At 44.8% G+C, this 70,753-nt stretch overlaps 5 protein-coding genes across 24 annotated transcripts in view; 3 read left to right on the top strand and 2 right to left on the bottom strand.

Moving 5' to 3' along the window:
- Nucleotides 1-1,454, top strand: part of atpv0e2 (ATPase H+ transporting V0 subunit e2) — a 6,978-nt gene extending 5,524 nt beyond the window's left edge. The window contains exon 4 of the mRNA XM_035144109.2: nt 1-1,454. This exon is cut by the window's left edge and continues 1,589 nt beyond it. The gene's annotated coding sequence lies outside the window, so the exon portion shown is untranslated.
- Nucleotides 1,455-6,575: 5,121 nt separating this feature from the next.
- LOC118098703 (CREB3 regulatory factor) lies at nt 6,576-34,735 on the top strand. Of its 19 annotated transcripts, none has more exons than XM_035142872.2 (10): nt 6,576-7,051; nt 13,473-13,550; nt 13,630-13,772; nt 13,876-13,992; nt 14,078-14,876; nt 19,495-19,668; nt 20,898-21,087; nt 23,535-23,608; nt 28,010-28,138; nt 28,287-34,735. In XM_035142872.2, the coding sequence occupies exons 3-10, from the start codon at nt 13,764-13,766 to the stop codon at nt 28,391-28,393; spliced, it is 1,599 nt and encodes a 532-aa protein (XP_034998763.1). In that variant the 5' UTR covers nt 6,576-7,051; nt 13,473-13,550; nt 13,630-13,763; the 3' UTR covers nt 28,394-34,735. The 19 variants fall into 19 exon arrangements, with proteins under 19 accessions (XP_034998763.1, XP_034998725.1, XP_034998687.1 ...); XM_035142834.2 differs by having other exon boundaries at nt 13,681-13,772; XM_035142796.2 differs by having other exon boundaries at nt 13,708-13,772.
- A 1,210-nt stretch (nt 34,736-35,945) lies between these two features.
- On the bottom strand, nt 35,946-46,560 carry LOC118098550 (ectonucleoside triphosphate diphosphohydrolase 7). Of its 2 annotated transcripts, XM_035142510.2 has the most exons (15): nt 46,339-46,560; nt 45,399-45,774; nt 45,210-45,310; nt 44,928-45,113; nt 44,556-44,761; nt 43,055-43,205; nt 42,821-42,924; nt 42,658-42,717; nt 42,055-42,203; nt 41,630-41,796; nt 41,061-41,262; nt 40,283-40,402; nt 40,112-40,197; nt 38,991-39,152; nt 35,946-38,293 (listed from the first exon to the last, which is right to left on the bottom strand). In XM_035142510.2, the coding sequence occupies exons 3-15, from the start codon at nt 45,215-45,217 to the stop codon at nt 38,077-38,079; spliced, it is 1,818 nt and encodes a 605-aa protein (XP_034998401.1). In that variant the 5' UTR covers nt 45,218-45,310; nt 45,399-45,774; nt 46,339-46,560; the 3' UTR covers nt 35,946-38,076. The 2 variants fall into 2 exon arrangements, with proteins under 2 accessions (XP_034998401.1, XP_034998390.1); XM_035142499.2 differs by lacking the exon at nt 45,399-45,774.
- A 1,003-nt stretch (nt 46,561-47,563) lies between these two features.
- LOC118098942 (mitoferrin-2) lies at nt 47,564-56,658 on the top strand. Its single transcript, XM_035143212.2, has 4 exons — nt 47,564-48,065; nt 53,209-53,437; nt 53,603-53,659; nt 54,250-56,658. Exons 1-4 carry the CDS (start codon nt 47,721-47,723, stop codon nt 54,840-54,842), a joined length of 1,224 nt encoding a protein of 407 aa, XP_034999103.2. The 5' UTR covers nt 47,564-47,720; the 3' UTR covers nt 54,843-56,658.
- Nucleotides 56,659-66,624: 9,966 nt separating this feature from the next.
- On the bottom strand, nt 66,625-69,612 carry LOC118099137 (homeobox protein Nkx-2.5). The gene is made up of 2 exons (XM_035143432.1): nt 68,960-69,612; nt 66,625-67,673 (listed from the first exon to the last, which is right to left on the bottom strand). The coding sequence occupies exons 1-2, from the start codon at nt 69,354-69,356 to the stop codon at nt 67,033-67,035; spliced, it is 1,038 nt and encodes a 345-aa protein (XP_034999323.1). The 5' UTR covers nt 69,357-69,612; the 3' UTR covers nt 66,625-67,032.
- Between the last annotated feature and the right edge of the window lie 1,141 nt (nt 69,613-70,753).

The raw sequence follows: 70,753 nt of genomic DNA on the forward strand, positions 1-70,753 counted from the left end.
TGTTCCCTCCTGATTTTCTGTATATTTTATTTAACGTTTGCCTTGAATAAGATGCTGGTGTGTGACACACCTGCCTCCTCAGCTGCCGCCATCACCACAACTGCACCTGCCTCCCTCCCTCGCCCCATCTCCAACCCTGAGAATCCCTTCCTCTCTCCTTCCTTCCTTCCTTCCTTCCTTCCTTCCTTCCTTCCTTCCTTCCTTGACACTGTCCCTCCCCTTCTTCCAAACCACTTTGCTTCAGCCAAAAAGAAAAAAGAATCAAAGCCAATATACAGCTACTTTTTAGAAAGACCAAATTGCGTTGTATCTTTTCCTCCAGCCCTCTTTGGTAGTTGTGGTGGTGGCGTGCATGTGGAAGTGAACACACAGGAGGGTTTACATCAGTGTGCTGTACAGTCCGTTACTAAGAGATGACCCGCATCAAATAGGGCGTGACCCCATCTGATCGTATCTGTAAATAAAGATGGACGACACCTTCCGTGGCTCCACTTTCTGATCACGACTGCGCAGAGTGAAAGATGGCAGTGCCCGAATTCTGATGGACTCCACTTCCTCCCACTGTTCAGAAATGAAGCCAAACTATCCCGGATGCGAGCGCCGCCATCTTACGCAACTGGAGTCTGCAGTACGGCATCGAACTCATCAGAAACATGAACATTTGAACAAACGTCTGTTTATTTTAGTTTTTTGGTTTGGTCCATGTCCTGTGGATGGGGGCGATTGAGACGCTTTCGATGGGCCGACATGTCGTCCATCTTTATTTACAGTCTAGGGAATGCTGACTTCGACGCGTGTAAACAAGAAGCTCAGTTACTGGACACGAGCGTTTTGGCGAGACGTTAACCTGCAGGGATAGAAATGACGGCGTTGGTGGAGAGTCAAAACGCGTCCGACCCCGGGTCCAGTGACCCACGGCTCACCCTGCGTGGTTCCTCCTGAGCATCAGGTCAGACGGCGGTTTGCTTTCACCTCGTTTCCTCCTGTCAGGCTTTCAAACCATCAACTGCCGGTGGTCACATGAACCCACAGAAACCCTTATGTGTTGAGGTTTGTCTCCTATTTGAATCACAAGCCGGGTCCAGAGGGACAGAGTCACACTGTCGGTGGAGCAGTGAAAACTCCCGACTGGACATGAACCCGTCCGAACACGTTGGGTGTGAACCCGCTGTGAAAATGTGATGATTTTCTTTACCGTTCCTGGTTCTTTTGGAAACCAGCTGCTGTTTTATTGGTTAAATTATTCCTGGCAACGTAGATGGAGAGAGATTTGTGTGTGTGTGTGTGTGTGTGTGTGTGTGTTCAGCGTCACCATGGTAACAAAAATCCACTAAATCACAGATCTAATTGTTGGTGCAGATGAGTTCCTACATGTGACCTTGTATTAGCGTGAAGTGCTTCTGTGTGAGTGGCATCGTATGTGAAACACCCAATAAAAGACACTATATGTCTCATGGAGTCTGATGATGTTGTTAATGTTCCTCCTGAGCGCACTGATAACACACACGTGCACACTAACGCACACAATCACACACATATACACACACACACCCGATTCAGTGGAAATCCTGGGAATGCAAAGACATTTGATTTGAGGATGATTCTGTGTGTAGCACAAATACCCACGGTGAGACCTTCACCCTTACACAAGTTTAATCTTATCTCACCGAGGACACATAACAAATACACACAACAAATACACACAACTGGTTATTTCTGTTTCTTGTTAATATCTGAGGGGTTCGGGGGGTTTGTTGGAGGTAAATTATATCGCTCCGAGTCCTGTGTGAGTTTGTGCAGAGGAGAAAATTAAAAATGATGAAGCACGAAGAGTCAACTCTTGTGTTGTCACTTCCCCTGCTGGTGTCGCCGGGGAAAGGGTTGAAGGACCGTGGCAGTTTGATGAAGTAACCTTGGCAATCAAGGACAAGGCTGACTCCCTCACACGTAACTCCCACAATGTGCACGGGGAGGCGCGCATGCATGATTCATACATTTAACTCACCTCATCTATCAGGTGCAGACATTTTGCCGGGAGAACATGCAACAGTTTGCAGCAGAGAGCTGAAAACCCGAAGCCTGCAGTGCCTGCTGAGGACGAGCTGCTCGTAATCGATTGATTATTTTATTGATCGGGAAAGAAAAGGCTGCAGGGAAAAGAAGTGAAAGACGTAAAGGTAAGATAACGTTTATCATGAGGCTGAAACCAATGATTCACATATAAATTCATACGTTTCATCCTCACAAACACATTTTACAGCACAACAGGACTCAAGCTCAAAAACCTGAAGTAAAGCCAGTTAAATTTGAAATAAAGGTGAGTAGCACCTACGCAGTTGTATGGAATATTTTATAGGGTTCCACAAAACACTGAAATGTTGTGTTCTTCTGATCACTGTGCAGGAGAGTGACTGAGAACATTGTCTGAGAATTCAAATTACTCAGTGCAGTAAAATGTTCTAATAAATTCTATTCATGTGAATGTTTTTCCTGCTGTGGATGTTTCTGTTCACTGGAAAAGATTCTCTGGTTCATTCAGGCTCATTTAAACTAAACCAACCTCCATAAATATACAATCAACAAAAAATATCTCCTCTAATACTTCATACCTTGATTTAGATAAATGTATTTTGTGCAACCACTTGACATGATAATCTTTTTCAGTGCATTTGGAACCAGAATACAAAACAGTTTTGTAGCTGCGATTTGATTTTGACAATCTATACTTCACACATTCCCACAGACCTGCAGAGTGTAAGCGTTGTGTAAACTGGACGATGTTATCTGCTGTAAACTGGACGATGTTATCTGCTGTAAACTGGAGGATGTTATCTGCAGAACAGTTTATATTTAATCACCTTATCACCTTTATCCATCAGATGTTTTTTGAGGACAAAGAAAACAGGTGTTGGTGCAGAGGCTAAAGAACAAATGAAATTCATACAGGTCGTGTACCTGGAAAAACATAAAGAGAATCGAGGCGGCACTTTTAATTGTTGTTTGTGTTTTTATTTTTTTGAAGCTGCCACATATTCAATGTTGTTGTAATACAGCTCCCAGCCGTTGGTGGCAGCACTGAGCTAACTGCTGCTGAGCAGAACTGACTGTGGTGAACAAAGAAGGAACACAGCATCTTGACCATCGACTGTAAATAAAGATGGACGTCGTGACAGCGCAAAGTGAAGCCAAAATATTGTTGATCACCCCCTGGTGGCCGGCTGCAGCACATTTCATAAACCCCGCCTCCTCGTTACTAGATGAGACATGGACCAAACTAAAAAGTCAAACTTTAAATATATTTATCTCAAAGATGGTTTCTGTGATTTCTGGTCTAGTTCTTACCGCCCTGATGTCTGTTCAAGTGTTCATGTAAGAACAGGGTGACTACGCCCTCATACTGCATCCTGCCACCAGGGGGCGATCAGGGTAATTTGGCTTCACTAATTGGAAGCAGTCATGTCATCCATCATTATTTACAGTCTATGGTCCCATCCACTAACATAGAGGAGGTGGTGTTAATGATCGATACTGCAGCCAGCCACCAGGGGGAGATCAGGAGGATTTGGCTTCACTTTCTAGGAGCTGTTACGTTTGATCAAGCGCAGAATGCGTTTTACAAAATAATGAAGCAACATGTCGCATGAACACTTATTGTTGGAGTTGATAAAGAAAATCTAGTCGCGTGATGTAGCAGTCAGCTCAGCACAGATTGTTCAGCCGGGTTATGATTACGTTTTCTATAATACGAGTGTTATTTGTCTGCTCCGCTGTCCTCTCACATTAACAGGACAAACATTCATCTATAATTCACAGCTGCAAACAGATGAGCGGCGCTGCAGCTCTGCCGTCTCCCTGTGGATGCAGATTAATGAGTAAACAGCCCATTAAGTCTGTGTGACATTTGGAAAAAGCCGCAGTGTTCTGGTGATTGATTGAACAACAGTGATTTATTCTGTCCTCTGGTCACAACGGAGAGAGGAAGACGAGGACGGATAACGCTGTTGTATTCACGCGCTGAGCACACGCCGCCAAAAACTCAGCCATTGTCCTGCAAGTGTGATACGTTCAAACCTCGGCCTACATTCCTGTTTATGCCAAATTAATACACATTATTTGGGGACACACACACACACACACACAGGCCTACACATATGGGCTGTAACTGACAGATACACACAAACGCCCCGCGGCTTATCCTCTGTAATATTCATAAAATGTGGCTTGATGTGCTCATGCGCCATGACAACCTACTTTCCTCTGAGAGTACATTAAGATTTAACCATCTTTATGCAAACGGTATATGAGCTGGCCTAAATAACACAGGCTGCGTCTTTTCATCACAAGGGAGCAGCTGCACGTCTGCTGATGCGTATAATCTCTCCTCATACCAACTATTTCAATATCTGCACAGAGGCTGTTTATTGTTCAACCAGGAGATTTCATAGCTAAGAATAGAATATATTAGCTCGTTCCTTAGATTTTGTTATTAGAGAAGTGGAGAAGCCTGCGTTGTAAATACACGCAAAATACTTGACAATAAGATATAGTATTTTAAATGACTAACTTGATTTATGTGTTTAGCACATTTAGGAAACTGTTTATGGATAATATAACAAGACAGGGAAGGTATTTTTGTTGATGCAGCAAATTATACATGAATATTTAAAAATACTTAATCACATTTAAATAAACGTTGTGCAAATATCACAATAAATTTCAAAGTGGTATCACATTCTCAGACTGATTTCTATAGTTTCATCGTCAAATCATTCAACACAAACAGCTACACACGATGTCGTCGTCACAGGGATTTAGATATTTTAGTATATTTGAGGAAATCGCAAGTCAAATATATAAAAATGTAACTTTGTAGCCGAGTAGTTAGTGTTTTCATAGATTTCATATATTTACGGTTTTACATACAACAGACTGTTTTTGCTGCAGCTGATTTATTTATTTATTGACTAAAATCAGCTGCTATTGGCTGCACACGATGCATTAGGTGTTTTCTAATATAAATAAATGTGTTATTATGATAAACATGTTTAAATCCTGCATTTCTCATTCTTATAAACACTCAGTTGTCAGTTTATTAGGTACACCTAACCACGCAGAAGTTATATATATATATATTCATGGTCTTTTCGCGGGTGATATTCAACAGAGACCGACCGATTTATCGATTGGCCGGTAAAAATGAACTGGTATTAGACTTTCACAGAAATGTTAATATTGATTGGAAAGTTTTATTTCATGGAATATAAATAACGATGCAGAGAAGCTGTGCACTGATGTTTACAGTTTATCCTATTTTATAATTTCAATTTCCATATATTTGGTTGTTTTTGTGTTTTCTTATCATTTCTAATTATTTATGATTCATTTTATTGCTTTTATTGTAAACAATGATCGATATATCCTCAATATCTGTAGATATACCTCATATTCAGAGGTGATTATAATATAATTGTTATTATTATTATTTATTTTCCCTCTAGTCCTCCTCACCAGGAGCTGCAGTGAGTTTATTGAGGAAGTTATAAGAACAGAATCATTTTTTATTTCTCTTACTTGTACCTAAAGCTTCCCGTGTCCGTGTGGCGGCTGTAGCGGAGAGCTGTCCCCGCTGCGGAGGCCTCCCGGCGGGGCTGCGCTCCTCGGGTGTGCGCGGAGCCTCCAGGGGTCACCGGGGTCACCGCTTCACTTCTCCCGGTGTCCTCAGACACGGGTCGTGTGACCCCGCCCCTCTGACGTCACCGTGTCGACACACACCATATCCGCTTCCGCCCTCAACGGTCAAGTTGCCCGTGGTGAAACGCCCCCGACCGGAAATACAGGCTGTGCTTTTCAAAATTAAAAGTAAACCGTCTCCAGCGGAGATATAAAAAATCCATATGTTGGAAACAGTCAACAAATGAAACACTAACATACTCATCATGTTCTAATATTTATACTTGTTCTTACACTGTATAGATTAGTTTTTATTACATCCATATTTTTCTTACACTGAAGTATTGCATGTTACTTATTATTACTCACTGAGGCCTATTTCTGACTCTTGCTGCTGTAATATTGCAAATGTCCTTGTCTTCTTGGTTCACAAACTTCACAACTACACGTTTGTTATGATATAATCGAAGCTTTTTAGGGTAATGTTAGTTTAACATAAAATAAAAATCCTTCCAGTTCAATCTTTACTCAGATCATTCATAAAACAAAGCACATACAGCACCTGGTAACAGACTACAGCACTCAGTATGAACACTAGTAATATATATATATTTAAATAATATTTAAAAAGTCTAATCTGCAGATATATTGTACAAATACACTTTTACATGCTCATGTGATTTCTATATTTCTATATAAACAATATTTCTGTAGTGAAAGGTGTGTATTAATATTCTGTAATATTCTTGTCTAAAAGTATTATCTTATCTAACAGAACAACCATGAGGACAACCTAACCTCAATGTGAACTTTTATTTTGAAGCCCCTTCAGCCGGAAACGTGACGCACTCATCTCTTATTTTGACAGCTGGTCTACAGGATTACTCTGAGCTCCACCCCCATCCCCCTACACACACGCGCACACACACACACACACGCACACCATCCTCATCACCCCCCCACAGGTCCACAGAAAGCTGACACACTTTGTTCAGGTCAGTCACTACTGCTTCATCCATCTTTAAACACGTAGCTACAGCCACTGACTGTGTAAACAACAACACAACAGACCAGAGCTAGGACTCCACATCAACACAACATCACCACAACTAGGCAGAGCTAGGCCTTCACAACAACACAACACAACTAAGCAGGGCTAGGCCTTCACAACAACACAACAACAACAAAGTGGAGCTAGGCCTCCACAACAACATAACAACACAGTAACAACACAACAACAACAAAGCTGAGCTAGGCCTCCCCTACAACAACAAAGCTGAGCTAGGCCTCCACAACAACACAACAACCCAACAACAACTAAGTGGAGGTAGGTCTCCACAACAACACAACAACACAACAACCCAGCAACAACTAAGTGGAGGTAGGTCTCCACGACACAATTACAACAACACAACAACACAATAACAACAACAAAGCGGAGCTAGGCCTCCACAACAACACAACAACACACCCTCCGTTTATTTCTACTTCTACGTTGACAACAAAGTGGTTTTAAAGTGTCTTGTTTTGAAAAACCCAGCGGACGACACCATGTCACACAGGGGGTGGGGGGGTGGGGGGATACAAACACGTTAAACTTTATTAATAAAGAAATGAGCTTCACAGGAGACACGGCCGCTTTTATTGTGGAGGAGAGTGGGAGGAGGTGGTGGTGGTGGGGGGTGGGGTGCTCCGCGGTCCCTACAACCGTCTTCTGTGTCCCGTGTGTCCGCCATACAGGCCCCGCCGCCCCGGTACCGACCCGCTCACCAACTTCCTGCATGTGGCCGCGCAGGGTTTAACCCGGGATTGACGCGCTGAGCCGCGGCCGTGTGTGTCCGTGCTGGTGCGGGGGCTCCTCTTCCTCCTCTTCCTCCCCTGCGCGATAAAGCAATAAAAAAAAAAATCACCCGGAGAGGCCGAGGCCGACATTTTACCCCGGTCCAGAGGAGCCTTAACTCCGAGGGGACATCCGAGGACACGCGATCAGGTAACAGCCGCTCCGCCGCCGCCTCTGCTGCTTCTTCTTCCGCCCGCGGGACGAATAAACACGCGTTTGCGTCAAGTTTCCCTCCGGAGTTATTCACAAAGATCTCTCAGCAGAACCAAATGTTGTCTTTTAACGGTCTTCTATGATTAAAATGGCTACTTTCACACGGATTTACCCGCAGCAGCGCGCACGGCTCGCGTTATCAAAGGCGTCGCATCCTATTATAAACACACGCTTTGGAAGAGGGAACAGTATTTATCACGTTTATGTATTTCTTGTTATTCCTACAACCCGACCTCAGACCACTTATATTCCATTTTTGCGCACGTGTGCCACATTTTTACGCATAATTACGCACGTTAAATCCCAGGGAAGAGGCGCGTTCCTCTCCTTTATATTTGGGAATGTGCCGTTTCGTGGTGGTTCCACTTTGACCTGGCGCTGGAGCACTACCGCCAGCAGCCGCCAGCAGCACCTGCAGGTGGACCAGCAGCGGCCAAACTTGTCCGCAGCTTCATGTCTTCGCCTCAACTTCTCCACTATTTGACAGAAGTCCTCGGAGGCGGCTGCGGAGACGCGGGACACACTTGGCACCTGCAGCGGTTTCACGCCGGAGCCCGATCCACATGCTCGCCAATCCGCGCTCACAATTAATATTGGACATCCGGTGGCAGTGCCAGCTGCGCCCCATTTTTTATTGTTGTCTGTGCGCTGGAAGGATCCCTGTTGTCTCGGATGCTCCCGCGACGCGTGGCCGCTGCGTTTGGGTAATGATGTCAGTTTTATTCTTATCGGGATGAGGTGAAAACGCACGAGGTGTGGATGTGTGTTCGAGGCTGTGGATGCTGGGAGTGCGGGCTCCTCTGCTCGCGGTGCCATGCGGGACACACACGCACACACACTGGCTGCCACCATGGCACCGTCTCCTCCCCGCTCCGGCTCTCGGTGCCGCTGCTGGGTCCAGCTGTGCGGACACACACCACCTCATGGTTGTGTTACACTCGCGGGTTGTGTTTTGTTGTTCCTTTACATTGTTGTGGGAGCGAGGGGAGCCGAGCCGAGCCGAGCCGAGGGGCGGCGGACACGGGGCCACTTTGGCTCTCTCCATCGCTCCGGAGCTCCAAGGACACGGGGAGGAGAGGGGCGGAGGGGGCGCATCCAGGTCGCTGAGGTCCGTTTTATCCTCCTCCTCCCCCGGATCCAACTTCTCTCTTTGCCCCAGAGGTGAACGGGAGATTTCCCAGGCGAGACGGAGCTTTGTCCGCCGCCTGGATCTTTCTGGAGGTTTAATTTGGTAAATTGGCTTCCCAGACAGACCGGCAGCCAGATCATCCCTCCCCACATGCTCCCCGTCTCCTCCTCGCATGCTCCCCGTCTCCTCCTCGCTGTCCTCGGCCACACGCTCGCCCATCGCAGCCTTTATTTTAAACTCCTGCTCGGTACTCCCCCTTCTGTCTCTCTGTCCGTGACCTGTCCCCACACCGAAAGGTTGTTAGTTTAGTTCTGTCCTTTCCGAAGAGGCCTCCAGCTGCTGGAGGTTCATTGTCTGGTCACCGGCCTCTGAATCTGACTCATGGTCAGGATGAATCTTTACAAGTCATACTATAATACTTTTGTTTTGAAAGTTACTATACAAACACTACAGTTCACTGGGAAAGTAGTGATGCTGCACACTACAATACTGGTGATAAAGTAAAGTTACTCACTTTTATTTACAGTTTTACGTTTTATAATGAGAAAGCGTAAATAGAAAACACCCCAGCTCAGTATTTTAATAAAATCTTAAACGTGTCAGACGTAAGAATGTTTGTGGATTTGCAGATTTTTATTTCTGAGAAAACAAATCTGCATCTCTTGTCCTTTTTTTTAAAGTAAAATTGAGGAAAATAACCAAATTCCAGCTGCATTTCTTTCCCTCGTGTGACAGTAAATTGAATAAATTAGGATTTGAGACTTTGAATCGGACAAAACAAGCTTTTTAAAGCTTTTATTTTATTTCATGGACCAAACAATGAACCGATCAATCGATCATTGGAGAAAGTAAACATCAGGTCTGTGGTAAAAGGATCTGTAGCCGTGGCTCTGGCACATAGCAGCTTTGGGAGGATATGTTGTGGCATGATTTGAATTTGTTTGAACAACCTGCCTTGTCTTACATAACCGGTTGTTGCAGGATTAAAGAGGTCGTTTCTTATTTCTTGCATTTTCTCTACACAGTCTTCAGGATCGTCTGTATCGTCTATTCACTAATATCAGGGTTTGTTTTAGTAAAAAACGCAGCCTGAAGACTTGAAGAGTGTTGTGTGTCCTGCACCAACTTCTCTCCACCACAACGTTGTGGCCGCAGCGTGCACGTTGGCATGCGCGTGTGCTTTGTCAGTAACGTTGCGTAAGCGGTTGTGTTGGCACTTTGCTTTGAAGAGACTTGTTTACAGAGGAGCGGACGAATCGCAGGCCGAACGTAAAGCCCATGGTTATTGGTGGTTATTGACCCACGGTGGTTTGAGATGAAGCAATTTCCTTTTTGCTTCCCTGTTGCCTCCGTGTGTGTGTGTGTGTGTGTGTGTGTGTGTGTGTGTGTGTGTGTGTGTGTGTGTGTGTGTGTGTGTGTGTGTGTGTGTGTGTGTGTGTGTGTGTGTGTGTGTGTGTGTGTGTGTGTGTGTGTGCGAGGCCAAGCCTTATGTTGAACCAACACAATAAACCAACACAAAGGTTGTTGTTCCACGAAGGCATGCCAGGCTCCTATATCAGCTGCAGTGGGAGCAAACAGACACAAGAATGTGTTTGCATCGGTTTCACTGCGTAAATTTCCCTCGTAAAAAAGACGAGAAGAGTCTCTGCGCTCGGGACAAAGTGTTTTAGAGGAAACTGTGACACGTAACTTTGTTGAGATGTTTGAACAACCCGACAGGACTAGAGGTGGATCAGAGTTTATCCTGCGTGTAAACATCAGAATTATTTGTGGAATAAGAGCAGGAACACCCTTAACTGGCACCACAGCAAGTTCGTACAAGCAAACCACCGACATAAAATGTACCCAGGCTCATCCTCTGTGTAAACTCCCAGCACTGCGGCTGTAGCTTCGTGATAAAGAGCGGAAACCTTTGTACGTTTGTTCAGCTCGCCGGCGTCTCTACTCTGGTTCCAGCAGTTTATCGAGTTGAAAACGCTGTACGTGTCAGATCAGTGTTTGTATACACAGAATGTTGGAAGCTGGCTGTCACTCTCCCTGTGCCAAATACCAGTTTTCCATGTGGCACGCCAAGGCAGTGTCAGATCTGCTCTGCGAGTCCTCATTTCCTCATTCTTGTGTTCCTGAGGTCAGTCCACAGAGAACGCATTATGACATTGTTCTCCAATCACTAAACCCGGGCCAGCGTGAACTGGATTCCCCTGGTTTTTCTTTCCACAGGTACTGAACAGCAAGTCTGCATTGTTTCTGCTGTGTGTGTGTGTGTGTGTGTGTGTGTGTGTGTGTGTGTGTGTGTGTGTGTGTGTGTGTGTGTGTGTGTGTGTGTGTGTGTGTGTGTGTGTGTGTGTGTGTGTGTGTGTTGCTCTGTGTTTCATCATGTCCCCGTCTGAAAGGAGCCTGGTCTGATCAGCAGTTTGCTCTGTGGCCTCCTCCTCCTCCTCCTCCTCCTCTTCTCCTCCTCACTGAGGCAGAATTAGATTTTTTTTTTTTTTCGGCGGGGGGGTTTCACAAACGTTAACCGATGCAGAGCTCCGCCGTGAGCAGGAGTTACCTCATTGGTTGAGTTTAACCGTATTGGGCGGAGTGGAAGAAGCGGTTCTTCAGAGGACATGTTGGCGAGGTTAAAGGATGAAGCTGCGTTTTGTTCTTTCCTCATTGTCAACAGATCAAAACTACATTGAACTGATTCCCTCTAACTAGTTCATCCAAAACCTGATACAGCTCATTGTTCTGCCAAAGAGCTGCACTGTTCAGAAACCATTAGAAACCAGTCAGTGAGTCAGTGAGTCACTGTGTGTTATGCTCCTTCATTACCATGAACACACACACTCGTGGTTTATTATTGCTGCTTTCAGACATTCACCTTACTCCGGACGTTCTCCTGAAATCATCCAGAGGGGCTGCATGCGACGACGCAAATGTTCCTCATTGTTTGGAATGAGAATGAAACAGGAAAATGTCTGGAAGAACACAAATATCTCAGGATGAAGAAGAGGAGTCAAACACGTTGAAGAAGAAGACGTCAACTTGGAAAGACGAGGAGGTTCCAGAGCTTTTGGTGATGAGGGCTGACGCCGGTGTGGATGAGCTGTAAACAACAACACTCACGTCCGGCCTCCTGCTGCTCTACAGGCTCCGCCCCTCGCCTGGATGTTCCCCACATGTTCCAGCTGCTTCTTCAGATGTCGAAGACTCCGGAGAATATCCGGTCCGGACGTTTTCCAGAGTTAATGTCTGAACACTGCTCTGGACTCGTACACTTTTCCTGCTGCTCGAAATACTCGCTGCAATCTCCAAAATCAGATATCATTTTTAAAAATGGCATAATTTAGTTACAAACGTTAAATTGAATATAAAACCATGCAAATGAAAACTGAGTCTTCAGCCTTTGTCCTCACGTGACCTCTGACCTGACATGATGACGACACGTTAGCAGCAGCATCAGTTGCAGCAGGTCAATCAACAGCGACTCAGGAAGCAACGTGACATGTGCACGTGGGGGATTTTTATTTGGGAACTAAGTGAAATCAGCATTCTTTGGGTCCCAAGTCTCTGACGCTGTCTGATTTGGAGTCAGGGGCTCAAGAGGATTGTAAATCATGCACTAGAACATCAAATGTGTATCAACGTGTCTGTTTTTAAACACAAACGTATTCTGTAATTTTCTGTCAAGTACTGAGAGATGTTGGGTTTCTTTTCCTGGGATTTTATTGAGAATCTGTCTGCTTGTGTCTCTCTTATCTCGGGGACCGTCATATTTTTCGGCTTTAAATACATTTCTACTGAGAGACGTTATAGTTTAAATCTGCGCAGCTCATTTAGCCTTTAGCACATTTACTCTGTGCTTCGCTCTCAGAATATCAGCTTCCTCCTCTCTTGCCCTTTCACCTCTTTTCTCAGGACTCTGCAATACATGAGAAAAACGTCCTTTTCTTCTCCTCTGAGTTTTAACTTAGAGGATTCTCTAGTGCTGAGAATCTTTAACCTAAGCTCTAATCCGTTTTCAACTTCGTGCTCATCTTTCCCTACTCGATCGTTGTGTCTTCGCTTCCTCCTGCGCTTCTCGAGCAGTTTCCAACTAATTAAACACCAGAGTTGTCTTCTGATGAAGCCTGTGATCGTGACAACACGTAGACACAAGCGCGAGACGGCAATTAACCACGTTTTGAACATACAAAAGCCTCATGAACGCGGCTCCGCACAGCGAAATGGTTGTTGGCAGGTTTTTCTCAGGAAGAGATATGTCCTACATTTTTGGCAGCAGCAGCCTCTGCATGTTGTTTCATGTTAGATAAATGGATGTATTAATAGAAACGCTGGCCAGCTAATGTAATCAACAATAAGCTGAACAAACAAAAAAGAGCTGCAGCCTTCTTAATGTTTCACTTCACTAGCACGACATGTAAGAACAAGTCAACGGAACAGAATTTTCTTTAATTACTCCTGTGAAATGTTTTCTATTAATAACTCGCGGGTTTGTTGTTAAAATGACGTTTAAAACCTGGTGTCATCTCTTCCTCGGACGATGTGTTCACTGTCACTGTTTAATTGCTGTATGATTTAGTTTGTGGCCTCTGTTGAACCTGTGTCTGACTTCCTCCTGTGCTGCCCCTCCTCCAGGCTGGGAGGCCGAGAGCTGCCGGGCTGCGACATGTGAGAAGAGCTCGACCCCTTGACCCTCACAGCTCTCTACCATCGGTAAGTAGCCTCCTCGCCGCCTCCTCCTCCTCCTCCTCCTCCTCCTGTCGACTTTCTATTTTCTGCTGTCTTTCTGTAGCGAACCCTCTGTTCCTCTCCCGTCTCCTCCTCGTTTCGTCTCCATGTTCAGATCTGAGCTTGATTGTGGTCTTTGCAGCAGAACCCACTTGAAGTGACGTTGTGACCGCGACCTGACACCCTCCTGCCTCGGGCATGCCTCAGGTAAAGTAGGAGTGACGCTGAAACTGCAGCTGTCGCCTCTGATTCGTTGTTCTCACCGTCTGTGTGTGTGTGTGTGTTTGTGTGTGTGTTTCCTCCCTCTCAGCCGGGTATGAATGGGATGGAGCCTGTGTTTGGCGAGGCCTACGGGGGACACAGGGGCCTGCTGAGCCCTTACCCCCTGGCCATGTCGCCACAAGGGGGCAGGACCGAGTACGACCAGGTGAGACGACACAAGTTGGAGACGCAATTTCCTTGAAATGTATTTTTATTTTATATTTAATACACGGTACCTCTGTCCTCTTCAGAGCGTGCTCCTCATGCTAGGCTCCCCGGCATCGCCACGGAAACGGCCCTTTGAGTTGCTAAGCGACCTGGTGGACGACGGTGGCTTCGGCGAGGACCTGCACCCGGAGCGCTGGGACGTGTCGTCGCTGGACGAGATGGCTCGCTACACCAAGCTGGGCCTCGGCGTGGGAGGGGAGCTGCTAGCCTGCTCCGAGGAGGCCGTCCTGATGGGCCGCTGGGGGAGGAGCCGGGAGGAGGAAGAGGAGGAAGAGGAGCGCAGGAGGAGGAGCAGCAGACACACGGCGCCTCCCGTCACCCAGGAAGTCCAGGCCACCGCTGCGGGGAGGGAGGAGGGGCGCCTATCTGTTGCCTCGGCAACAGGGAGGGAGTTATGTGTCACAGGAAGAGCATCCGGAGGAGGTCAGGATGGGGGGATGTCGAGGGAGCGTACGGTGGAGGTGTATCAGGTGGCACAGGAGGAAGAGGAGGCGGTTGCTGTGGCAGCGGCAGGTTTGGCTCTGGAGCACTGCAGCGAGGAGCACAACTACTCCCTCAGCAAGGGCGGGGAGCCGGCAACAGGACCCAGTCACAAGTGTCAAACAGAGGAGGTACAAGCAGGGGAGACGCAGCAGGAGGTGCGGGGCATGGAGGAGAGCCAGGCTAAGACTGAGGACGAGGAGCAGGAGGAAGAGGAGGGGGATGAGGAAGAGGATGAGGAGGAGGATGACGACGAAGAGGAGGAGGAGGAGGAAGAGGAGGAAGGAACGGAGGAGACGGCAGTGGAAGCTGAACTCTCCAGCTCCTCAGAAACTGAATGTGGTGAGTTGTGCTTCCAGTTTGTCTGTGTGTGAGCGGCGAGGACATCTCTGCTCGTGGCAGCGCTGCCAGTAGCTCGTCTGCCCACACGGAAACCATCTGAATCTGTCCCGGGTCCAGGCGAGACCTCAGACCGCCTCCTCTGACGGGGTTGGCTGGGCGCAGGCACATTAAATAGCAAAGTTGCGGGTGTAATTCCCGGACAGCATACCGCCTTGGTGGCTAGTTTTACAGTTATGAAACGGCTTTGAGGGTTGGAGCCTCTTCATGTATTTGAAAACCATCTGTAGCTGCAGCGCTGCTCCTCTCTTTGTTGGGGGGGGGTTGTATCTTTAACAGGGTGTGAAAGTTGCTGCAGATTGTTAAACAGCCGTTACTGTCGAACTGGGTTTTTACACATTCAGCTTCTTCATGCCTCAGTAATTCTTTGTATTTAAAACACGTGCCGCAAACCTCAAAACAACAAATCAGTCGGTTAAATCTGCAACGATTTAGATTATTGATGAACCATCTTGAGTTTATTTTTCAAAGCGAAACATTTGCTTGTTCCAGCTTCGTAGATGTTTGACGTGATATTGATCGGATGGTTGTTTGGTTTTGGAGAAAATAGGATGATTGAAGTCGTCGCTGCAAACTTTAATAGACAATTGATTAATCAATGAGGATGATTGACGGATGAATCAAAGAAACATTGTTCGTTGCATAGAAACAATTGTCCTGGTGCGGAAGCTTTGACCTTTGACCTCCCTTCTTACTTTGCATTCACACGCTGCTAATAATCAAAAGCATGTCACTCACATATTTACATGTGTAATCTTGAAGATGCAATCTGACTCACTGAGGGATTTAGTGACTCACGTACTTTCCAGCAGCGGCGTTTGTGTTCACACAAAAACACGACCGGTCAGCAAATTGAATCTCAACTTTAACCCGATTTGTTCGTTTTGAATAATTTGATAAAGTGATTTGAGCAAAGTTGACTAATCAGCTCTTCCACATTGAGAAAGATAAAAGCTTTTGGCTGTAAAGATGGATGACGGGTCTTTTATGGAAGAATATGGAGAAGGAATTGGCAAAATCGTGATCTGATGATTTATAAAACCGAAGCTACAGCCTTGGAATAAGTATCGTCCTCGAGGAATCTGCCGTAGGAAAGCAGATCTGTGCAAAAATAAATATGTGATATAAATTCATGAAAATTATGGGATGGATACCTGATATTTTTACGTGATTAATTTAGTCAGAAGCAGAAACTGCATCAACAGCCTGTAGACGAAAAGACAACATTTGTATAATGTCTTCGGAAAAACTGCTTTGAAAACAGCAAAGTTAAAAATACAAAGTTGTGGAAATTTACCAGACAAGGCGGCTCTAATGGAAGACGCGTATCAAGTTGCATTGTGGGAAGTTTAGGCTGCAGTGTTTGTGGAGCTTGACCAAACCTAGAGACTCAAAGTCGAGAGATCTCAGCCTCCACAGCTTTAATTTAACTTCATGGAAGTATAATAGTAAATCACTAAAGTACACATTTCTTTAAATAACCTGCTCATTGATAAACAGGAACAAACTCTGAATGTTAGGCTTCGAGGCCAAAGTTTATTAAAGCGAGGAAACTACCTGAATGAACACGTGATGACGAGCTTAGAGAAACAGATAAACGCTTTGGATGTCGGAGGGGAATTCACGTCCAGACGACAGGACATGAACTGTAAACATGCACATTGGATACACACACACACACACACACACACACACACACACACACACACACACACACACACACACACACACACACACACACACACACAAATATATATACACACGTGATTTAGGATTAGCATCTTTTTCCCCAGGCTCATTCTGGGTCTGATCTGGGTCAAACACCCGTCGGGGTCAGATTTCCACTGTCGCTCTCCGGTGTTGTTGTGGTGTGTTTTTGTGTGCACGGTCAAGTTGTACTTGTGTCATGGATGCTTGTGTGTGTGTGTGTGTGTGGAGAGGTTGAGACAAGATTGAAAAAACATTGTGTGCAAAATGTGTATGTGTGTGTGTATACTGTGTATATATATATATGTATATACACACAACTCACTTGCATGATGTCTTTGTATGTATATACATCTCACTGTTTTATAAACATTGTATGTGTATAACATATATCTCTCCATATATTTAATGTGAATGTATGTATATACTGTATGTATGTATGTATGTATGTATGTGTGTATATATATGTATATAATGTGTGTGTATATATATATATCAATAGATTGAGTTGAGGGGAGTACAGACAATGACGCTCTCTGCAAACTGGACCAGATGACATGATGTTACATAAACGTGTGTGTGTGTGTGTGTGTGTGTGTGTGTGTGTGTGTGTGTGTGCGTGTGTGTGTGTGTGTGTGCGTGTGTGTGTGTGTCTAATGGCGAGGATCGGCCTCCATGGTTATGAACTGTCGTTGTGGTTTTACTTTTGTAATTTCTCTCTTGTTTAAACTTCTCTGGATGTGGAGAGTCGACCTCTTCCCTCCTCCTGCTGCTGGAGCTTTGCATGTTGTGTTATTTATGATGACATTATTGGTGGCTGTGTGCGGCTGAGGCTAATCCTGTGTGACGTGTGTGCGGTTGTGTAGGTGTGTGTCTCTGGAGCTGGTGGTGGCTTTGTCATCGGGACATGCAGTGTGTGTTTGTGGATTAGGGTTCACGGCGTGATTTCATACCAGGCAAACGCCAACATTAATACCTGTCACTCATGATTACGCTTCATCTGTCACATTAAGTTGCCGAATATTTCCCAATTAAATGTCTTATCCACGGCTGTCAATGTTGTCCTCCTCCGTACTGATGGATAACGCTCTGTTTTCTTCACGATACAATGGTGAATTGGAGGGAGAGCGTTGATTCTGTATTTGGATCATTGCATCATCTGCAGTTTATGGTTGGAACCGAATCGCAAGTGATTTTGAACCAGGAGACGTTGAATATTTGTCTGGATCGTGATTAAATATTTGAAAACAATTTGTCCATCGAGAGACAAAACAAATGCAGCCGATGTTTAAAACCTGTTTTTTCTGCTGTGATGAGTTTAGCGATAGATACGGCCGCCTTACCCACAATGCATTCACCTCTGGAAAGCGTTAAAAAAAAAGAAGTATAATCACAAACCTTTTAGACGGGTCAGCAGTTCACGCAGTGTACAGTGTTTCTACAGTATGTGTATTTCAGCAGCGTGGCTCTCTGCTGAAATACAAACACAAGATAAGATCAGACGAGATCAGAGAGACGGAGCCGGAGAGAAAACATCGTTTCTAAGCTGCTGACATTAAAGTCTCCTCACGACGGCGAAGTCCCAGAGTCGAGCTGCAGACGTGGAGGTTTTGTTTTCCTTTCGGTGACATTAGCGGCGTGGTCGTCGGCCTTTTGGTTCAGAGTTGAATATTAATGGTTTTACTGGATGGTCGTTAACCGGGGTTCAGGGATCCAGGTCAGAGGATTGTTTTTTATACTCTCAGGGTTTTTCCTTGTTTGAAAATCAGGCGGGGGTGGAACTGAGCCATCACACCAGGGGGTTTGACGAAATGACAAAAACAACAATTATCGCAATAATGTTTTTTTACTTAACAAACCAGTACAGTGACTTCACGGTGTATTCATTAAAACACAACAAACTAGATTATCTACATATCACAGTTTTTCTAATCCCAAAACCCTTGACTCCGACTCTGGTTGGTTGAAATTACTCTGGTTATAATAACAATAATGGTAATAACTTTTATTTATATAGATATTTTTAAAGGAGAGTTACAAAGCTCTGCACATGTATAAAACGAGACGTAATAGAAGGAGGAAAAGAGACAGAGTCAAGCATAACAGAAAAGTTTTTCAAATGATTTACTGAAAACAAGTTGCTTGATTTGCTTCCTATCACTTAGATAGAATGAGGTTACAGCTTTGATCCAGCAGCTGATGCACTGTTTGCTGTTTGGGTGGAATGTGACATTTTGTGTTATCAAGTTTCATGAGAAACGAAACCGAGGCAAGAATGCAGAAAGTGCTCCTTAACTTTTTAAATCAACACTTTGGGTTTCACAAGTCACCAGGAGATGGTAACTGGACAAGACTTCCTCTGTTTGTAAACTCTGTAATGGCTGGAATGGTTTTTGAGAATATAGCTATAAATGAAATGAGAAAAAACAAACAAAAATTGCAATAAACCAACCACAACATGAATAAAACCAACAAAAGAAAGTAGGTAAAAAACAATATTGAAAGAATCTGATTATCAGGAATTAAATCTAGCTTATAAATATATGATTTTAGCTGTTGATAAGATTTCTCACAGGATAAATCTCAATGATTTTATCTCAAATCAAACTTTTTTTTGTCCAACCAGAAAGGAGTAAAAAAAAAAAAGCAAAGTTATGCTTATATCGATTCTTCAAACAGTTCTGTTCTTTGTTTTTGTTTTATAAATCACTTTAAAAGTTTTTGATGCAGATTTCAGCTCTAAAAATCCACCGAAATTCCAGAACAAATTCCCAAGAGTTCTGTGCCCCAGTTAGAATTAGCTGCGTTTGCATTGGAGCACAAAACTTAAACCGGCGTGTGTTTGCACCTCTAGAGGCGGAGGCGGAGCCGGCCAGGCAGCCCGGCGAGCGGCCATCGAAGCGTCGCTGTTTCTGGGAGTACAGACGCGCACGAGACTCGGCCACGAAGAAGAAGCTGGGCGGGGACGTCCACTGGTCCCTGTCCTGGAGCTCCAGCACTTTACCCAGCACGCTGTACCGCAGAGAAGGTGAGAACACACACACACAGACATCAAGAAGTGACCAAGACAACCAAATCGTGGGAGTTTTGACTGTCGCATCAGACAAAAACCTTGAGAAAAATCACAGAAATCTTTGTATTTTCACATTTTGAGTGAAAGGAACTAAGCAGATTTACATTCTGATCATTCCTGAATCGGTGAATGCAGCTGCGAACACAGAGACGTGAAGTTAGAACTGATCCACGGACTCTTTGGCAGCAGAAGTCGTTTTCCACACTGCAGCTGCAAATCGTCCCATTTGTCTTCCCGTCTTGTGTGACACAAATCGGATCAGGACCCTCAGGCGCGTGGCCTACATACAACTTCTACGTCAAGTTTTCAGTGTCTCCCTGATAAGAACCTTACAACTGTGTCTGCAGCAGTTTGCCAGCACCAGTGTCCTGTTTGATTCAGTTCAGGAATGTGACTCAATGCAATAAAATCAAACTGCTGCACTTCAAAATGACCATTTAACATCAGCCAGCGCAGGTTTATCTCCTGTAGCCGCCTCTTCTGACGCTTCGCTGAGATTTTCAAGCCTCGAAGGTCTTTTTTTTTTTTGTAGCTGAGCGATTTAAATGAAAACAAATCGAGGCTTCGTTTCCATTTATACACATTTCTCTGTGACAGAGCAGCGAGAGTAACATTTGGAATCTGGACAACATCTTGAGATTATGTGAGTTTTAATACCAACGTTTGGTTGCACAGCATAAATTTGGACCTGGTGTTTATATGGTTAAACCAGGCCGATGTGGATGTTTGGTCATATTTATCCTTTTTAATTTCAAGTTTTTAATTTCAAGATTTTAATCTTATGTACTGTGTTTAGTCCCTTTCTTGCTTTTGTGTCTTGGAATCTTTATTTTCTCTACTCGGCTGCTTTGTAAATTAGGTCTTTACCTCAATTTATTTTAAAATAAAGGTTGAATTAATTAATTTTAAAATTACCAGTTATTCCTAAGCTCTTCTTAAACCTTTATAACAAAGAAATGTAATCGAGGTTTGATATTTTACATATAAACTTTATCATGAATAAAAAGAAAAACACAATTACAACCAAATATATAGAACTTGAATTTAGAAAACAAATAAAATGCACCTGTAATAACTATCTATCAACTAATTTGTTTATGGGTATTGGGGGGGGGAGAAAACAACCAAAATGGGTTGAAAGCGAGTTCAACATAGTGAGTTCCTTCTTGTGTCCCTGCGTCCAGGTAAAAAAGGGCGCCGCAAAGCTCGCAAGACGGACGCCAGCGACCTCACGCCAAACCCCCAGAAGCTCCACAACATCGGGGAGCAGCTGCAGAAGCTCAACGCTGCCATCGACGGCATGGGTCCAGTCAACGACCTCCCTGCCATGGCCCGGGCGAGGTCACGCAAGGAGAAGAACAAGCTGGCGTCCAGGTATCAGACTCCACTCGCTGCACCCCCGACAGAGTCAGAGCCCCGGAGACTCTCTGTTGATTTATCAGGCGTCAGTGGGCATTTTTTCAGTGTTTGAGAATGATTTGCAGCCCAGAGATGGAAGGAGGCTCTGTGGTTTGGTATCTGCCGTCTAGTCTTCAGCCTTGTCGAGCTTGGTTTTTCAAATATGTGGTGCTTATAAACGGTTGACCTTCTGATGCTGTTTCTGGAGGACGCACAGGGGGGAGAATATATTGAATCTGAAATCGAGGGAAATTGGTCTTATTCTCTGAGCCGTTCTTTGACGTGTCGGGAAGCATTTTGATTTCAACTCCGTCCGAGGGAGAAACACGCTGAACCTCACCGAACACGACCTCCGAGGACGCCATAACGAGCTTTCACACGTTGTCCATTTACACTTGAGGACATTTCAACGATTTTTACGCTGTTCACAATATGTATGATTTGAAAATTTGGATTGGACATTATCACGGTGGAATAAATGAAGGAAGGATGGAGGGAAGCGGAGGAGATGAGATGAGGAAGGCAGGATGAATAGAAGGAAATCAGGGCAGGTCTGAGGAGGTAGACAAGGAATTAGATGAGGAGGGAGAGAGGGGTTATATAAAGTTCATCTGTGGGGGGAGGTGGAGAACACAGAGGGAAGGAGGCAGTTTAAATAGGAGAGGGACTCTGGGAATATCCTATTATTCCAAACGTATATTAAACACGGCACAAACACACAATCGGATAAAAAGTTGGCGCGGAGATAAAGAAAATTCAGGATGAAAACTGAAAGAAAAAGACTGAAGCAGTGAAGAGAGGAGGAGGAGGATGTTTATCGTTGGTCACTGGGTCCTGAGTTCACGTTTCAATCTAATATGCAGGAATTTCTTTTGTGTGTATTCTTTTCTTTTCATACCGTCATACTTGTGGCTGACCGAGAGCAGGTCAGAGTTAGCGGTGGGATTGTCCTGACCGCCTCCGTACCTTCCTGTCAAAAACAACCAGGCCGCGGCCAGTTCCTAGCACTGGCTGGACGCTCCAGAAACCCACGGTGAAAAGATCACGTCCTGGTCACTGACGTTGGGATTTGTTGTTTTGGAAAATATCATTTTAGAATCGGTTTCGTCTCCGTGCCTGAAGGACGAAAACTGATTCAAGAAATGTTTATCGTAGTTGAGCGTGAAAGTGAACTCTTGACATTGGAAACCATAAAAAACTTTCAATGAAGTCTCTCATTTCATTTAACCTAGCTTGGCTAAAATAATGGGAGCAGAAGGAAACTGTTAGCCGAGCTCCATCGAAGTTAGCACCTTTGAAACAACCTTTAAGTTGTTTCTTAGTCCTCTCGTGTAGTTAATCATAATACAAATAAATACAAAACTATAAGCCAACTGAGCAGTTAGCTTGACCGCTACAGCTAGCCCCAGTGTACACCATTCGGCTATCTTCTTTGATAGCGCCCCCTACACATTTGCAACGAGTTGCGTTCTAAGCTAGGCTAACGCGTGCAGAACCAATGTCCGTTATTAGCCTGTTGTTATTCAACCTTTCTATGAATTCTCATAAATTGGATGCACCTCAAAGCATCTTGAAGAAAAACCACCATTTCCCGAGCTCATGCAAGTACCAGAGGATTCCAATTTGGCGAGTGTGTTTTCCTACCTTCAGGCAACCACTGGCTTCGTCTCATTCCGTGCGCCAATTAAATCAATTTGCAGATGTGGGCAATCCATCACTGCGAAAGTCTTCTTTAGGGGCTATTTTGGGTAAAACAGGAAGGGCTGTTGGATTCAGGGGCCAGTGGGTAGGTAGGGAAACGCTGTTACCAATTTAAAAAGCCGCTGGTTACATGTTGGAACATCCTTTGTGCTTTGTCAACGCCATCCCTACGGTGATTAGGAACAGCTACGTTGTTGAATGGTCGTCGGCGTCCTCCCCGAAGCAGCAGGCAGTGTGGTGCAAGTAGAAAAACCTGGCTGAGGCATAATTTAACATTTCAACAAGCAGAGAAACACAGAGGGGAGTATTCCGTCCAACATTACTGGCCTGCAAGTACTTTGCTTCCTTAAGTTTCATTTAGCTGACTCACAGCTGCAGGAAATGTGTGTGTAGAGAATAGTCCCCATGAGATGCATTAATATTTAACGTGCAATGATTGATTCATTCGCTGCTGCATTTTTTTTACTTAACCCCCAAATATTCTGAATCCGAACCAGCCGTATCCCTTCAGGGTCGCGGTGTTAAACGCTTCTCGGAGGAGCAGAAGGACACGGGAGGTTTTCAGTCAGTCGGCCTCACGGTTTGGAAATACATCCTCCTCTCAGCTGCTCGCAGTGTGAGCCAGCAGGCGCAGTAACGGGGTCATGTGGAGAAGGGGAATACTAGAGCAGAATTTCCTGTTCCAGAGAAATGACGGCGGTTTCTTTTCCTCCTGTTTCCAGGGCCTGCCGGCTCAAGAAGAAGGCCCAGCACGAAGCCAACAAGATCAAGCTGTGGGGGCTCAACCAGGAGTATGGTCAGTACCTCAGACGTGCACATGCCGACTTCTTATTTCGATGATTTACACGCTGAAGGATTGTGTTTATGGATTGAGGAAATCATAAAAAATCCTGTGGGGTTAACCAAGCTTCATTTAAATAACTCAGTAGTGTCAGGTTTTAGCCCGACAGCTTGTATTTATGAAATATGAAAATAAGATCTGCCATGAAGGAGCATGTTTGGCTATTTGCAACTCGCAGTTTATTAAACATTACCCTCAACGTGTTCAGTATGCTTCAGGTTTTCTTATCGATCGGCGTTCCTGCAGCTTCCTACATTAATCATCCTCCACCCCCCCCCCCGACATAAAGCCTCTGCTCACACATGAGTGGAGTATTATATAAACTGGTTTATTACACGGAGCTGTGGCGTCTGAAGATCTGTGTTTGATAACTGGGACACAATTCAGGTCATCCAGTCCTGCAGCGTTCTCCTGTTTACTGTGCATGGAAACTCCATGTCCTCCTCAGTCAGTAGAGATCTCTGAAGTGTTGTTTACGCACAGAAGGAAATCAGGCCGCATTTCAGGAGCAACCATCTCAAGAGCTTCTCCCCTCTGGTGACCCATTTCACAGGGAACCCTGAGTATCAGCAGAACAGCAGCTGTCCTCCATCTTAACAGGGACAGCACAGAGTGTAGGTCATCCACGTTTTATCAATCACTGTAGTTACACGTGTAAAACAGAAGAAAACCCAAATGTAGTAATGACGGTTTCAACTGCACACGTCTGTAATTCAGCAAAACGAACGTTCCCGACAACTTATAACACAAACTTATCGAGTAGCTGCAACATCCTCCCTCCGCTCGACTTCTGTAAACTGACCCAAACCTGGAAAACCAGCTGCGATTAGCATTTTCACCATCAATACCATCTGACATCAGACGCATCATATCGGTAATTTAATACTTCCCCTCTGAGGGAATCTGTATTAAATATGTGGCCTTTGCTGAATGATGCTACACTTTCACTCTCCTTCTCTGGAGGTTAACATATTTTGATAAAAGCATTTAAATTCCCTCTGACACGAGCAGAATCTCTTTATTTCACTCCGGGCTTGGCTCCAATTTAACAAACCGCTAGAATCGCTGACAGCGAGAGAGTGAGTGAGTGAACTGAGTTCATTTAGAGAAAAACTCTTCGGCTGTGGAAACTGACAGATTTTGACTTGTTCTGCTGAAACCTTGCCGTGTTAATGGCCGTGGAGCTTCCGGTGACGGACAGGACGTTTGATTGATCGACTGCAGCTACAGACCTGACGTCACACAGACCTCATTCCTCCACCGACAGCCCCACAGTTCTGGATCTGCACCGAATCCATCATGTTCATGTGGACCTGGTTGTACAACGATTGAAGATACATTATAAACTGTGGATTCTCTGCTACACGTCTGTGGTAGTTCCAGGTCTGCAGCTCTGTTAGTGACTGTGAGGGGAAGCTGATGCATGTTCCAGCCTCCATATGATTAACACAACGGAGAAACCCTCTTTTCACCTGTTCCAGTGAGAAGCAGCAGGATCCTGCAGGAAGCCGAGAGTCACCGGCTCCGTGCAGAACTATGTAAACACACTGACTGAGGCTAGAACCTGAGAAGGATGACTTCACCTTGTTTTCTGATAACCGACACGTCCTCTGTGCCAAATGTGTCAGACCGGTCCCCCCGCCTCCTCGTCCCCCGATTCAAACCTGACCAATCACCACCCGGCGTCCTTTTGTCCTCTTTTCCTTTCTTTTTTTTTAACATTCCAGTCATTCCTGATCCCGGCGTTTCATTTCATTACTTTACTTGTGGCTCCCGCGAAATTCTGGCAGGAATCCAACACACACACACACACACACACACACACACACACACACACACACACACACACACACACACACACACACACACACACACACACACACACACACACACACACACACACACACACACACACACACACGCGCAGCTTAACCTCACACATCCTTTCTCTTCCGTTTTCCCTCCTATGATCCTCTTTATTCTTCTTCTTCTCCTTTTTTAACTCTCTCTCTCTCTCCTCTCTCTCTCTCTCTCTCTCTCTCTCTGTCAGTGTAATTGGCTTCTATACAACACTTAGCGCCGTTCAACAAGTCAGTGCCAGTGCAGGGAAGCCTCCTGACTATCAAGAGTGTGTGTGTGTGTGTGTGTGTGTGTGTGTGTGTGTGTGTGTGTGTGTGTGTTGTGTGTGTGTGTGTGTGTGTGTGTGTGTGTGTGTGTGTGTGTGTGTGTGTGTGTGTGTGTGTGTTGAAGATAGCCCTTTGACCACCCACACACTCACTGCTGAGACGAGCGCTAAACGAGAAGAATAAAGCACGCTGACATCAGGGGTGTCATGGCGCCATCGGGTCACGTGGCCCCACAGGGGGAGGAGCCAATAGCACAGCCGGCGCTGATGATTCACACCATCAGCAGCAGAGTTGCAGCTCAAATGAATCCAGTTCTGTAGACAGACGGAAGGAGAGCGACTTTGTTAGAGAATAAAGATGTAAAAGCATTTATGCTAAATCTCAGATCATCATTTATAAAGATCAAATAATTTTTCCCTGGGAAATTGTTGTAAATGTCAAAAGAATCTCGTAATGTGAAAGTGAGTAAAGAATCTGCCTCTTTAGTTTGAATCCAACGCTTGAAGAGTTCTTCATTGGCTCCACAAGGATTCATGGAAATCCGTCCCGTAGTTTTCCTCTAAAACAAAACCTCTGATTCTTATCTTTTATTAATTTCCTTCAAACTCATTCGTCTACAGTTTATTAGATTTCTCTGCACTGGTCGGTGGAGCCGCCGCAGTGTGGTCATTCTAATTGAGCCTTTATTTCACCAGGAAACAGCCGCTCTCATCATGACACATTTACACCTGAAAGCTGCCAGTGCAGCCGCGGCCTGTTTCCACTGCAGCCGCTCAGAGTTAATGGTCTTTTTCAGGCAGTAATGAGGAGGAAGAGGAGGGTGGAGCTGCTTTCTCTTTCCTCACGACCTTCATCCAACCGTCTGGTCACTGCCCTTATTTCACGTTCACTAAGTTTCAACTTGACTCAAGTTTACTTTCATTAAAAATTACTTTCCCTCTCTTTTGGCTGCTTTTCAATGCTTTTGAGATCAACAATTTGGACCCAAAAATACACTAAAATACATCAAATCCGACATGGAAAATGTTAGTTTTTATTACTATAGAACCATAAACATCCCCAACGAAGTATTTTCATAGTTGAATATGTGAATATAGCTTGTAAGTGTGAAGACATAATTATATAATCATATAATATCAGGCACTAAACACCAATTTGAAATAAAAAAACAGCTGTAGTCACAGACATTTTTTTCTTTATAGTTGTGCAACTCTTAAAAACAGTTTATGTTCTCACTTGCAAATATATATGATATATTAATAAATAAAAATATATGGAAATATAAAGTTTAAAAGGTCAAACAAACTGTGTGGCTTTTTTTCGTCCACTTGTTGGAAACAAACTGTCTCTGTCTCTTCTCTCGACCGACTCTCTGCTCAGTTTCCCCTCGTTAGTATTTTCAGCTTGTTGGAGCAGAATCTGTTCCATCATCAGTTTTATCCCATTTTTCAATACGACAAACAAATTACGAAGATATTGATTTAAATTCAACTCCTCTGACGTCCTGTCTCTCAAACTTTTACTCGTGTGTAAAGAGCAATTTTTACTTTGGTTTTAAATGATAATTTCTCAGTTTTTCTCGGCCGATCTTTCGACTGAAGCTGAAACCGGCGCCGCACGGGTCTCTGTGTTTACTGTGTGACGTCTCGAACCCGCCACGTGATTTGCCGTAATGTGTGACTCCCGATGGTTAAAACAAACAACCCTCGTCCCATGAAGCATCGGGGGTTTTTGCGAAACGTGGTTTGAATTTTTGAGAAATGAAATGCGATGTGTCATTTGGCCCAGAATCTCACTTTTATCTATTTGTTTGAGTAACTAAACAAACTGTGTCCCTCGATGAAAGTAGTGAAAACTGTCAAATACCCAAAGTTGGCGCTGCGAGCTTTGTCAGACACCGTGTCTACACAGGCGGCGTAGCGCGAGCGGCACGTTAGCCGAGCTTAAGTGCTCCATCTGTGTCCACACAGAATGCGTTCAGGCTCAGAAGCGATTGTAGGCAACATGTTTTTTTGGCAGCGCTCAGAGCCAAACAACAAGGAGACGTGTAAAAGTAGAAACCTGAGCTGTTGGGCAGCTGGTGTTTACAGCTGGACTGATGAAAATATGAGCAAATATCTTAACCGTCAAACTTGTTTAAGTTATTCTGTGCCGTCCGTCTTCTCCCCTGTGGAATTCATTCACTGCTTTGAGACGAGAATAATCGTTTCCTATCTCGTTTTCCCCACAGAGAACCTGCTCGGCGCTTTGCTGCGGATCAAGGAGGTGATCAGGCGACGAGTGGAGAGCAGCGAGGAAGAGGACACGGACGAACGGGGGATGACGCAGCGCCTGGAAGACATCCTCCGAGAGTCCAGCGGTGAGATGGAACAAACAAAACCAACATTACAGTGATGAGAACAGTCTTTTTTATCATATCTATATCTGAATCTTTGCTTGTTGTCGTATGGTTTGTTTTCTCCCTCTCTCTCCCCATCACACTTCATTTATTTCCGTGACGACTGCAGGGCCTTTAGTCGCCGGGCGGACCAAAGACTTTGTGCAGAGGATTTTGGCAGCCAGTCAGAACCAGCGCAAGGAGCCCCTGCAGGGAGGAGACGAGACAGCGGGGTAAACCCACCCAGCGACCCCCTTTCCTCTCCCTCTCCTGATTCCACGCCCTCGCTCGGCCGCAGCACCGCCAACCAACCGGACCCGAGCGAGCTTCTCGTCACCACCTCCACTCTCTCACTGTGTAAAAAGGAAGGGGTGAAGCGGAGGTGGAGAGGCTTGGGGAGCACACGAAGAGGAAGGAGTAGCGTAAACAAAATGGGAGTAAATTGCCGCCCTGCTCTCAGTCCTGCCCTGTTGGCCCTCCAATCAGCAGCCGCCTTCACCGCTCTGTCTCTGCCGGCTGCACCACAACCACCACCAGACCAGAGCTGCTGCTGACGTCCCCGTATTCTGTGTTCTGTCTGTGAGTGTGTGTGTGTGTGTGAGTGAGTGTGTGTTGGACATGTAACATACTGTATGAGCGTGTACAGTGTTCCTCTCTCCCTCTGTGTGCTGTATTTGTACCCCATTGTGCCTATGAATAGACATTGCACTGTTTTGTAGATGGTTGTAGTCGTCGGCAGGGGACCGGTAGTGAGCCGAGGGCGAGGGGGCATCTGAGGATAGAGGAAGTGCTAAAATAAGGAAGTGGGAGGAGCCCAGGCCTGGAAAACAAAGAGGCGTGTGTGTGTGTGTCTGTGTGTGTGTCTGTGTGTGTGTGTGTGTCTGTGTGTGTCTGTGTGTGTATTTTCATTTGACTGGGCTCCCTATAGAAACACTGCATTCCATTCAGATTGCATCGGCATCTAAAATGTCAGCGAGCGTTGTGATATGCAACAAGCGCCGTGGTCCTGATGCCAGATCAGCTGTTAATGGAAACAACCGAGTGTTTGTTGTGGAAAAGTCCTCGGAGCTTTAATACCCCGCCCCCTCACTCTTTAACACCCCATCACTTTGTAAGCAGAGTTAAAAACGAAAGAGAAAACTGCACCTTAATTCAAACTGACCAAAGATAACTGAGACTGCTGAGCCACTCAGATGCTGCCAACCATTACCACGTCATTAAAAAGAGTGATGGATACGCTCACTGAAACATTTAGATTGCTGCCATGTTTACCTACGTGCGTCCTCAAAGGTTGACGTCACTGACCCCCCCGTTCACCTAAATGCACTACCACCACGAGTCGGAGAGGCCGTGGTGACAGATTGGAGCTGCAGCCTGGTGCTCCTCCATCTGCAGCCGCTTCGTTCACCCACAAAGGGAAGTGTCCTCAGTGCCTCCCGCGCCCTCTCCTCAACCCCTGACCTGAATATGTAGCGCACCTTCCTGAATTGCAATGACAAATAGAGGAAAAAAAGACACTTGTAGATCTAGAAAGCAAATAAGTTCAATTTGTTTGTTTTTTAATATTCTGACTATGATTTTGTTGTTATTTGGCAAAGCCACCGCCCACAAAGTGGGCGTCAGTCTTGAGATGAAATCTGCCTTTCTTCTGTGGTCTCTGCTGAAGCTGTAGACCGACATGTACAAGGTCTCTAAATGTTGTCGGACATAAAATGTCAAGGACCCTATGAATTGCACTGTGGTAAGAGCAACCAAGCACCTTTTGAAGAGGGCTTCAGATCCTCCAAAAGAGAAAGAAAAGACTCTTGGCACCTTTTTCTAAAGACAGATATTGATTGAGAACGTCGTGGGCGCCCGGCACTTCGTCTGGTGGTCTGGGTTTGTTTCAGTTTGGTGCTACTGTTTGACGAAAACATAAAAGCAATGCAAACCTGAGCGGAGGCATTAGGCAGTAACTGCTGACTGGGTCCTGACCTGTGGGCACATATTGTTGTAATAGGCAGTTTTGCATAATGACGCCTTTCTGAAGTGCCTGGAGCTTGAAGCCACAGGGACCTGTGTTATTATGCCTGATCTTATACCCTATTACGAACGTAACCCCTGACTACTGCTCCGAGCTCGGCCTCGCTTGACTTTACTTAGAAAAAACTAAACTACAGGCTTCTGTGAAATCGTTTCACATTCTCAGCCAAAAAAATTCAACCAAAATCTTCTCCTTTTCCCAGTAAACGTGGAAAACAGTAGCTGGAACCGGTTTCTGTGAACATCATCTCTGGGAAATATAAGTTTAGAAGCGGCTGTTAGCGAAGTGATCCTCTTTGTTTTTCAACCTTGACAAGCTCCCGACTTGGTTACGTTCCCAAGCTGCTGCTCTGCAACACTGTTCGCCTCCTATGGAAACTCCATTTCCTGGAGAGGAGCAGTTAAAACTCTTAAACTCTTCACCTCCCTGAGGTCTCGCTCACAGTCGGTTTGAAAGCTGCCGATACGAAGGTTCAGGGCAGTTCCTGTTTTAGTTTTTGTTTCCTTTTTCTACGCTCTGGGAAATGTCAACTCCAGCTCGTGTGAATGCAGAGCTGTTGTGTAAACGCAGGATTCCTGTTGTCGAGGCTGGAAAGCTTCTGCTGCTGGTGAACAGGGCTGAAGCAGCAGCAGGCTGCGATGTCACTGAGGCTCTGAACGCCACCGGAGAAACCTGCTTGGGTTTTATTTTACAAGATGTAGGACGAGTCCAACACTGAGGGCGGCAGAAGGAAAGTCTCTCCTGTTTGGATAAAGGTGCTCTCTGCTCTTCCCGCTGCTGAGACGTGCATTCCTCCCTCCCTCCTTCTTTTCTTTCAAGGCTTGGGAAGCTGGCGACGCTGCCAGCGGAGTCACAGGATCTCCTGCTGGCAGCTGCCTCCCTCACATGCGGCAAACGAGCAAAGACAATTGTACACATCGCTGGAGTTTAAAATGTTGTGCGACCCGTGTGTCAACGTCGTAGGAGGTGGAGGTCTCTGGGTTTAGGAGAGATTCCTCTTTGAATGCTTAAGTGTGTCCTGATGTTTCCCTTCCTCTGAAGTTACGTAACGCGAAGCACCATCTGCTGTGTACATTGATCTATATGCCAAAAACTGAACTGGAGAGCAAACTGTTGAAACACAGCGAAGTCCTCCCACAGATTCCAACAACAAGCACGACACGGCGCCGCAACCACCGAGATGGTCTCAAGGCTTTAAGTGATGCCGCAGCGCTTTCCCCTCTTTCCTCTTTGTATCGCGCTATGTCCCTTTAACTGTGAAGCTGTAACGGGGAGGGGCCAGTGTTTGGCGAGGCCACTTGTCTCTGCTCACATTCCTGACTCAGTTTCCCAGAAAGCTCATGTTTATGTATACCTGGAAGCAGGAGGCAGATATTCTGAGGGGAGGAAACCGAAGGGACCCAAAGATGGACGTCTGCGGCTCGGCCCGGTTTTCACGGCGGGCTGAGCTTCGGCCGCGTGGACCCAGGAACAGCTGAGAGGACACAGGAGTGATGCTCTCGGCTCACTCAGGCCAACGCTGACCTAATGTGGACAATGACTCTGCAAAAAAAAAACAAAGACGATCTTTGTCCGAGTTACTTCCTCGCTGGGTGTCACCGTCCGGCGGAGACGGGGAGAAGCAAACAGTCCCGAAACTCGCCTGATGCTTTTTACTGAGAGGGAGAAGGTTCGATCCCCCTCAGCTGCTGGAGGAGGATCCAGTGTTAAAGTGAAGCTGCAGATAAACATCTACTGCGATTGATGTGCAAATATCCTCTGGACGCACTCACGCCCTTTAACCATTAAGTTGTCCAGTATTTCAGGAGATTGTCACTCAGCCAAGGCCCAACAGCTCCTCAGATTAAATCCAGCTGCAACAATTTCACACACTCATAAATATTAGTCCCCTAAACGTGCATTTCATCAAGATCCACAAGTGATTCCCAGAGAAATCAATGAAAATGTCAAACAACTTCTCACAGTGTTAAAGAAATGAATTCCTGGATAAAAAGCTGTCCAGTAGGTGGCGCTGTGACTATGACTGAATATTGTCATGTAGATGTCTTCAACGTAAACTCTTCTAATAACTTTTAATCGCAGACGTCTTTTTGAAGGTGGAGTTTGTTTTTAAATCTCCAAAAATGACCTGTTGGGTTTTGACAATGACTCCAAGAGGCTTAATCGTACATTTGTGCGTGATGTTCCACAACATCTGACGCACTTTGCCAAGTATTGTGAGTTTACGAGCAAGTTTAGCTTCAAAATTGCGATTTGTTTGGAAGAAAAGGGAAAAAATACTTCTTTGGGTCATCGCAGCAGTCAGAGCGTGTGCGACCTTAAAAAGGAAAAGACGATGTTCTGCGTTAAGTTAGCTACAAACAAACGTAAAAACAGATTGAATTTATTGTAGAAATGTGACTCTAGTGCCTCCAGTGGATATTTGAACTACTACAAGTGATAAAACCTCCAACTTTTTATATTTTATACTAAACGATTACTTGATGAATACATTGTTAAAGTGGTAATTATTTGCAGTCCCCGACGAATTGTCTTCTTTCTGCGAACCAACTCGAAGCTAAGTGAGCGTAGACGCATGTGACGGACACTGTTTGCCTCCCCCCCCCGTCTCAGCCTCCGTGCGACCGCAGCAGGTTTTTGGACGCGGCGCTGAGGCTTTGTGGGACTTGGCGGGTTTGAATGGACCCATCAGTAAACCAACACTGGTGGGAGGCTGCTGACCTCCGGGTGCCCGTCCCCACTCTGCTCCAGCGCTCGCATTGTCGGAGACACTCAGGCTTCTCCGGTTTCAAAGGCGACGGGTCTCCGGGGCAGAGGAGGCCGGGGGACATGGCACTTAGCCGGGGGCCTCGCAGAAGTTTATCCGAAACCTTTTAATCCCTTCCAGCACCTCCGCCGCCGCCCGTCCAGCTCTTGACAGCTGCCGAGGACGACTTCAGCTGAACCCACCTGCGTCTTGAGGCCCGGCCTCCTGCTGGTGACCTGGAAACCCAGATGGGGGGGGGGAAGGGTTTGAACTCCACATTTCTTGTTGGTGAAGCCGAGGCTCCAGCTCCAGCTCCGGCCTCAGGTGTCTTATCATCGCGTTCGATTCCCTGAGCTCAGCGTCTGTTTTTCAGAAATCTCTGACGATCTTTCAAAACCCAGAAGTGACGAGAACACGTCCGAGTTCGACCTGGGTTTTCTCACTGGTTTAAAGTGGGCGGGGCTCCGGTGTAAATAGGATCAATGCAACAATCAGGATTCATCAACATTTAAATGAAAGTGACGACAGCTGATTTGGTTTTAATTGAAACAAACCTCAACGCCCTGACAGGGACGATTAACGTAGATTTCATTTTGTAACTTTAACTTAAGCTTATTTTTGTCATAAATTTCATTTCACAAGATTTTAGGAGCTTTAATCACAAATTGTAACAAAAAAACAATCTCATCAAGAAACTAAAGAAGAAGTTGAACCTTTTTCCCAAGTTGTGAGTCTGTTTGTTTCCAAAAATAGAAGTTGGCAGGAAATGACACATCTAAAAAAATTAACATGTTTTTATAAAAGAAATTATAAAGGAAATAGAGATAAACGCACCTGATAATAAAACTGTGATCCAAATTCTCCAAACTCTTTCAACAACTTTTGGACACAAAGTTTAAAAGTTTAAAAGAATAGTTCAACGTTTGGGGAAACACAGTTATTAGCTCTCTTGTGCCAAGCTGTGGGATCGCTGCACTTCACACCACACAATGTGTCTCGTGATCGGGAGTGTTGCACAACCGACTTTCACACGACTCCATCTTCCACCAGGAGATTTAACATGTTATAACACAACAATTAACACGAGATATGTTGTGAGTTTAACACTGGAAGTAAAAAAAAAGTGTTAAAATGAAATCGGCTTTTATTGGAAGTTATACTTTCTTTGCTCGGTGCACAGATTTTTTTTACGAAAGTTCAGATTTAACGTTTCTCATTCGTCAACGCAAATATATTATCAATGAGGTTTTGTGCGTGGTCGTTTGTCGTGTTCTGTTTTGAAACATCACCAGAGGTCGCAGACGTCGAGCTCGATGAGTCGAAGGTCGGGACGTGGATGTTGAGCAGGAAAGGGACGAACTTTAAGGGAAGGACATAAAACTTTGGTATCAAGAAATAAAACAATCACGTCCCTGCTGGTTCTTTAACGCGTTGAGAAAAACCTGCTGAACGACGGGAGGCCACGAAAAACCAAGAGACGAGCAAACATTCCACGACGCCATGTCATATACTGTACAGCAACCTTTACTTCTGTCCTCCCTCCGTCAGTAATCACAGTACTACAGTAAATACTTTGGACCTGTTAACACATTAACACATCTTTATGTACAACTCCTTCATCAGTAAGTAACCTTTAAGAAAATAGTCAAAAAAAAACAACAAAACAAAAAAATACAAGAAGTGCCGTACAAATAGAAGCCTAATATTTTTTGTTTTGGTTTTGTGTGAGTGTACTGTACACCTGTATAATGTATATTTTAATATTTATATGCAGCTGTTGTATTAAAGTATATTTTTAAGATAAGAAAAACGGCGCCGTGTTTCTTTTCAGGTGCGTGACGGAGACTCGCTGCCACGTTTCCTCTGAAGTTGAAGCTGATAATTGCTCGTTATCACAATCCTCCAGCAGAAAGAAGGTGTGAAGTGAAGCTGCAGTTCAATTTAAGGTGTTTGGGTCTTTTTGTGTTTTGTCTTCACTTCATCCTGCAGCAGCCTGGAGGTGCAGGTCACACGCTGCACAGCACCACCAGCAGGTCACAGTGTGTCACTGCATCCGTTATGATGAAAGTGGATTTTACATAACTTGATGGTGAAGGAACAAAGGCGCCGACGGCTCTTTGTTCTGCCGCTGATGGTTTCATTGGAAGGATCCAGATCAGACCTGGTTCAGGTGCATCTGTCAGATCTCACACTTTAAAGCTGCCTCCCAGGATGAACTCAGGAACCATAACGTCCGATTGTCAGTTGCATCCTTGCAGCTCGTCTTTATGGAACTCGTGTCCCTGTTTCTCCGGATGAGTCCCAGCCGGAAACCTCAGAGGCAGTTTCCACAAAAACCTGCTTAAATAAAACCAAAGCTAGAAGCTTAGCTCAATCATTAGATGCCTTTAAAGGTCAAATGCGTCAAATTTCTCTCAGGTTCAAATTCAATTTTCATTTTCCAATACAAGAGAGTAAATCTGATCTGAGGTGTTTCGTAGGTTTGTAGTTCAAAAAGCGATTAAAAGGAGGAAATTTGGGTTGAAACTTGAAGTATTTTTACAATTTTAATTCACCTTTGGTTTTTAAAATAATGATTTACATTTTGTTGTTTTGTATGAATGATTTCTCTTAGAAAATGTTGGCAGGTTTATATGTAAACGTTTAGCTTCTGTCTGATCCTGTTCAGTGGTGGAGGAGGAACAATAATTTACTAAGAACCACTTTGGTAAAAGTACCAATGAAACCATCAATGTGGCTGCAGGAGGCGGGGTCCAATGTTACCTGCCCGCTGATTGGACCATTTTACAACAGATATTTGCTAATGTGTAGTGGAGTAAAGGTGAAAAGTACCTAAAAATAAATTTACTTAGGTACAAACACATGAAAAATGTACTGAAGTACAGTAACAGTACATGTACACGATCTGAACACTCACTAACAGTGTCTGATCCACTGACCTGTGGGAAGCAGCCGAGTGGACGTTAAGGTCAAAGTTCAGGACCAAACATCTCACACAACACAAAACTAAAGAGTCGACATTTATTACAAAAAAAATGATTTTCTTTATTGGAATGGAATCGATTCTATTCACATTGATGTTCAAGGTACCTGGATTAAAAACATGAGAGTCACGGGTTCCCTTCGGTGAATCAGTTCTACATTGCACGACGCCCAGCTCTGGGAAAAACACTCGACGAGTTCGTAAAGCGGCAGAAATCCCACAATCCACCTCAGGACCAAACCAGGACGAGGAGTGAGGTTTGTGATTGAGAGGTAAAGGAGGACGTCTCTGTCGGAGCTCAGACGTCAGAGTGGAACCACTGAGGAACAGATGAAGACCCAGGGTGAAAACTCCAGCCGACAGTTTGACGACATCACGTCAGAATCCATCAGAGTCAGAACGAGAAGAAACGAAACAAGTGGAATCACAATTATTATTATTTTTTTTTTACAAAGCTCTTGATTGTGCAGCTTCTCGGTTAAAGGAAACGTATTCAGGTTTTAATGAGTGTAACTAAGGTTTACATTCCCAGAAAACATCCCTTTCCTCATACTTGGACTTATACATACTTATATTTATTCCTCAGACTGAATAAAGACGGACGACATGACCCAAAAGTGAAGCCAAAGCGTCTTGATCGCCCCCCGGTGGCTTTTTGGCATCATTTCTGGAAAGTGGGAGGAAGTGGGGACACGTCGACCACCTTTAAATCACAGTTCACTACAGACTTTGGGCTTTTTAACTCCGTAGAAGAGAAAAACTTTAAAACACGAGAGGAAAGAAACTCTGAATAAAACCATCATACGTCTCCTTTAACGACCAAACTTTCACAAAACATCTTATTATTTTAACAAAGGAATCAGCTTCTTAACCATCAACACCTCGGAATAAAATCCATAAGAATTAATATATCACATGATCTTTCTGACATTAAAATTAAAAACATCTCCCACTGTGGGATTAACACATAATTTAACTTCTCAGGAAGTTTCAACAGTTAATAATCAGACACAGATTTGCATCGTCATGGTTGTTGCTCCGCTGAACAATTTACAGCAATGAAATACAGTAAAAATTAAAAATGAGTAAAATAGACCCCTATTTTCACAATAAGGCCTTTTTCCTCAGAAGTGGTTTTAAATGTGAAAACCACCAAATCGGATGAGACCAGATTTTTCCCTTTAGTGGAATCGGGCCTCCGGGGTCTTGGTCTGTTTTCGGCAGCTTCATCCAGACGCCGAGCAGATCTCTCAGCTTGTCGCAGATGAAACGCCTCTCGGCTCGGTCTTTGCACTGATAAAGATCTGGGCTGGGCTGGACAGGGGGACGGGGGGGGGACGGGGTCCTGGCAGGACAACAGTGGCATTCAAGTATCAAAGCCCAATCTGAGGCCGGAGCTCTGGGGCCGACGTCATCCGTCTGCGGGGCTGCTTTCGAGGGAATCGCTCCATCGGGGACGGACGGAGATGAAGATGAAAGAGACGTTCGCTCGCTGTGACACCAGCTCGCTGAAGATCAAGGCTCGAAGTTGTGAGGCTGCTGATGCTTCAGCTGCTTGATGGAGTTTTTGTCGCTGCCGTTTCACCGAGTGGAAAAATAAACTGTTCTCCGCTGAGTGACGGCTTCGTCCTCTTTGCTTCCTCCGTTTGCAGGAGAGGAAGGATTTTAAAAAGGGAAGGAAACGATCTCATAAGATGTCGTTTGGATTCATTTAAAATCAAATATATTCTCATGCGTCATGTTGGACGATCAATAATCCCACATTCTTACACCAAATCTCTTCCAACGCTGAATCCAGGTTCACTGTCGAACCGCCGGGAAACTAGAAACTGGATCTGAGAGGGAATGGTTAGCGTTTGATCCTGTAATGCGGAGGTGATTCTTTTCATCTGAAATTGTCTTGAAGAGAAAGAGAGAACATCTTCCCCGTCTGAGATGAGCTCTGTGCTCCAAGCTGCACGATCAAAGAGGAGTTTGATGTCCAGGCTCATTAAAGCGTCTCTGCTCCGTGTTGTTTCTCCGTGAAATGAAATCCCGCCTCTTCACGTACGCCTCTGGCTGCTCAGTAATCATCAGGATCCTTATTATCCTCGCATTCTTTAGTGTTGGATTTGCGGTTACAGTAAATTACGCTGCTCATCCACGTGGAACCTCCTGTTGCGTCTTCCTCAGGGGAGGAGAGCGTCTCCCTCCTCCACCCAGAGCAGGCTCAGGGCCTCCGCCTGCCGCTGCTCCCGCTGGTGGATCCTCCGCAGGCGCAGGATGTAGAGCAGGATGGCGAGCACCACGACCAGGATGCAGAGCGAGAACAGGTGGTGGTTGTAGACGAAGGAGGAGCGCAGCCAGCTGGGGTGGCTCTGTCGCAGCGTCTCCTGCTGCAGGTCCCTGGAGGAGAGAGACATGAAGGTGCAAGTCTCGTAAAAACAAACTTCTAATCTTTACTGTTGAACAAAACAACGATAAGAGCGGAGGACATGAGTCCTGCAACATAAAAAACTATCTCATATCTAGGGACACTAAAAAAACAAGTCCTGTGAGAAAGGCCGTATCCTCTCTCACACGGGAGCAGTCGACCTTGAACAAAGTGATAAATCTAATCTCATCTATCTTTCCACCCAAGGGCGAGGCTACGTGGTTTATTCAGCCGTGACTGCAGGAATAAAAGAGACTGTAGATGAAGATGGACGACGCGTCTCCACTTCCTCCCACTATCCAGAAAGGAAGCTAAAATACCCCAGAAACAAACGCTGCCATCTTGGGTCGATGACGTCATTTTGCGTCTGTGCAGTAGCGATCGGGGGGGTGGAGCTGCGGCAGCGAGGTCGCACCAAAACACGCGTTCAACAAATAAAAATGTTTGAACCCAACTATCAAATTAAAAATGTTGGTCTGAACTCAGCCTGACCCGTCACGCGAGTCTACCAACGAGACGTCTGATCCCCCGAGGACTCGCTCCACCACAACCGTTGCATCGTTAGCTGCTTTAGCTGCAGAGCCCTCTACATTTGAACTCGGTCACAGTGACTAAACATTTATCTATGAACATTTTTTTGAGAAATATATAATGAAAACCAGGAGTTACCTGAGAGGCAGGAAGCGTGTTTTATAAAGAATGGCGCCCAGCGTCCACTGAACCTCCTTGTCGTAAACCAGCTGAGCCGTTTTCAGACTGGGGTAGTCAGCGGGGAATCGGAAACCAGAGTGCAGCACCTCGTACATCCAGGCCGATTTGAAGCACTGATGCCTGGGTTGGAAAGAACAGAGCGACGGGTTAAAGAGCAAAGGGAGGACGGGTTTTCACTGGATAACAGTCGGACCTGCGCCACCTACAGGCCAGACGCAGCAGTGTTCAACAGCAGCCTGAGACTCAGATGTGCAATTAACAAGCAACATAATAAATCATAGCAGCTGTGATTTTAATTTGTCACCTGCAGATAACTACATTTTTCAGATAGTGTTTAAACCTACAAAATATTGAGATAAAAGCTGAAGCATATTCTCAGAGTAACAATACGGTTCAGTTAAGTCCAGTCTCTGGTTTTGGATTCTATAAACTCGAGTGTTACTGAAACCAGGAAGATCTGGGGTCTCAGTGTGGTCACCAAGCACCTTCACAGATTTATGGATTCACGTGTTCACCTGCTGCTGAAATCATTCATCTCTGTTCAATGGCTCTGACCATTTCTCCAGAAGATCAACACCTGGGTTCAAGTTGTGATGTGAAGATCAAGTCCCAACTTACTGAAACTTTTTTTATCTGGTTTTCAAGTCGCAGTTTGGTTGATTCAGGGACAAAACTATTTGGAAAAGGATCATGTTTGAGCTGGAAATAGATGATTTCACAACGTTCACCACCTGCAAAGGCTTATGGAAGAAAACCTCAAGGCAGAACAGCGCCTCCATGTGGACAATCTGCAGCTTGCTGTAACACACTTCCCATTGTGTATATTACATGAAGACTTTTACATAAAGAACCAATTATAAGAGAGGATCTAAACCACTGTCTGTAATCAAATTTCTGTTTTCTCTCCATCTATCACCGAACAGACTTTAGCTGTTCCACACAGAAGTGATCTGTTCTCAGATCTGTTCTCAGACACTGACGACCACAGTGTGGTGGCTGCAGAGACACAGAAACCCAAACACGACACAGAGCAGGTTGTGTTTCATCACTATGTGACTCGGACAAAGAGATGAACCTACTTGAGTCTGCTGATGTCGGCCTGCTGAGCGAAAAGCTGGTTGTCCAGACGCTGCTTCAGTGTCGACCACCTGGTTGAGCAGTAGTCCTGCAAAACACACCCAACAGAGTTCAGAGTCACATTTCCAGTTGCTTCTCTGTACCTTTGTGTAACAGTGATGCGTTTGTGTTACCGTAGCAGCGCGGGAATATTTCCCACTGTCGTACTGTCCTCCCATCCTCAGCACGTCCTCCATACAGTAGTAAAACTCTGAGAAGCCGTAGAACTCGCTGTTGCTGAAGTTGATGGGAGCCTGAAAAAAATAAATAATACATTGACATTAATAATAACTTATTTAAAAGTAGTGCTTCTTGTTTGATATGTTCAACCTGCTTTATCTGCGATAGGTGTTAGTATTTGCCCCAGAATTAAAAGCAACATTATGCAACATCCACTGAGCAACAGCGCCCCCTGCAGCCAAACACATGATCGATTCTGTTGGGCTCCGTGTCCGAGCTAATGAGTGGTTTTCTTTCATTGTGTTGAACTGAAACACAACTGAACGCTGGATATTACCCATGATCCTCTGCTTCCTGAACCTGAAGAGCTGCTGCTGTAACAAATCCACCGAACTCTGTTCAGAACTCTTCATGTTTCAAAGTTTCCTGCTGAATATTGGAGATAAACTCTGGTTTTTAATAACTGATCTCAGTTCAGCTTCACTCTTCACCTGGAGCTGATTGTGACAGTTGAAGCTGACTCTCAGTCAGTTCTTCTCACAGGAGATGGAACCCACTCAGCAGAGTCACAGAGAACAGACGCTCAGGGAGAGAAGGAGGAAACTTTCTCCTTGTTCACACTCACTCAACCATCAAACTCTTTTTAATGGAGCTGCAGCTTTAAGGTAAGAAACAAGTTGCATAGTGTTGCTTCAAACTGTTGTAGAGCTCAGGGCTGTAAGTGAGTTGTACCTGATACACGCCCCCTGGGGACATGGTGCCATTGTGGAGGCCCAGGAAGGGCTGCACAGAATGCTGACAGTCAGCCCAGGCTCCCTGACCCCTCAGGTACAAGGTGCGGTTGTCCCTCACAACCGTGTCTGACAGACCGGCCGGCAGACACGGGTCCAGGTAGGGTTTGTCCTCAGTCAGGCCGGTCTGAGCCGTTAGAAACCTGGACAAACAGGAACATGGGAAACATTGTTCAGGTGTTAGGTAGTGAAATAAACCTGAAGTTACAGTTACTCTCTGACTTGATTGTAGATTATCTGAGGTAATCACAGAGCTTGAATTAAAAACTGTACGTTTCATCAGATGGAGCATTTTAACAAGATGAAATTACCATATTCATGAGGAGACATTAGTGTAAATAACAGAAACAACAGATTGACAAGACCGACAGGCCTGAAAACACCATTTTACATCATGCACCACCCGGCTCATGAAGTTAATACTGAGGAGGGGGTGTATTACACTAATAATAACTACTGTGTGAGACAAGATAAGCGAGACGACCAATGTGTGCGAGTGTGTGTGTGAACCTGTTCTTGGCGAATGTCTTATTCAGCAGCTGGTCCTCGTATCGCTGCCGGGCCATGTTCCCCCCGAAGCCGAGGAACGTGGTGACATAGACCCGGTACACGTGCTGCGTGTGCTCCACGTCGCAGCCCAGATTAAACTCTGCGAGAACACTCTTCCCTGCCTCCTCCTGGAAAACACACGACACACACAGGACTTGGCGTTAAGGTCGTCCCCTCTCTGAATGTAAAGAAACATGCGTGAATCTAGATCGTCTCATCAATAACAAATCACTGACAAAAACATCTGATGACATCACTTTGGGATCTGACTTATGTGACGTTGGCATTTCTAAATATTTAAAAGTGTTTCATAGACAAAATGATCAAATCAGTAAAATGATCAGCAGCTTCGTCCGAAGTGGAACGTTTGTGTGACACGTCTTTACCTCTTGTGGCGAGTTGAAGGTGATGGCACTGGGGACCTCATAGGCAATCTGCAGAGAAGCTCCGCCCATATCCATGATTCCCACTGTACGCCGCCTGCTGATTGGCTGCTGGTTCTGAGACCCAGTCGTCACCTCGACCGTGGCGTCCTCTGAAAAAACAATTTAACAAAGTTATGATTTTGTTATTGGTCAAATATTAACACTGAACACAGTATTATTTAATTATGCACTTGTTTGAAATCAGAAGAACGTGGCTCATGGAACCCAAACTAAACATTAAACAAACGGGGGGGCGTCTGATCTATGATTATAACAAGACTGCTTGATAAACAATATGTCAACTCACATCTTCTACCATTACTGACAATAACTCCTCCCTTTATCTGTCATTGCTCCTCCCTTCATACTTTTAACATTGACACATGTTTCCATCAGGTTACAAACTGTTTCTTCTAATCAATGTTGTAAATATTGTAATTTTGTTGATCGGGTCAGTTACAGCACAAGCAGCATCACTTGCACTCGGAGGTTTCTATGTTTTATTTCCTGTTAAGTGTTTTTTCTGAAGTTTCAGACACGTCTTGTTTACGCCTCCACACTCACCATTGTCAGCGTGATCAAAGCGGCCCAACACAAAGTTAATGCCAATCCATGCATACACGCCTTTAGGGGGGGGCAAGAACAAGAACATGTTATCACAGGCAATAATCCATCAACTAACTAAAACCAGTATCAGCAAATAATAACACCACCAAAGTCCTCTCACCCTCCTGTTTCCCAGAGATGACCTCAGCATGCGAGCTGGAGAACAGGAAGTCAAACTCCAGGGGAACGTCACTGACCAGGTCCTCCAAGATCGCTGTCTGTTGGCTACGGAAACACACGAGAAGCATGAATGTAACATACACAGCAGCTGAAGAGTCGGCTGAAGACGCCATCCACACCAAAACTGGAACAATGAAGCTGACTGTTTGGTGCATGTATGTGAGGGTGACTTTACCTCTCTGGCAGCAGCCTCATGCCAGCGGTGCAGAGGATGTAGAGCGGCGTCTCCTTGTGTTTGCTCTTCGGGACGTGAGCGGCGGCGAAGCTGAGGAGAGGCTGCAGGTAGTTACTGGCCTGCGTCGGGGCCTTCGACAGAGTGGAGATGCCTGTGAAGACCACGAGTACATTTATGTCTCGATGCAAACGACGACAGCGTGTTTCGCATCTGTTTTGTTGTGGTTTTGTTTTTCCAGCAACATAAGTGACACCATCTGTCCCGACCACAGCGCGTCAAACAACGGTTTCTCCAGTTGAACAAACAGGTGAACAGATCTTTGTGCAGCAGCAGCAGCTCTTTACTTGCTGCAGGTCACTTTTACAGTTTCAGACAGAAACAAACAGACCGTTCCAAACAGGCACATCGTGATCATAATTAAATCTCACTCCTCAGCGTTCATGTAACACTGTCTGTCATGTGAACACTGCAGCAGAACAGGTTCTTCTATAAAGTCTGTTACAGAACGTGACGTCCCACAGTTCAAAACGCCACGTACCCTCCTAATGTCAGCTCCTGGAACAAACTCAGCGAATCTAATCAGTCTGCTGTGACCAAGATAAGACAAAGTCACATGGACTGAACAGTTCTCACCACGACTACGACAAATTAATGAAGCTAATCTCAACAACTATTCATCATCTCAAGATGAAATGAGCACAAAAAGGAAAAAGAGACAGATTGAATTTGTAAAATAAAACATCCAGGATCTTCCTTTCTTTCCCTCTACTTTGTATTTTCCACGAATGTTCTCGTTTATCTCCTTCACACGCTCTGTCTTTACCTTCTGGCTGCGAGTCAAAGGGACGGATAGTGATAAGCAAGGATCCTCATGTCGGCACCACTGTGTTCTGAGTAACTCTGAATCACACCATTGCAACGTGTCACAATAAGACAACAGGAACAGTTGAAGACACAACATTTGAACAAACCTTTGTAGAACTTTACTCTTTTCCATTCTCACAGCACTTGCACTGATCAGATAATTGTGGTGGAAGTTTTAAACAAATCAAAATAGTAGTAAATATATAGAGCAGGGGAGAGTTGCTGCTTTTGTCTTTGTCACCTCTTGTTTAACAACGGCTCCATTTTCTCTCCATGAAAACAGTGTAAAGATCGAGACGCCAGTTTTCCACGTATCGCAGCGGAAACACGAAATCCTCAGCAAACCAAGAGCCGAGCTTTGTTTGTGTGCGTTAGACTTTTTTCACGAGTCTTGGAAACCGAACACACTCTCACACCCTTTGTGGTTTAACAGAGGACAAATATGCGATGAAAGGAATGGAGACATGCAACGCTGTGTCAACACCTCTTAATGTCACCCATTGGTTTGTGAGCGGCTATTTTGAAGCCTCGAGTTTGGCGTTTTCACTTGGAAGCCAGCGTCCACTTTTATAAACGGTCTATGCATGCTACAGAAAAACATATTAACAGCGTGATAAACTCAGCTCCGCCTCCTCACCAGGTTTGATCTTCTTCACCACAGGTTTGTGGTCGTGGTCCTTCATCTGTCGTATGTCCAGCAGGGTGTGGGGGTTCCCGTTGTGGGGCCGCCAGTAGTACACAAACACCCGAGAGCCGCTGCTGCCACAGTCCACCACAATCCCATAATTCAGAGCGGGGTTGAGGATGTCAGTGGCCTCCATTGACTCTGCAATAGAGAGGTACCTGGAAGAGAACCAACATTTTTAAGCTGTTACATCAATACTATTCTTGAAAAACTAGTTTGCAGACACTGGTACAGGTTTTCTTCACACACAATATTCAACGCTTTGCATGATGCTTTGGTTAAAATCCTCCAGCAAAGAGTCAGTGTCAAATATTTAAGACTCACTTGTTGTAATGGGCCCCAGGCGCCCGCTGGGGGCCCCGCAGCAGCCTCTGGTTGGTCCCGAAGATGAGGAGAGTGGAGATGATGAAGAGGAGCAGCAGCAGCAGCAGCCTCTGTCTGGGAGCGCAGCCCAGGGACAGCAGGGACACGCTGCAGTACCAAGAGGCCGGCAGGCAGGACAAAGTGATCCTGTGCAGGAAGACGACGACAACAACAAAGCTTAAATACACAAGTTACAACACACATCGCAAAACAAACATCACAGGCTCTTTTGCACGTCTTTACCTTGCCATAAGTCCACGTCGGCAGAAATACAAGGTGCTACAGTCGTCACCTCATGGTGTCTGCAGCCTGGTCAGGATCCTTTCCTGAGACTTATCTTCTGTCTGAGGGGGAGAAGAGGGAGAAACGTGTCAACACAGCTGAACAGCGCAGTAACTTCTCAAACTGGAACGGTGATCAGAGAGTGCATACCTCTGCCGAAGCTACCGCCCTGTCTCTGCATGTTAAAGAAAGTGATGGATCCACTCCACAATTCAATGGGTTCTTCCCTCCACAAAATGTAATCAATCTGTTCAGTAGTTTTTGGGCAAAAGCCTGAAAACGTCCACTAACTAACACAAAAATACTTCACACAATTTTAAAACAGGCTACAAATGAAGTAAATGTCACTGGCGCTCAGTGGCCCTTGCATGGTTGCTTGTTGATGGGCTCCTTCTGTTGTTTTCTGACTGATCATTTCACTTCTTTCTTTTGTTTTAATTCACCGCATTGCTTTTTGATTCATGTGGCTTTGCTGTGTTGAGCCCGTGTGGCTTCAGCAAATAACCTTTGGCACCCTGCAGAATACCTGTGGCCCGGAAGGATGAGATAAGATAAAATAATCATTTATGTCCCACAATGGGGACATTTGCAAGATTACAGCAGCAAGAGCCACAAATGGGCATCAGTAAGTAATAATGAGTAACATGCAATACTTCAGTGTAAGGAAATATAGAAAATATATGAATGGACTAATATATTCAGTGTAAAAACAACAACATGTACAGTGAGTGGATTGCAATGAATCATTCTATTGCACAGAATTGATATTTCACAGTTAGGAGACTTATACAAGTACAAACTGTACTTGCTCATTTGTCTCCTTCTACACAACACACACGATATTTACCTTGTGTTACTGTGTTAAAAGCTGCATATGTTAGCATCACATGTTCCATACAGGCCTTTATAAAAGAAGCTCACTGGCTAATGTCTTCTTTATTTAGTTTTATTAGTTATATTAGTTATAAAAGCACAGTAGCAGGAGAACGTGATGCTAACACCCACACAAACAACGCAGATCTTATATAAGCAACACAATCAGTGCTAATGTACCGGCTAGCTCCAGATGCTAACACGTCTCTGACATTACCTCCCCGACAGAAGCGACTCCAGCCCCGCGACGGTCACACTCCCTCCGCGGGGTTCGGCTGCTCCTTCGACCGGCAAGACGACGAAGTGTTTCCTGACACCATGAAAAGTGACATTCACCAGGAAGATGTTCACAGACGAGAGGAAGAGGAAGAGGAGGAGGAGGAAGAAGAGGAAGAGGAAGAAGAAGACATGACGGGAAATGAAAGCTTCCAGACTTCCGGTCGACCCGTGAACACGTTATCTATCAGCTGGCATGCTGCGTTCACAGACTATAGGAAGAATGAGACCTCACGTGTACTACCTGACAAAGTAGACTTTTCTATATTATATTATATTATATTATATTATATTATATTATATTATATTATATTATATTATATTATTAGTCCCCACATATAAATATACAAAAGTATATTAAATACACAATGTAAAGAGAATATATATACACAGTGTATAAGGATTGCACCAAAAATGGTTATTGCCTATGATTACAGCTTACTCTTTCTATCTATCTATCTATCTATCTATCTGTCTATCTATCTATCATCTGTCTATCTATCTATCTATCTATCTATTATCTATCTATCTATCTATCTGTCTATCTACATCTATCTGTCATATCTATCTTCTATCTATCTATCTATCTATCTATCTATCTATCTATCTATCTATCCATCTATCTATCTATCTATCTATCTATCCATCTATCTATCTATCTATCTATCCATCTGTCTATCTATCTATCTATCTATCTATCTATCTATCTATCTATCTGTCTATATAAAACACACACAGTCGAGTCAGAAACGTCAGAATTCCTGCAGCTGTTGAGTAATTACTGTTGTTTTCCTGACCAGGTTCAGTCAGAAGTGATCAGTGGGCCCAGGTGTAAAAACCAGTGGGTGAAACCAGACCCTGGGCCACAGCCTTTGTATGAAGTTACTTATATTATTATTATTAGTTTATAAACCTCAGTTAAAATTCTTAAAGTTGATATATATATATATATAATATGTTTTACTGGAACTGCTGATCAAAGCTCTTCCCGGACATGTGACCTCCCACTGTTACAAAACAGTGACGCCCAGCGACTCAGAATCCCCGCCCTCTTTAATTGCCCGCCTCAACCAACTGACCAATCGAATGGACTCTCGGTGATTGACGTGTGTTCTGTCCAATCGGCGCCCGCTCTGCCCCTGACTCGCGGACGAACCCCCCGGATGTTTCCCGGCTGCCGCGCAGGAGCAGCGACCCGCCAACACGCTCCCCGGGAGACGCACGGATCCGCCGGGAACACACCGGGAACACACCGTGCACAGGCGGGTCGCTCAAGTCCAGGGATCGAACCCACTTCACGGACGTACACTCTTGGACGTTTGAATGGAAGCGGACGGCTTCGTGTCCCGGCGAACGTCCGCGGAAGCACCGGGCGTCGACAGCCGCGTCGCGGGCGCCGCAGCCGGGGCAGAGTTCCGATGGCTGGGCGGCAGGCTCCTGGACGCCGCCGGGGGATTTGTCGGCTCCCTTTCGTCGAGGATGCCCGGGGAACAGGACTTTGCCCCCGTGTTGCATCGAGCGACGCCGACGGACACCCCGACCTCTGCGGAGCCGGACGTGGACTATGAAGGGCTTCCGCAGGGAGAAGCCACCAGCACTCACATGCTGGCAGGAGCCGTGGCTGGAATCATGGAGCACTGCCTCATGTACCCCATCGACTGTGTCAAGGTACCGGCGCCAGGGCACGCACCACACCGCGTCATTCACAGCACGTTAGGCCCGGGGTTTTGTGTCGCTTCACCCGCAGCCACTGGCTCCGCAGCCCCGGTGCAAACGCAAAGGCCGGAGTCCGGTTAGCCACACGCTAACAGGGGCAACCTTGCTAGCAGAGGTCAGCCAGCTAACTAACGTTCACGCGAAAGAGCGAGAAAATAAGTGTTCACGGTGAAATGTGATTAATCATTATGTTTTTATGCGTCCTTCACTTTCACTTCCGCGTTGCTGCGTAATAATATAATCACGAGAAACGGTCAGGTTTGATATTTGCGTCTCCTCTCATTGAGCTAGCATGCTACACACGTTAGCTCATACGCTGAGGCTGCAGCGGCGCTCATTGGCTGCCGTGCATCCATTATCGGACACATCCCGAGCCGAGATGTGTTGCAGTTGTCGCCCTGAGGGGAAGTGGTGGATCCGGTGGTGGATCCGGTGGTGGATCCGGCTCCTGGCCACCACGCTGCTTCTGCTCCGATTTGATTCAGCCACGTATCACTTCACTTTGACCCGGGTGGTGGTGGTGGTGGTGTTGTTGTTGTTGTTGTTGTTGTTCCAGAGTACAACACTTACTACTTCTGGTACTTTGGTCAACAGAAGAGTGGAGGAGTAAGTTGATTTACTGACAATAGATGAAGTTAGTTCTTAACATGTATTAACAGAAGAGTCCAGAAGTCGTCAAACAGATCGACAGACACATTCAGCCTCGTTAGATCCAGAAGTCCAGCATTTATTCAACCCCCCCCCCCCAATACATCAGACATTGTGAATCGTAGTCAAAAAATATTTACAAATATACACCGAAGAACAGTCTTCAGAGTGTCAAACACTAATAAAGTATTTTTTTCATTTGAATTAGCAATAATTAGTAAAGAACAAACGTGGTTCTTGATTGTAAAATGTAAATTAACGAACAGGGTTTCTCTTTCTTTTTTAAAAATCTACATTTATGAATTTCATATTTACCTATAAATACTATATGTATCATACCGGGATACTTCCTTGCAGAGATATTTATAAATCAGAATCTGATATGCGTTCAATGGTGTGACTGTGTATTTTGAAACCACACAGGTTTTTCTTAAATTTGTTCAGTGACTGGCTATAAATAGAAGAGTTTCAGTTCCCTCAACACGGACAAATGACATTTGTGGTCGGGGGAATATTGAAGTAAAAAATATTAAAGGAAGTCGGTGCAAAGGTGGAAATAACAAGGATGTTGCATTCGCTCTGTGTCCCAACATCAAAACAGAGCTTCGCTAGTTGTCTCCAGTAATGCACCAAACAAAAATGATATAGACATCGACTTGAAATTGGTTTTAACCTGATTTTCATTGATAGTTTCAGAGTCTTTTTCATTGCAGGCACATAACTGCAGATTTAAACCTCCAGAGAAGATCCATGTGTTCAATGTGAGGAGATAGGAGAGAGTGGATGATTAACTCCGATAGGGCACCAGTCACTGGATCAACGGGCGACAGTCCAGTGAGATTGATTTTGGGCGACGAACAACCAGACTTGATATAAGGAGGTGTGTGTGTGTCGTGTGCACCGTTGTCCTCGCAGCCAGCCGTCCTCGTCTTCATGGATTTACTGTAAACCAATGTCCACGACATAACTGGTACTTGCAAAGCTGCTCAGCCACCTCAACCAATAATGGGTGAATATTAACTTAGTTTTTACTCAAACCAAACTGATCATGCTCCCTGTTAATTATGATTAACCCTACATCAACATTAATGTTCTTTAACCTCTAGCTGTTCTGCCACACAGCCTCATTTTTTTTTTTTTACAAATAGGAACTGTTATCCAACATGTCAGCTGTGTCAGCGGGGTCCCTCTCAAACATGGCTTTGAAATTTGACCTTAAACTCCCTGTGCTCACGACTTTCCAACTGTTAGTTACACAATTAAATGCTCCAGCTCTATGTGTCCTGTTTGTGCTGGGAAAGAGACAAAATGAAGCACAATTCAAAGGGGGGGGGCGTGAATATTTCACTTTGCTGGGAGTGTTTTTGTTTCCAGGTAAAATCAAGTAGCTTCCTCCAAGACATTGGTGATAATGGGAAAAGAAGATATCTCTGGGAAATGATGTTTATTTCCTGTTGGACTAAATGGAAAGGAACATCAAGTACGCTAATCGTAAAAACATCATTCTATGAAGATAAGCATATCTGTACGTGTTGCGTAGTATTAACACGTACTACATTCAATCAAACAAAGCTCTTATTCACTACACATTCTTTGATGATTAGTTTTTTCCAGTTCATAGCATTTGTTTGGCAAAACAGCCTCAAACCTTGTTTACGAGGAAAGTTTCCATTGCAGAGTTTTGCATCAGTCACGCAATGCGCAGCAGATTAAAAAATAAAAATAAAACATGACTGTGATTTACTAGGTTAGAAGTATTTTTATTTCTGATTTGTCACGGTGTTGTAACTGGCAGCAGGGTTGGTAAAAACATTATACGTAAAGTCACACTGATAATTACTTGTGGAAATGCATCATATAAATCTTTAAAAACGGGAAGGGTGGCAGATTTAAAAAGAAATCCACATGATAGTTTTTTTTGTGCCGTTAAGCATCATGAAGAATTGTGAAAAGGAAAGTTTTCTAAGTCTCTGATTTCAGCTTCTCAATTGTGAACTTTTTTCTTGTGTCAGTAGTTTTCTATTGTTCAAACTGATAATACAATGAAATTGTGGTCAGTTGCAGTCACAGGAACTCAAAACTAGTTGAGAATCTTTTGCAGCAGGGATGATTTAACATCTTTGCACGCAGACGTCACTGGGTTTGGTGCAACGGACCTGAAAGTAGAACAGATCCGTGATTGTTCCTCAGGTTTAAAGACCTTTATTGTGAAATGAGGAAGCAGCGTCTGAAAGAAGTAGAAACAACGACCTAAAGCACGATACTCGATGGTAGATTAAGATGTTGACCAACCTGCTGTGACATCAGGAAACTTCCTGAAAACCTCACAATACAGGGAGTTGTCTGCTAAGATTTGTATAATGGAAAACCAAACTGACTTCCTTGAGTTTGAAGATTTTCACCCATCGGCTTTGGGTCTGAAACAGACGCCCGACAGTCTCGACCAGAGAGGGAACAAAAAACTCATGTCGCAATCACACTTATTTTATTTTATTTTATTAGTGGAAAATTGAGATCAGTAAATACAAGGAAGTTGATGTGACACTGACGTCAGTAAAACAAGTTTCTTTTCCTGTGGATGTAGTTCCTGGACTTAGATTTACTTCCTCACTTTGTGTGATATGTCGCCAACATTAGATTTTGGGGCTTTCTACAGAAAACAAATCACTGAGACTAATATTATCTCGTTATGTAAAAGTCCAGAAAATAATATTCTGCTTTAGATGGAAAGGAAACCAGCTCTGTGACTAATGAGCTTATTTATATAAACCAGTCATCCCAGTAATGACATCTGATATTTCACTTGATTCACTGCGTAACAACTTAACGGTAGATGCATGGTTCTTCAGTCTGTGTGGATGATGGATGTTAATAGTGTTTCTTCTTTCTCCTCCAAACAAATCAAACATCATTTTTAGGTAAGCCAGGTCCAAGCCAGCTTTTAAATATCATCGTTTAAGTGGTAGATGTTAGTGTGTGTCGTCCTTTTGGCCTCAAACAAATGCACGTTTGTTCACATGTTTACTTCTGCTCCTGCTCAGTACTTAGCTCTACTTGACACCACATGTCACATGAGTGCTTATTAGCTGTTGGTTGAATGACGGAGGCCCAGACTCATCGTAATTTTTACTTCCCCGACAAATGCAGCTTTTAAAATAGCATCAGGCATCTTGTTATGATTCGTGCTACAGTTACAGCCCCCCAACACACACACTCCTGCAGACAGGAGAGAAGTTTTTCCCGCAGATTATGACGCAACGCTGGGTTTTAACTTCCTTGTTGCAGAAGAAGCGACGTCCCGTTACTCCATGAACATGATTATGAATTCATCAGGTTTTTATCAAGATCAGTTCTACATGTGAGTGATTAGAAAAGAGCAGAGGAGCAGAGTCTCTTGTTGATCGGTGCCAAGAAATGAGCCTGGATACAGGGGCGCTGCCAGCGGGGCCCGATGACTGTGAAGGCCATAACCAGAGATTTTAAGTTGCGAGCGTTTCTTGTATTTATTTATTTAATTAATTATATATAAATATAATAAATGATGATATTAAAACACCATTCAGAAAATACTGTCATTTTCATTAAGACATTATGAACATGTCTGTACATTACAGAAATATAAAATCATTGAAATATAAAGATATTTATTATCAAAACTATGCACAGTCACAACAATCATGAAAAACCAAAGATTAAGTGAAAACACAGGAAATGTAGAATATATACACATCAAATTATTACTTGTACTTTACAACTCAGTATTGCAACTAAAGCAGAACAAGAGAAAAGAAAGTTGAACATTGAAATGAACGCCAGGAATGTTTTGGTAAGCTGCTGCAAACAATGGTTTTGTTCAAATTAAGCCCTGATTTAAATGAACTGGTCTGATGGCTTTAGCACACCCCAGGTATTCAGGAAGGTTATTCATGGGGAGCATAGAAACTCAAATCTGAAAGGAGAAAACATTCCATTTGATTTATCATTTCCTCAGAAACTGGAAACAGGAATATCCTCAGTCGCCTCCAGGAGGCAGCCGTGCTCCGACGCCCCCTGGGGGGAGGGCGGAGGGCGGGGCAGTTCACTTCTTGCGAGATCTGGAAAGTTTCAGGATTACACAAACTGGAGTTTTTCAATTGTCTTCATTGCTCTGTTGCTTCATCCCCACAGGCTGATGATCTGTCCTGATGATTAACTTTACTGCTCAGTGTGTAGATGAGCTCACTTCCTTATTTGTGCTTTGATGTTGAATGCAGTTGTTTCTGTCTTTTAAGTGTGAAGTCTTAAACACTTTGAATGAGCATTGGGTTTAGATTCCAGGCGACAGATAGTCAGGGTGAGTAGCAGGGATACAAACACGCCGAGTTACACACCGAGCTGTGAAAGTGTCTCCTGCTGCGTTCTTCATACGTGAACTATCTATTTACATGTCCGTGTTTGTTCCCCTCAGACTCGTATGCAGAGCCTGCATCCGGAACCCGGAGCGCGCTACAGGAACGTGATGGACGCCCTGCGGCAGATCGTGCGGACTGAGGGTGTGTGGCGGCCGATCAGAGGCGTGAACGTGCTGGCGGTCGGCGCGGGGCCCGCCCACGCTCTCTACTTCGCCTGCTACGAGAAGATCAAGTTTTCACTCAGTGGCGCTATTCACCCCGGAGCTAACAGCCACTTTGCTAATGGTAAGAAGCCTCATCCATGATGCTCACATTTAATCATAACATGACTTTTTTTGTCAAAACCTATTGAATAGATTTGATTGAATAGTTTGATGTGTAATGGAGAAGAGAGGAAACCTGATGTTCTCGTGGCCGAGGCTTTAACCTCCTCGTGTGTCTGTTCTGCAGGAGTTGCAGGCTGCATGGCCACGGTGCTGCACGACGCCCTAATGAACCCGGCTGAAGGTAAACCCTCCTCTTTGCTTGTTAAGTCAGCTGTGACTGCACAGTGAAGACTGAACTGTAGGTTTGTACAGTACAAGTTCTCAACCTGCTTCTAAGACCTTTGTGGAAAATCCATTAGAGGGTGCAAGTCCGCGTCAGGACACTTGGGGGAGCCACAGACACAAGAACAGGAACACCAAATAACTCTGATCACATTTCAATCATTATTTACACAGAACATATTTATTGTGAACGTATATTTCAGTTATGATTGATGTGAATCTACCATATGTCAAAGCTTATGAGACCAGACCTGACTCTTCTGCGCTGGGTGATCGGAGGCAGATAAAACCCGTGTGAAGAGCTGCACATCTTTGATGCATGAGCCGGTTATTACCTCCATCAAGGAGGTTATGTTTTGAATAAGAACTTCTTGTTTTACGTATTCCACCCATTGTGACTTTCATATTGAGAAACTGTCTGTTTGTCACCCAGTTTGGATTTAATGACTCCTCACAGTTCTTCCAGTTCCTTCTCTAAATTGTGGAATCCTGTAAAATATATCCCTCCTTCCTAATTCCCACTCTTTCCGCTCTGTTTATTCTTTTCAGTTGTGAAACAGCGAATGCAGATGTTCAACTCGCCTTACCGCAGTGTGTTGGACTGCATGGGCTCGTTGCTGAGGCGCGAGGGCCCGGCCGCTTTCTACCGCAGCTACACCACCCAGCTGACCATGAACGTGCCCTTCCAGGCGCTCCACTTCATGACCTACGAATACCTCCAGGAGCTCCTCAACCCCCACAGACAATACAACCCTTCCTCCCACGTAGTGTCTGGCGCGCTGGCTGGAGCTCTGGCTGCCGCCGTCACTACTCCCCTCGACGTCTGCAAGACCCTCCTCAACACACAGGAGGCGCAGGCTATCCACGTGATCCAAGCCGAGGCAGCCACGGCAGCTGGAGCGGTCGGAGCTGCCGCCGCCACCGCCCCGGTCAGCCGGCACATTTCTGGTCTGGGCGAGGCCTTTCGGACAGTGTACAGGATGGGAGGCATGCCGGCGTTCTTCAAGGGCGTCCAAGCCCGGATCATCTACCAGATGCCCTCCACGGCAATCAGCTGGTCAGTGTACGAGTTCTTCAAATACATCATCACCAAGCGGCAGCACGAGAGACGGCTGCGCGGAGACCGCGACGGAGACAAATAAAGAGGTCTCATCTATGAAGTTCTGAAGAAAACAAACCTGAATTTTAGATTATTTGAGAAAATATTCAACTTTTAATTTGTTTACTGAGATCAGCTAAGTGCAGTCTTGTCTATTTCAAAGCAGGTGAGGTCGTGAAGTCAATGTGGGGTTTACAAAAGGTCCGTCGATAACCATCCATAAGAAGAAGGCTTTGGAACAGCAGACAGGAAGTGGTTCCGTGAACCCGCCCCATTAACATCTCATTCATGTTCATGGGTAACAGTCAAAGTAAAGTTCAATTTGTCCCTTTTGAACAAAGACACATTTACTCCTTACTTCCTGTTGACCACCTACAATGCAGTTTTGTATCATATTGTGATTTGTGTTTGGATCCTGTTCTGAACTCCAGCGCAGCCGATTTAAACAAATCCTGAGGTAAAAGTTCTGATTCAGCTTTAATGTTTAATTTGATGCTGTTTATGTTCACTTCAGATGAACTGTGCTTGAGTTGTAGCTGCTGCACTTTTACCTCTGTTGTGTTTTGAGGACAGAACAAAAATGTGTCCGTGTCCGAGTATTTCAGAACTGCACTGTAAAGAGGGTTACCAGCAAGTATTCAAACCATGTTACCTTCGGCCCACAGGGGGCGCACAGCTCAACCACAATGGGAAACAAACAGATGTTACAGAATCAGCCATATTGGATTAGTGTGAATTCTCTACACGGAACGAGGATCATAAATAATGTTGATTTTGTTTTGAGGGAAATGAAAAGTATTTCTTTCCCGTGGAACACACACACACACAAATTAAAAGTTAATTCATGATAATCTATCTTTTCCTCAGGTCTCGTCAGACCTCGGTAAGATTCAATAACTTTATTTATAACGCACCTTCTCATGCAGAAGGAAACATTCTAACGCAACAAGTCAAACGCAACAAATAAAGACAGATGCAACACAAGTGCTTTTAAATTCACGCACATCTGCACGGCGACTCGTCGGCGAGGTCGCAGCCGTGAAGGTCACGTTTACATTACAGTAGATATTTTATTTCTTTATTCAGACCATGCCACATATTCAGTGCAGCAAAATTATGCAATATCGTTATAAATAGGTCCTCGGTGAACATGTCAACAAACTGGGAATGTTCGTATAAAATGCAGAACTGGTAAATAGTGTTAGGAACTAAAGAGCATTTCATGGAGAACGTTTTTACAATAAGATTTTAACGTCATTTTCATTGCACATCATCTAAGCACTTAATAACGTCATCATTGTCAGAACAAGAAAACTATATAAAGAAAAATAAAGAATCTACTTCTACATATGCCTTCTGTCAGCCGCCATACATCCAACGCACAACTGCTACAAGAAAATCCTCATATAGAAATAATAATGTGTTTTGAAGCCATAAATCAGGATAAAATGTACCTAATATATATAAAAGTATACATATGGGTAAATAGTGATGAACCCAAAAACTCTAACCAGCTAAGTTTTAGATTCAACTGGTGTAAATTATTCAAATATGAAGCTACAAGTTTTTTCGACTGCTATAGATGGAGCTTGGGGTTTAAAACACAAAGCGATGAGTATTTTAAAAATGATTGTAGGGAGTGTGTTCCTCGTGTGAAGCCAGGTTTCAACATCGGGAAACAGGAGAACAGGAGAGGAACCGGTGGTTTGTCGGACGACGACGCTAATGTGAAAAGCTTGAACACTGTGTGAAAGCGACACCTGTATTTTGTGAATTGTAAATAAACTCGCTAAGGCAGCTCCTCGCAGAAGCAGGGTCTTCTCTTGGTGCTGGCTCTCCAAGCGCTGAGAGAATTTAAATCTGTCTGCCTGTCGTTCTTTGCTCTCGTCCTCGTCTCCTTCAGCAACATCTAACATCTAGAGCCGCTCGGACTTTCTCCCAAAGAACGAGAGGTGACTGGGATACGCTCAGCAGCCAGTTCGTTAGGAACACTGAGCTGGAACCAATGCGCTGTAATACAACAGTGAAGATCCATAAAGGTGTAATGATCCGTCTCTGTAGAAACTGTAATAAACAGGAGTTAATTTAACTGTACGATCGTTAGGAGTGAATGTTGGCTCCGGTTTAGATTTAGTTTAATTTATTAGGATCCGCTCTGGCTACAGAACCAGTTAACAACAGGCTGTTTGTGTGATTAAGTACATTTCAACAGTTCATTAATCGCAGCATCTTTTTTTTTTTTAAACAAAACATTGAAACCGTAGTGGAAAAGTGAGTCTGTGTCTCAACCAACCAGCAGGGGGTGCAAATACGATGACAATGGCCACCAGATAAACACAGTTGTAAATTCTGTGATGACAACACGATGGCAAAGACTTAGGAGACGATAGATGACGTCCTGGACAAAAGTGACTCAGCATTGGTTGTGCAGGAACTTCGGCAGGTTTGAAAACCACAGGGGACATTGGTGAGTCAGAGTTTTAAATTTTGCTACCACTGAAAAAGTTGCATAATCCGCTCGTCTGTTATTGTGATGAATTTAGTAATAATTTATGTAATTGATCAAGAGCAAAAACATTGTAGTTTTTTTTAAATTGATGGATGAAAGCGTTTACTCTATTCATCTATTATTTAAAAAAATTATCAGTTTTGTACCTAAATTTGGTTAATATAATATTTAGCTCGAAAGTTGGATCTCAATCTCAAGTAGAACTCATCAGACCCAATGAAATTTAAATTCTCTTCATGAGATTATCGTCGGAGCGATTATTTCCTGATGTCAGTTTAAAAAGGGACTGATGATATCTAATGGAAGCAGAGGAGCAGAGAACTGTGTCCTAGAAGACAAACTGAGGATCTGTCTGTCTTCATCTGTCCTCCGTGCTGCCTGGTTGGAAGCTGACGGGCCCGACTGACAGAGCAGCACCTCCACCCTCCCTCGGCCGAGGATCCTGTTTCACTCCGGGCCCCGTGTTTGTTGTCGTTCCCCGCGGCCTACAAGCTAAAATGTTGTCTTTCACGTCTCCTGTCTCACTTTGCCGTCCCCTCTTTCCTCCCCCCACCCCCCCCGTTGTTCTCTTTCAGCGCCGGGGCTCTGAAACGTAAGTCGATCCCTCTAGTCGGACAGGAAGGTCTTTGCAAGTGAGGTCAGGCCCCTCGTCTGGAGGGCGCATGGCAACAGGTCTGCTCAGAGCCACGGTCAACATCAGACGTGTGTGTGAAATGAGGTGACACACACCCAACTTAAATTCTCAAAAGATGCATACAGGTGTATATAGGTCTGCATTGATAGATATACATATATCTAAATGTGTATGTATTTATGTGTGTGTTTTTAGCTGTAAACCCCCGCCCCTCCCTGCCTCTCACTTTGATAAATGGAGTCCTTGGTGTTTAAATGGGGGACGAGTGTCTAATCTCTCCATCGGTGACGCTCGGCCTGTAAATCACACAAATACAAACCAGCCCACACTTCATATAAATGTGAAAACCGCATCAAAATCCTCATTTATCATAATTCCAGTTGGCAGCGGTTCACCACGTGCCACCTGCTTCAGAGCGGGGGCACTACACAGGAGAACACCCAGGAGGATGACTGTGTTTCTCTGTGGTGATAAAATACAGGTTCACTTAAAACAAAGAAGCACAACCCAGACTGAAGGGAAAAGACTCAGTGGAATCAGGAAGATGCATCTTACGGCTGCAGTCCAGCATCTAGAGACTAAAACAAATATATATATAATATCTAAGATGAATTAATACCCAGCCACGAGCCAATTTGAGAATAAATACCACCAAACTAAAACACAAATCAGCGTGTGTGTGTTGCTTTAAGTGAGTTCACGTACAGTACGTATCAGCTGATGTTTGTTTACAGTCACTTAAGTCTCCAGACCTTCGACTGTAAATAAAGATAAACGACTAATTAACTCGTTAAAGATAAGATAAGACTTTATTAATCCTGACGGAAATTCCTCTGTCAGCTTGCTCTGATATTACAGCACAGAACAATATAAAGTAGAATAAAATATAATAAAACACAATAAAGTATTTGGTCTTAAATACAAGTGACGATTAAAATACAGTCAAACTATAAGTGTATTGTAATGAAATAAAAAATGTATTGAGAGAAACTAATACTTGACTAGAGTGGCAGTAAGTAGAAATTAAATGATAAAGGAGAAAGTAATGTGATACTGCAAATTATATTAAAATTGAAATAATGCACATTATATTGAAAATAAATGAAACTAAAGAACGACCTAAAATGACAGAATCCATCTTTGTGAAAACATTATTCAACATGTTTTCTTTTCACTTTTTTTGTTTAGTTTAAATCCCATCTGCTAACATGGAGGAGTTCTGCTTTAAGACCTGTGCTTCAGCCATCCACCAGGGGGCGATACATATACGTTGGCTTCACTTTTGAAGAGCTGTCACGTCGTCCATCTTTAGAAACCGTCTCTGCTCCCGACTGTAAATTTCTTGAATATTTTCAGTTAAAACTAACGACATGTTTTTCACACTTTACCTCCGAGTTTCTCGGCAGCGTCGCGATATCCAGCTGTCCCTGAATCAGCTCTGTCGGCTTTGACTTAAGTGCCTTGCTCAAGAGCACCTGGGTATCAGCTGCTGATGGAAGCGAGAGCGTTACTCATCCATTTCTTCAGCCCAGCTTTTCCCAGCCGGTGCAGGACTCAAAATTAATGAGCCTAATGATTTTCAGTGAGACACACACTGCAATTTATGTGTGTTATTGTAAACGCTGACAGTTTGGGATAAATCTCCGTGGGCAGCGCTGGATAAACACTGAGCGCTGGTGTATCTTCCCAGAAACATAATGTTTTTGACCCAGAAAGCTGCAGCAGTGAGCGGATAAATGTGGATCGCAGCATAAATATTTAGATATCTGCGGCTGATGGACGAGCCTCGGCCCTTCTCTTGGCTGCTCTCCCTCTCGTCTCCCGCCCCAGGACACGGGAGACCAGTTAAAAGAGACGTTTTCCAAACAGCCGTGTTCGTTGCGAAAAAGCCGCTGCCCTGACGTCGGCGATCGTTACACGTGAGCCGACGGAGGAGAGACACTGTGCAGCCTCCAAACAGCACTTTGCACTAAAGCTCGTAGGTGTCACATTTTCAATTGGTGGATATCTCATTTAAATTCCCACAGGCCGAGATGTGCCGACGTCAGCACACGGGAGGTTCCTGTGATGCTCAGCAGAGCTCGACCTGAGGGGTTCACACTTTTACACTCACAGCTGATGTACGAGGATATTTTGAGGCAATACCTTCGAATATATCTTTATTTGTTTGTGCCAAGGTGGAGAAGACAGTAAGAATCGTGCAGGTCGGACCACACACCAGAAAACAAGACTCATCCGGTGTATTCTCTGGATCGAGGCCATTTTGGATTCACTCAGTGGAGCTCACACCTCACACAACTGTCCCTCAAATCAAGCTGCACAATCTCATAGATATCAGTTCTCTAAATATGCCTGATTTCTAAAAAAGAATCTGTATTTTTAAGAAAGAAAATGAAAAACAAATCAAACTATAACTACCCCCCTGCCCCCCAAATTAAAAAGATATTTTTAAATACTTTTTTTCTTGACCCATAAAGCCTCCAACAAAATGCTCCATCCTTTTCCGTATTGAATGTTTAAACATAAATTTCAGCCCTGCGCTGAAGTCCTGACATTATTCTGAATTTTTCCAGAGGGGCCCTTTGTGGAAATGCAATTATCTGAGTCAGTTGCTCCCCCTGGTGAAATGTCAGAGTGAGTCCATGTGAGAAAACAGCAGGACAATGTCTGGAAGCTTCCCAGCGAGCGAGTGGACGTGTTGATGAGGTTTCTAACAGAACACAAACATCTCAGGATGAAGAAGAGGAGCCGTGCACGTAGAAGACGAAGACGTCCACTTGGAAACACGAGGAGGTTCCAGAGCTTTTGGTGATGAGGGCCGACGCCGGTGTGGATGAGCTGTAAACAACAACACTGATCTTTCCACATTTATACGTCATGTCCGGCCTCCTGCTGCTCCACAGGCTCCGCCCCTCGCCTGGATGTTCCCCACATGTTCCTGTTTGTGTGAACGAGTCGTGACCCGACAACCTGCTGCTGCTGCTTCACAGGACAAAGATGAACTCCGGAAAATCTCCAGACACAATTTTCTGGAGTTTATGTCTGAAAACGGCTGCAGTGACAAACCTACCAACAAAATAATCAAGAGGTTCTATAGAGCGTTTTAGATACTTCAGCTACAACTCATGTTTGAGTTATAGAGGCTGCAGAAATCCTGATAGTAGGACGAACAGGTTTCTGTAGTAGTACTGCAGTAGTACTGTAGTAGTAGTACTCTTGTGTTCAGGCCTCTGCTGTAAGTTCAGATCTCTTTGCTATAAGTAGAAGTGTATGTGTGCTGCAGCCTGCCCGGGCCTGTCGGTGCTCGGCGCTGCAGCCTGAGCGGCGGCGGCTTGTTGAGTGTCCGCCGATGGGCGGAGGCGGAGTGCAGCTCTTCTGATGACCAATCACATGAGGCATGTGAGAGGAGGCAGCGGTTTGTGCAACAGCATGTGGGCGTTAAGACGGAAGCTGAGAGCGAGCCAAGAATCACTCTGCAACCAGATAATGACACCAGACCAGAAACATTACGACAAGATCGGGTTTTATTAGATTCAATACAGCACGTTAATGATTTCTGTGTGTAGTTCAAGCTTTAATCATCATGTTCCAAAGACGTTTTCTGTCCATTCGCTCAGATTTTACAGAACCTCCATGAAATTGGGTCTGGAGATGTTCCGGAGTTCATCTTTGTCCTGTGAAGCAGCAGCAGGTTGTCGGGTCCGACTCGTTCACAGCAACAGGGACATGTGGGGACGATTCAGGCGAGGGGCGGAGCCTGTGGAGCAGCAGGGGGCCGGACATGACGTCTAAATTCCGGAAAACGTCCGGAGCAACTGTCTCGAACATTCGTGTTCGGAACCTCCAGAACATTTGAGGAAATCGTCTGAAGTTCAGGTCTGAAGCAGCTTTTGGACCTGAACTCGGAGGATGAATCTGTTGTTTTAGCACCGACAGGTTTAATAACGTTCGGGGTTTTGCAGAGTGCTCCACGTTACCATGGTCACCCAGGCTACCTTGTTTCCTGCTTTTTGACAGGTTGGTTGTTCTGTTAACATTTTGGAATCAAACACACGGGATAACAGCATCATTCTAAAGGTCAGGACAAGAGAATCAGAAGACGTCTTCCGTCTTAATCCAAACATCCACACAGTGAACTGACGGCTTCTGTCTATTCAGCTCTTGTACTGTGTGATATGTTTGCTGCATTTCTTTAATTGTCAATAATTTATCCACATTAATTTAACACAAGATGTAGAAACAGTCATTTTAAGTAGTTATGAAATAGAGAATATATGAGACGGAGGATGTGAGGAACATAATTAATAATATTGTCATTTATTTGGATTGAAAAACATGCTTGAATTTAAAAATAGAAAAAAGTTCTTCCTGTGATTCATTTTCACATCACAGGTGAATTTGAATAATTGTCAATAACATGTGTTTCATATTGTGGTTGAAGTTTTCCCTTCAGGACGTGGATTCAGAGAAGTCCTAATAATAATAATATAATATTTCATAATGATTCCTCTCAATGTCTCTCACATGTGTATTTTCACAGAACGCCAACATGACCTGATCCACCTTCAGGAGCCGAGACTGAAACTACAAACACGATATAAAGGTTCATCAGTGAAGATTCAAGGTAAGAAGATGTTTATGTTGTTAAAACAGGAAAAAATCAAATGACGGTAAAGATTTGGAAATGGGAACAGACGTTTTCTAATTATTTAGATTATAGGGGACAGTAGATTATCGCTCATTGTGCACACACACACACACACACACACACACACACACACACACACACACACACACACACACACACACACACACACACACTGTGTTTGATGTGAGAGCAGCTGTGGTTGAAGCTGCTGCTGACGGAGCAGATCAGTCAGTAAACAAGGAAAATTAGGAAACTGAAAAACTCAGGGCAACTCCCGAGGGCAGTCGGTACGGTCAAACATTATATTTACACAGATTTAATAACAAATTCTTACCAGTCGATGTTGATAATTATTCTGATAAATGTCACATTATCACCGTTCAGGTTAAGTTTGAAGAACAGGTGAAGGTTTTGCTCGTGTGTGAAGGTTTTGGTTTTAAACAACTTCTCCTCCTCAGTGTGTATAAGTATTAGTACTAGTTACAGTATATGTTGTACTTTTTTATACTGGTATTTATTACATTTCTGTTGTGATAATTATGGATCACCTTGTCCAGCCCTGAAACTCACTGCAGTAGGGTTTTTAATCTTCGGGTTCAAACTCCTAAAGCTTTTAACAAAAGTTGTGCCGACTAATTTTCTTTTGTTCAGACAATTTATCTTTCATCATTAAAAAAACTTCTTAGTTTGACGTTCTAAATATACCGAACATTAAAAGTTTTAAACATGTCCGATAAACTTCCATCCAGTTACTTGACTTCTTAGGGCTGCAACCACTCGAAGCTCTTCTCCACACACGTTCACACAGGACTCTATCGTGCATCGTGCTGACTGGAGGAGCCGGGGATCGAACCACCGAGGTTCCGAACTCTAAACCACAAACTGACTTTATTTGAAACATTAAATATTTTCTTTCTACAGTGGTGCAGCCGTGAGTGTGGGTCGAGTTGTTTTATATATTGTAGGAGCTTTAATTACTGGAACCAGAGAAACAATTTAAGATCTGTGCTGTAAAATTCTGAGGGAGATATTCTTTACTTTACTTTACTTTCTGCTTTTTTACCTTATGCCACTAATTTACTGCATTTTACAGGGAAATATTGCAGTACTTTTATTAAATTAAGATTTTAAAAGGGAAGCTTGTGTTATGGGTTTATAATTCAACAGGACTCCAGCCAGCGACAACATAACATACTACACTACAGCAATAATAATAATCCAAGAGTATAATTAATAATAGTAAGAATAATAATTCTTAATAATTACTTAACTGGTCATTTGAGTGTAGTATTTTTATAATGTGACCGTACACAATTCCTCCACCGCAGATTGTTTGTAAAACATATATTATTAATGCTGTAGTTAAATTGTCAGATAAACAGTTTGAAGAAGGTTTAAAACAATAAAATAAAATGTTTCTGATGATGCATGATTTTTAAAACATAATGACAATAACGTTATATTCGGACACACTTGACCTGCTGAAGACGACAGAAAATAAAATTGTGCTTTAAAACTTTTTGGAGTGTAACGTTTGAAAGCGTAGTTTGAAAAAGTTTGGCCTTAGTTTGAAACAAAAGCTTGTTCTATTTATTTCCGGGGAAGGTTTTTGAGTTTAGTTATTTTACTAAATTATCCTAGAACCACTTAGATATTCAAGCAACATTATTTAGGCTGTTTGTAAAGTCAAATCTTAAAAATGCGAGTCTTCCAATCTCATCATTATACAGTTAAATAATGCGTAACTTACGTAAAATGCATTTATAAAAGCACATTTATACTTCTACTATTACTGGTAACATTGGTATGTGTGTTGTATTCCTCGCAGGTAGCGGTGTCCTCCAGCCTGACGCCTCCGTGTCTCGTCTCTATTTGCCTCCACCAGTGTTTGTCCTGCGGCGGAGCAGCACCTCGGGGCGCGCAGCTTATCAGCTCGGCCTGTTTACCTCCCAATTAATCCCCATTAGCAGAGTCAGGCCCTCGCTGATGGACTCTGACTCTCCTGTTCCTCTGTGCCATCAGCTGGTTAACAGCTCCCAGTGACAGACCCGCTGTCTGACACCGCGAGCAGCCGCGGAGACGCACCGATCCCGGCCGATAACGAGGTTGTATTTACGGGTATTAGCTCTGATGGGATCTCACTGGGTCAGCCGCCGGTTCACAGCAGTTCTCCGGAGTTCAGTCGAATCCAGAGGAGCAGAAAGCGGCTGGCAGATTATTTCTGAAGTTTAGCAACAGGTGATTTATTTCGAGGGCCATATTTTAAAATGTTGCAACACGTGAACATTTCTGAGAAAAAGGTTCCAACACAATCGTTTATCGCATCGAGGAGCAGCTGAGCTCCCGTCACTCATCGGCGGCTGCAGTGTTACGCACAGACCGAGTGTGCGAGTGGAGCCGGTGGGAGATGTTCAGCTGGTAGATGCAGCTCCTGTTGTTTGCTCTCGGTCTTAGCTGCTGCGTCGCGTTATAGAAACGAGTGTGTGTGGGTGTAATTACACAAGAATGGCTTTGGGAGGGGAAACAACTGTTCTCAGGCCCGAGGAACAATTAAGGCGCAGAGAAAAACAGCAATTGATGCACCCCCCCCTCCTCATTTCCACACAACGTCCTCGATCATTTACGTTCTTGGGAATTATTCCAGCAAATAGGTTGATTTGTCAGGTATCGAGCTTATAAAACGGTTCAAATTTGGCTCCTGAATCTCATTTCTGAGCCCTCGTCTGTGCGTAATGGCTCATTAGCTGCGCCAATTAGGCTGCGCGACCTTAAACGAAGAGGATTGCTTCTCCTAACAATCTCCCGCAGTTACTCTATTAACAAAATACAGGTCGGTCAGTCTGTCAATTATTCTTTTCTAATTAATCATTCAAATGTCAGAAAACAGAGAACAATAGCCACTCGTGGATCTGTGTCTCAAAAACTGAATGATTAGTCTGAAGTGTAAAAAAAAAAGGGGGAGGCAGGAATTGTAATAATATAAAATTAAATAAAATAAAAACTCGTCACATATTTTGAGAAGTTGCAAGTTGTGCATTTTTTTTTTACATTTTAGTAAACTTTGACCAAACTACATTCCCTTTGGTTTTGCATCATGCAAACAAGAAGCGATTCTCCTCTCTGGTGTCAAAAGAAGCTCAGAAACTGTGAAGTGTTAGAATTATTTTCTGTTGTGTTTTTAAATTACCTCCTAAATAATTACTGGACTACGCGCAGTGGTTTTCCTGTCCGGGATTAGACTGGTACCTGTGAGAATAACTGGGGTCTGGGGCTGAAACAACACCCCAACCCTGAAATAATAGGCCACAGGACGCGCACCTCGCTCCCTCCTCCCCACACAGTCCTCCCGTCCATTTTCCTCGTTGGGATAAATGGTGAAACTTGTAGCAATAATACCCCCTTCTTTCACACAGACGCCTCCCCGCTGCCATCACCTCCAGCCCGGCTGCCTCTCGGCTGGGGATCTCGGAGAGCCTTTCTCCGCGAAACAAAAAAAACCTCCTGAAGGGGAACAAAAGTGAGCAGGTTTTCTCCTCCTCCGTGTCCCCCTTCTCCGCGCAGAGTAACCCGCTGCCTGCCCCTTAAAATGGGAATATTAGGACGTCAATCTCATGGTCCCTGTGCGCCTTTGTCTTTGCTGAGTGCCCGGCTCTGCCTACCACACACCTTTTGTCCGACAATCCAATAAGAGCCATTATTCCCGCTCCCCAGACCCGGCAGCAGCTCGCTCTTCGGGGGTATTTTAGATGCTTAATCGCGTCCTTAAAAGGACCTCAGATGGAGAATTACTTCCTCCTTTCACGTCGCCTGGCACCGGGACAAAGAGTTCCTGTGGCCTGGCCTCCTCCAGCAGCAGCTCCCCTCTTAATATGTTCACGCGTAAAGATTGCCACCGTGTATCTGATTCACTCCTGAGCACCGTGTCTCCAAATGGAGACATTTATATATACTTATTTACTTTCATAATATATATAAATCACTCCTCTGACAGCTCAATCTCTTTTTTTTTCTGCACAGAATCAAAACGCACCGTGTCTCGTTTCTTGGATTTATTTGAATAGATGTGAAATAGACTAAAACAATTCTCTGTTGAACAAACACAATTTAAAGCACTTCAATTCAAAGCCTAAAAATAAAGCACATTGAAATAAAAACATTATTATAAAACCAATCCTCTTTTCCTTGAGGAGAAGTGCGGCCCCGTGTCGTGCGTCAGTGTTTTCAGTGCCAACCCTACTTGCATCACAACACGAGGCCGGTCCCCGTGTCACGTCCCGTCTTCACGCGCACTCACTTCGGCTCTTACACGCCTGGAGGAGCCGGAGGATCCAAACACACGTCCATTATATACGCAACACTGTTTTCTGGAGTGACCAAGTGAACACGCGCTTCTAAAAGGTTGTGGGTTTAAAAAGGAAAGATCTAGTTCTGTTCTCGTGAGACTACCAGGCCCGGATCCCCTGCAGGGAGCCCTGGCAGGATGTGACCGCTGTCCCTTGGTGTGTTTGGGGCTGCGAGGAGCCGCCGAGGCCGCTCACGTTTCCCAAGTTCATGTTCATGAAGGCGTTGGGGGTGCCGGACGGAGGGAGGGCGGGGATGCTCGTGTACGTGCAGCTGTAGTTGGTGTTGTACGCGGGGCTGTTGTACGTGTACGCCGGGTATCCGTTATAGCTGTACGGGTTGGATCCGTACGGAGCAGCGGTGCCGAAGCTCTGCGCACCGCCCAGACACGGCTTCCCGTCTCGGACCAGCACCGGCACGGCGACGCGCCGGGGCGGAGGAGGGTGGTGCTGCCCCGCCGCCTCCAGGGACTTGTCCTGCCGCTGTCGTTTGCACTTGTAGCGGCGGTTCTGGAACCAGATCTTCACCTGGTTCGAGGTGAGCTTGAGGGTGGAGGCCAGGTGCTCCCGCTCCGGCGCGGACAGGTACCGCTGCTGCTTGAAGCGCCGCTCCAGCTCGAAGACCTGCGCCTGGGAGAACAGCACCCGGGGCCTCCGCCGGCTCCGCTGCTTCTGCACCGGCCTCTCGGAGTCGCCTTGCCCGCCCTCCGCTGCCTCCTCCCGGGACACCAGCCCGCAGCTCTCTGGGCAGGTGGGGAGAGGCACATTAGGAAGTGTTAAAATCTCAAAACTTAAACCATGTTGTCTTAATGCGTAAAAAAACTGAATGTAATGCCAATTCTTCCAGTCCACACCCTAAGCACTTCAGGTTCTGAACAGGAGCCACAGTTATTAACTTGAGTCAGTTCCTGCCAACTAAATAAAACCCTGTCACTGCAGAGACAACACACACACACACACACACACACACACACACACGGGAGATTCCCCTGAGATAGTTCAGATTAAATCTTACATTTTGAACCTCGTGCACAAACAAAAACAGCAGAAAGAAATATGTATGAATGTGACAGTAAAATATAAAACACCAGAGGAGGCTGGTCCATAATTAATACAAAATTGAATTATACTAATATACATTTAGCATTTACCAGTTATAGTTTGGGGCAAATATTAGTGATAATGACTAATTGTGTGTCTCTGCCAGGCCGCAGTGTCCCTGCCTCTGTTTATTAGCGCTACTTCACTTCTTTTACAAGCCTCTTTAAACTAATTGTCGGTTTATGGTCCACACATCATAACAAGGCTCCGCGTATCACGCGCGCAGCTGAGACACTACAAGTGTTTGACATCTCCAGACTTTACTGGATCCGTCTCCGGCCTCTGACGCAGACTCCCACCGTTTGATCAAACTCTTTATTGGGATGATGGCGGTGGGAGAGCCGGGGACGAGGCTCAGCGACACTTCTGTTAGATATGATCCATAAAACCGGATTCATTCTTCACCTTGTTGCTCCAGAAATGTATTTCATATTATATTTGCACAAGTTAAACTTTGAGCCACGTTGCAGTTTATCTTTAAAGTCGCTTCAGGCATCAAATAATTTAAAATTGTTGGAATAATTAGCTTCAAAAGAGCTGCAGGAATATTTAGACTGACACAGAACATATATTTACTTTTTTCACAGTTTTCTCACACTGAGTTTCACTCTTTACCTGCGTTGGATGAACCATTAAATGGGAACCAAGACATTGCAAATGGTCAGATTTAGAAAATTCAATTTCCAAAAATAAAACAGGCCTTTAGGTTTTGCGTCAAAGAGGCAACACCGCGACACAGCAGCCGGTTTTGGTTGAGGTCACAGGTGAAGTGGTTTTTGTGGCTATGAATGCAAATCGTGTTGTGGTGCAGCGTTTGTATTTTATCTCCAACAACCCAGTCATTGTCTTTAAAATAAGGTGTTTTCATGGTTACACATGCTCTTTGTGGCCCTTTGTCTTTACAGTAACAGCTTGTGCGTCAACTCACTGCTCTCCTGCTCCTCCAGCTCCGCGGCCTCCAGCTTGGCTCCCTGCAGGCCGGGATGGACGTACATGTCCGGGGACAGGCGGTCCTCCCGCACCGCCAGCGCGCTGAGGTAGGCCAGATTGTCCTCTCCGTCCGAGAAGGAAGGGCTGTCCCGGGTCCCTGCGAGCATGCAGGACGGCGGGGTCTGGAAATGCTGCTGCTGCGGTGGAGACCCGGCCAAGTGCTGCTGGGTGTGGGCCCGGTGCTGGAGCTCCAGGGAGCCGGTCTGCTGCTGCTGCTGCTCCAGCTTCAGGATATCCTTGACAGAGAACGGCGTGGAGGTGAGCGGACTCTGCAGCATCATGTCATCCAGCTCCTGCTCTGCAGCATCGAGGAAACGAAGCCCGCCGAGTAACATGCACTCCCCTTCTCCTTTTCTGCTCTTTTCCTAACAAATAATTGAGCGTAATAGCCCCCGCGCTGGTAATTGGAGGTGCGGTAAGCCTCTGGAATGCCTCATCGCCGTAAATCGCACGAAAACATGGGTATTAGTCCCGGGTTAGTCCACGCGGGTCTCCTCTCTGACAGATGCAATGTCGGGCTTTGTAAGTGGAGTTTGGACCGGGGCGAGGGAGCGCCGGTGCCTCCTCTGGTGTCAGGGGGAGGGGTGTGTATGAAATGGAAAGTCCGTTTGGGCTGAAAGGGAAGAGAGAGAGAGTCAGAGAGGGGGGTAGGAGGGGCGTGCGTGACGTATCCTGCGTTCACATACTGGTTTTTATTCTGGCTTGTGGGAATACGGTGCAAACACCCTGTTCCACCACTGTCCAGTGTGTGTTCATCCGCACAGAATCTGCTCCAGAAGCGTTTTTACGCACACACGTTGTCACCAGAATCACGAGGAACAGGCCTCATCTCTGCGACTGAAACAATCCACTCACACGTTTACTGGTCCGGTTCGTTTTTAAACCTGATGTTTGTTGTTTTAATGGAGACACACACGGGTCAGGACCCTGGGCTGCTTAGGTGGGTTCGTGCGTAAATCTGTGCCCTCCTTGGAGACGGTGCGCGTGCGGCGTCACGTCAAGGTCAACGGTCAGGTCCAAGGATAATGGAATCAGAGAGGGGGGGGCTCTTAACTTCACCCCATGAATTACCGGTGCATTAAAAGTGGATTCTGAGCGAGAGACCGGTCTCACGGTCCTGGCTTCTTCTCCACAGGGTTAATTAACAAGTTGTGGCTTTGATAGGTTTTCATTCGTGTTCTATTACAACATGAACCTTGAAAACGTCACAATAAACCAAACTTCTTTATCTGAAGATCATTTTATTTTTCCAGAAAAGCTTCACTGCGCTGAAATCCCCACTGAGGTCGGTGGCTCCTCACAAGGACACGTCTCACGAGGCTTTTCTCAAACTCTCGAACTTTAGAAACTTTCGTGTTTACTCTACATTTTAGAGGCGATGCCGGAGTTTCCACAGAGAGCGGACATCTATCAGATAGTGCAACAGGGACATGTGGATAAAACACACAGAGTTTTCCATGTTAGGTCAGAGGAGCCTTTAAAATACCAACGTTTTATGATTTCACTCATCCACAAAACTCTCCAGCACCAAAAATAAAAACACATGTTAATTGGATAAAAGCCTCATTTGGATAAAATCGTCTGGGAAATCAGCAAATTAGAAACTAAGGCTTGAAGAGGTTGAATGTTGAACACAAATCTCTTGAATAAAACCTGAGTCTGTATTTGACAGCCCCCCCCCCCTCCTGCAGTAGTTTCCCTGCAGCAGCAGCAGCTGGGCTCGGTGTCCTCT

This window comes from Hippoglossus stenolepis, chromosome 2 (assembly GCF_022539355.2).
Source record: "Hippoglossus stenolepis isolate QCI-W04-F060 chromosome 2, HSTE1.2, whole genome shotgun sequence".
Classification (NCBI taxonomy): Eukaryota; Metazoa; Chordata; class Actinopteri; order Pleuronectiformes; family Pleuronectidae; genus Hippoglossus; species Hippoglossus stenolepis.

Bases quoted from the DNA above. Each gene is read 5' to 3' on its own strand.
- LOC118098550 (XM_035142499.2), bottom strand. The intron at 40,403-41,060 runs GTACAACTCACT...TATTTTTTTCAG, and splicing joins CCCCAGGGGGCGTGTATCAG to GCTCCCATCAACTTCAGCAA. The intron at 39,153-40,111 runs GTAGGTTCATCT...TTTCCAACCCAG, and splicing joins GCCGACATCAGCAGACTCAA to GCATCAGTGCTTCAAATCGG.
- LOC118098942 (XM_035143212.2), top strand. From the start codon at position 47,721: ATGGAAGCGGACGGCTTCGTGTCCCGGCGAACGTCCGCGGAAGCACCG. The intron at 53,438-53,602 runs GTAAGAAGCCTC...TCTGTTCTGCAG, and splicing joins TAACAGCCACTTTGCTAATG to GAGTTGCAGGCTGCATGGCC. The intron at 53,660-54,249 runs GTAAACCCTCCT...TATTCTTTTCAG, and splicing joins CCTAATGAACCCGGCTGAAG to TTGTGAAACAGCGAATGCAG.
- LOC118098703 (XM_035142872.2), top strand. The intron at 14,877-19,494 runs GTGAGTTGTGCT...TTGCACCTCTAG, and splicing joins CTCCTCAGAAACTGAATGTG to AGGCGGAGGCGGAGCCGGCC. The intron at 28,139-28,286 runs GTGAGATGGAAC...TGACGACTGCAG, and splicing joins CATCCTCCGAGAGTCCAGCG to GGCCTTTAGTCGCCGGGCGG.
- LOC118099137 (XM_035143432.1), bottom strand. From the start codon at position 69,356: ATGTTACTCGGCGGGCTTCGTTTCCTCGATGCTGCAGAGCAGGAGCTG. The intron at 67,674-68,959 runs GTGAGTTGACGC...CCACCTGCCCAG, and splicing joins GCTGGAGGAGCAGGAGAGCA to AGAGCTGCGGGCTGGTGTCC.